Source organism: Cinclus cinclus, chromosome 18 (genome assembly GCF_963662255.1).
Source record: "Cinclus cinclus chromosome 18, bCinCin1.1, whole genome shotgun sequence".
In the NCBI taxonomy this organism is placed as follows: Eukaryota; Metazoa; Chordata; class Aves; order Passeriformes; family Cinclidae; genus Cinclus; species Cinclus cinclus.
In genome coordinates, this window is record NC_085063.1 from 8,738,428 (window position 1) to 8,799,375 (window position 60,948).

Below are 60,948 nucleotides of genomic sequence, written 5' to 3' on the forward strand. Positions count from 1 at the left end.
CATAGATTTTTCTTTTTTCCTAATTTTTGCCCTAATCTCCCAGTGTCCTATTCTAACATTGTCATGGAAGAAAAGAGAGAAAATGTCTAAATCAGAATAAAATTAACACTATCCACACATTTACAAGGTGTGTTTGCAACAGGAGCTTTTTAAAATGACCTTTAACTGCTCCCTGTTCTGTCCAAGCCTTGTTTTATAGTTCCAACTCTCTCTACTTTGTCCTTGGATTTAATCACCAGGACTTGACAGGTTATCCTGTGGGTGTTTCAAAAACACCTTTGCCATGATCAGAGTAAGGCAGCCACCCCAGGCACCTGACTGCTGGAATGATTTCCCCCTTCTGTTCAGGATGAACTCTGGCTTTGATATTCCCAGCAGTTCCAAGAGGGTCTGGCTACCTTTTGCAATGTTCTGGATCTTTTGGCATCAATCCAGCACGCATTTTATTCTTTTTATTGAGGAAAGGGTGTGGAATGATTTCAAGGTGTCATTGACCACTGGAATAAACTGTATGAGAAATGGGAAGGAAAGGATTTGGAGCGTCAAGGTGGAAGGCTGTGTCATTATTTCCCTACAGTAAATAGACTGAAAGCTCTGGACTATCAGGATTAAAAGAAATCAAATAATTTGGGAGACAAATAAAAGACTCAGAAAGACAACAAATGGCAACTCAACCCTCCCCTATCTGAAATGGGGAAAATAACCTTCACACCAACCACAGGAGTTTTGCAGCTGGACCTCGTGGCTCTTTTGCCCCACTCCTGAAGACTTCTGCTCCTCTGGCAGCATCTGGATCTCATTTGGGAAGAGATCCTGCCTGGGCAGCCTCTGTACAAACATGGCCATTATTCACTTTGCACTTCTGCACAGCACCAGTGTTCTCCTTGCTAGGGTCTCTGGTGTGGTTCAGCCACTTCCCCACAGAGGTTAAGGATCATCTTTCACAAGGTTTTTATTTTGTACATTGGATTTTTTTTTCTTGAAAATGAAAAATAGTTTATCCAAGATTTTAAAACCCAGGAATGAGTGAGAAGTGGAGATTGGCTGGTTCCTCCTGGCTGGGCTGGCAGGGACAGGCTGGTGAGGGGCTGTCACACAACTCTCTGTGCTGCTTGGACACAGTTCTGAAATCTCTCCTCCCTGTCCAAACTTCTGCTCTATAAGCACTCAGGGTTTATCCTAGGCAGACAAACACCAAGATGACAACCCAGTGTGAGACCAACACCTTTATTTATCACGTCTTTATCCCAACAGATGTTGCAGCTTCACTAAACCTCCACAAGGAATACATTTTCCCCTCTAAAGTTACAACCCATTTCCTCTGTCTGTTTTTAGAAGGCCAGCAATGCTGGAGGCAGCCTGCAGCTCTGGTCAGGTGAGGTCACTGGTGCAGAGGTAGCAGACTCCAGGAGCTGACTCATGTTTGCTGTTGGACTCGGGCACCTGCTGACTCACAGCCCACTCCTGCCTCCGGCTGGTTACCTCCCAGCTCCCCTCTCTCAGCAGGTGACACTGCTTCTAACAACAGCACTGAAATAAGGCAACATAATCTCCTTTGATAAACTATTGATATTGTTCTTCCCTGTAGAAAAGATGCATTTACAGGAAGCAACAACAACAACAGGGTATTCATGTATTTATGAGGAGTTCTAAACATTTTTTCTCCTCTAAAGTTATCCCACACTCTAATTTCACAATCTTTACAAAATAATTTCTTTTGTAGTTTAATCATGTGTGACTGGTATCACATGAAAGAGTTCACAGTCAAAAACATGAGCAAAAACAGCTGTTTAATTTTGTGTGAAGCACACGAAGATCCACAGGAATAACTCAGTGTTCTCCAGCCCATTCCCTGCAATTAAAGACAGTTTATGATCCAGGGAAGTACAGCTCAAGGAATTTAAAGGCTGGCAACCAAAACAGCAACACCAATGAGGGTCCCCTGACCCAACACGACAACATAGCAGCTACCACGAGTTTGGGAACAGAACAGATCACAGAACGTTTAACTTACAGTTTAAGGTCAAACTTAACAGTTTAAGGTTTGCTCTTTTAATATCAGAACTGTTCCACACACAAACAAGCTGTGCAGCTGGCCAGGAGTAAAGTATCTTAAAGCTACAATAAAAGAAGCCACATCCTGTTCTACCTCTATGCAGTGGAGAGCATAAGATACAGCAACAAACCACAGAGATGAAAACTAAGTACTTTCTTCCTGCCTTCTCTCTCATATAGCTGCATAAAACATACTTTCACAAAGCGTGGGGATACAAGTAAACCATGCCTGTGCATTTATTAAAACCACATTCTTATAAAATTGTGTAATCCATCAATCCAGAGCAGTTCACCGGAATCACACGGCCTGAGCACCTGGAATGCCGACAAAGCCGCTCCTGGACGTGCCTGGATACACTAGCAGGGGACTGATGGGTGGGAGCACCGTGCGGAAGAAAAGCTGGGAACAAAGGAGCGGCACATTCACCCCTAACAAAAGAGACCCGTCAGAATTCATTACCATTCCTAACGCGGGAGTTACCAGGCTTAACATAAAGCCACAGAACCCTCCCACCTCAAACGTCGAGGGTTTTTACAAAGAATCCTGCAGTGCTCTGCCCTCTCCTGCGTGCAGCACCGCCCAAGGGTGGCCCACCCCAGCACAACGCGCAGTAGAGCCCTGCAGACAAATTCTGGCCAAGGGCATCGCTTATCACACGCTCCTGAGCCGTCCAAAAGGGGAGAAACGCCAGACCGGGTCAGCCCTGGCGCGGAGGGTCCTGACAGGGCTGGGAAGCTTTGGAAATGCCGAGCGAAATCGAGCGAACAGCCGATACTCGGCCTCGGGGGAAGCGGCTGCGGAACCCTCCGGCTGAACCACCCAGGGCCTGTCTGGGGAGCGGAACCCGCTTCCCTCAGACCCGACAAGGCTCGAACCGCACCGGGCTTGCGCCACTCCTGCCCGGGGCCCTTCACGAGACTCCATCAGGCCTTAATAACCCCGCTCGCTCCCTAGCATCCCGGCCCGGGCTCGCCATGGCCGCTGCCGTCCCGGCCCGTTACCGGGGCAACGGCGCCGCTCTCGCGAGAGCACGCGCAGGAAGTGATGCTCGAACGTGTTGGCGCGGGCACGTGACAGCGGCGCGGGGATTCCGAACGGAGCCGCGAGAGGTGCGGGACCGCGGGAACCCTGGAGCACAGGGATCTGGGACTGCCGGGAACACGGGAACCCTGGAGCACAGGGACCTGGGACCGCGGGAACCCTGGAGCACAGGGACCTGGGACCGCGGGAACCCTGGAGCACAGGGACCTGGGACCGCGGGAACCCTGGAGCACAGGGACCTGGGACTGCCGGGAACGCGGGAACCCAGGAGCACAGGGACCTGGGACTGCCGGGACCGCGGGAACCCTGGAGCACAGGGACCTGGGACTGCCGGGAACGCGGGAACCCTGGAGCACAGGGATCTGGGACTGCCGGGAACCCGGGAACGCTCCAGGCAGAAGCGGGCACTGTGGCCCGGGAGTACGGGCCCGGGAATGGGCCCTGAGTGCCCGTGAGCCTCCTGCGGAGCCGCTGGTACCGCCCGGCCCCAAGCGGCGTGGCCTAATTGCTCCTTCTAGTTGCTGAAGGGGCCGACAAGGAAGATGGAGGGAGCCTACTGACAAGGGTTTGGAGCACAGGAATGGCTTCAGCCTGACAGAGGCGGGGTTAGAGGCGATACTGGGGAGAAATTCATCCCTGTGGGGGTGGTCAGGCCCTGGCACAGGTTGCCTAGAGCAGCTGTGACTGCCCCATCACTGGAAGTGTCTGAGGCCAGGTTGGATGAGGCTTGGAGCAACCTGGTCCATAGCAGGGGGTGAATGAGGTGAACTTCCAGATCTCTTCCAGCCCTGTCCTGGTGGGATATCACCACGACAGCAGGGTCATCACAGTCTGCCCTTCTTTGCAGGCACCTCTGAGAAAGGAACCATGCCCAGGATCACTCTGAATGGGATCACAGTGGATTTCCCTTTCCAGCCCTACCCATGCCAGGAAGCCTACATGGCCAAGGTGCTGGAATGCCTGCAAAAGGTGTGTGAATGTCCAACTGTGTGTCATTTTTAACTGTACAAAATGATTTCTCTAAGAGGTTGTCACAATTCAAATTTTCTTTGTGTTTTGTATGCTGCCTTTCCAAATCTTCTCTGACCTTTTAGTTATATTTTTATTTTACTCTGTGCTGTTTAAAATCATGGTTGGCAGGTGACAGTCAGTAGAAATAATAGATGGGGTGTTCCTGCCTAAATTGGGAAAAGGAAGAAAGGCTGAGAAAGTAGTGCTTGTATTCACGGAGTCTGTCCTTGGCTGGCTGGGTTGGATTACAGAATCATGAGTGGTTTGGATTGGAAGGGACATTAAAGCTCACCTTGTTCCACTCCTTCCCACAGGCAGGGACACCTTCCAGTATTCCAGGTTGCTCCATGTCCTGTCCAACCTGGCCTTGAACACTTCCAAGGATGGAGCAGCCATGGCTTTTCTGGGCACCCTGTGCCAGGGCCTCACCACCCTCACAGGGAGGAATTTCTTTCTAATCTCTAATACAAACCTACTGTCTGGCAGTAGGAATCCATTTTTCCTTGTCCTATTACTGTAGGTCTTTGTGAAAAGTCCCTTTCCATGTTTTTTTGTAGCCACCCTCAGAGACTGGAGAGCCCTAGTTAGGTCGCCTTGGAGTCTTCTGTTCTCCAGGCTGAACAATCCCTATTGTGTCAGTCTTTCCTCACAGGAGGGATTTGGTCTTGTCTTGTTAATATGTGCACTATTTGTATAATTTTCCATTTGCTGTGTGAGAGGATAATTTTACTGAATGAGTGTCAAAATAATAAAATGTTATTTTCACAGTAGTTATCTTTTTTTTTTCTGGTCTCATCTTCATGGTCCCTATTCTGAGGGACCAAAAAAGCTTATTGTGGAAACTTTGGCTTTCCACCTGGCTCTGCATTGCTCTGTATCACAATATCTGCTTGGTGCCTCCTCTTATTGAACTCAAAGTGTTGTGGTTTTATGATATAAATTCCTTTCATACACTTGAGCTCAACTTCTGCTTTTTTCCAGTTTTTAGTACTGCCACACAATTAAAAATGGTAACATCCCATAGGACGAGGTGTTCCAAGTGCTGACAAAGTTCTCTGCCTAAACTGATGTGGGATAAAACCTTAATCCTAAAGGAAACCAGCACTCTTATCTGGGAACCATTTTCTGGGCTCTTTTTTCAATAACTTCTCTTATTTCCACGTATTTTATGCTGCAATGTGACACACTCCAATTGCTCTAAGAGTGGAGAATTGAATTCCTGTGCTAAATAAACGTGATGGTAGGCTCTGGGTTTTTGAGTGAGCCTCGTTAAGTTAATTAGAGAGTCCTAGAGGTTGATGAGACCTTGTGTATGGGTGTTCCTTGGTGGGCCTACCAGCTGGTGTTTGCTTCTTGCCAGGGGACGTTCAGTACTGCACTAAGACCTGTCCTACTGAACCACTAAATCCCTCCTTTATTTCTCTCCAACAAAGAAGGTGAATGGTGTTTTGGAGAGCCCCACGGGCACAGGGAAGACCCTCTGCCTGCTGTGTTCCACCCTGGCCTGGCGGGAGCACTTCAAGGACACCATCTCAGCCCGGAAAATTGCGCAGCGCATGAATGGGGTGGAGCTCTTTCCTGACAGACCTGTGTCCTCCTGGGGCACTGCTGCCACAGATGGAGATGTCCCAAGTGAGTACCACCACCTCTGCACTCAGGGATGTTAGTCAACATGTGCTTTTATCTATCTTTTGTAATAAATACGCAGTTATAAAAGTTATGGAGTTATTGTTGAGCAGCTGAAGCACGGTTTCACCATTTTACACATCTTCAAGGTGTTTTACGTAGCTTGAATTCTTCTTGGAGCTCATTTAGTTCTTTAGTTTCTTAGAAACTCAGCTCACTTTAGGTATGTGAATAGTTAGATGACAGCATTTCCTGCTGTCTCTGCAAGGCAAACTGTTACCATAGTACCATCTGGGGAACAAGGCTAAGAATATCCCTAGTTCTCCTTTCTATGTTTGTAATGTCTTTCTGCTTTTTTTTGTCTTCTGTTTGGCAGCTTATTACACTGACATTCCAAAAATAATTTATGCCTCCAGGACTCACTCCCAGCTTACACAGGTCATTAATGAGCTAAAGAACACAGTCTACAGGTGAGTATGATTTAGGGTAGTGTCTTTATTCAAAGGACAGGTAGAGAAACCCCTCTGGTGTAGTTATTGTTTGAACTTCTGTGGATGAATGCATAAAAGATGATATCCAGAGAAATGTATTTCCTTTAATGTGCATGCTTAGAACCTGCTTTTCTTTGTTGGTGGGTTTGGTTGATTTTAATACTTCGCAGCTTCTCTGCTGCAGTCATAGAATTTTCTGAATTTAGTCTGGTTTTGGTTTTTTACTTGACACATTAACTTATAAAATTACCTTTTAAAATTTTCCCTCTTTATATTTTTCTGGGGGCATTTTTAATGTAGTGGGAAGCCATTATCAATGCCTCAGGCTGACTTAAATCCGTGAGGAACTTTATGGTTTTGTTATACCAGTGCCTGTCACACTTTTCAGCTGAGCTCTTTGGACAGGCACAGTCATTTGTTTATGTAGTTATTGAAAAGATACAACCTTGTAATAAGCATAAAAACCCAAACCACGGTGAATGTTTGTAGTTGAATCAGTTCTGTCTTAACCTTGCTTTGACCATCACATCCAGCTGGGCAAAGCTTGTAATGGATGACAGGCCCCAGCTGCCTGGGCTGAGCTGTCATAACAGAACCCAGATTTTGTAGTGGATGGTGTAAATTGCTGCTTGTGACTTTTTGCTTTGAGCTGCTACTGCTTATTAGCACCTACTGCTGCCAGCAGAGATGCAGTGCCTGAAAGTCCAATAACACACAGAGCAGTTGCAGACAAATTGAATTGTTCTGGCTCTACCCTTTGTTTTGGGCTCATCTGTTTCTCCCAGATCTTTCAGTTTTGATATATTGAATCTAAGCATGTACAACTCTGTTCTTTCTTGCCTTCTTTTTAATGTCAGTTTTGTGTATCCAGGCCAAAGATTTGTGTGCTGGGATCCAGGGAGCAGCTCTGCATCAATCCTGAAGTGAAGCGACAGGAGGGCAACCACATGCAGGTGAGATCAGAGCCTGGAGAGGATGTTCAGGGAGAACATGGAGGCTTTTGTGTCATTTCTGTGCCATTCTTCACTCTGACATTGTTTAACTACAAGAGGCTGCAGGGAAACACAGTTGCTGTAAATGTGTTTTTAGGAATGTTTAGTTTCTAGTTTTGTGAGTGCAAAATGTAGCTCTGAGTCTCTGGTGACATTTTCTGTCAAGAATTATGTCACTGTTTAGAACACGACAATTAATAATCTTTAGTTTACTTTCTGATCTGCTATTTATGTCTTTGACAAGAGAGAGCAATAATAATTTCAGAACATTGCTTCAATTATTGATTTAGCTGTTCCTTTTACAATATCAAAGATTACATTTTTGAAAGGCTATTAATGGTAAAATATAATACATGTTTCTCTAAGCATGTGAGCCTTCTGTGCCGCAAAAAAAGCGCCTGACTTGCAAGGTGAGCAGGACATGTGATTTTAAAGCTGAAGAACTGTGATTAGCATTTATTCATTAGCTGGTGTTAGAACTGATTTCACTCCTGAGGCTACTTTCACTGCCTGACAAGCTGTGCTGCTCTGGGCTGAAACAGGTTTTGTTTTACAGATCTACATGTGCCGAATGAAAGTGATGGCTCGTGCTTGTCATTTCTATAACAATGTGGAAGGTGAGTGTGGCTCACCTTAACTTCCCCTGAAAGCAAAGCCCTGTTTTTTGGAGTGGGAGGGATTTACTAGGCAGGTGGACAGGTTTGGAGGAGTTGGCAGAACCCATCTGTGTGTGTTTTTCTCTATTCCTGGCTTTCAAGAATGACGTATTAGTGGCTGAGTTTGATGTTCAAGTCATTGTGTGATGCCTTCACCTAAGCTGGTGGTTTTGATGCAATCTTTTACAGAAAAGAGTACAGAGAAAGAACTGATTGATTCAATCATGGATATTGAAGACTTGGTTAAAAATGGAAACAAGCACAGGTGAGTGATCTGCTCTGACCTTCGTCCCCCTGACTTGTGAAAATAATGAAATTTGTTTCTCTGTTCACTTTTATTATTCCATTTGTGTATCACAGTGCATGAATGTTGCATGCCCTCTTAATGTTTCTGCAAGCACTATAGTCTGTACTGGTTTTTTTTTTGTATGTTTTTTTTTAAACAGAGCTTGTCCTTACTATCTCTCTCGAAGCCTGAAGCAGCAAGCAGACATTATTTTTATGCCTTACAACTATTTACTAGACTCAAAGGTAACATGTAACTTGGCTTTTAAATACAATTATTCTTCTGTTTGTCTTATGTTGGCTTTTAGTGTATAAACAGTGAAGAGTGATGTCTGGCAAGTGAATGCATTATGTATGATTCAAAACTGACCAAAGCCCAGTTCAGGTTCAGGACCATAAAGGATGCCATTTGGGAATTTTCTCTGTAAATTCTTTCCTGTGATTAGAAAAAAATTCTTTGAGATTTTTCTATATTTGTTGAATTAACTTTGCAGAATGTGGTGCCATTTTTAGGTGATGTTCACCTCCTGGTCACAAATCTTCAGTCACACACTTTGCAGTATTTTTGCCTGAAATCTGAGGCTTTTTGGCTTTTTTTTTTTTTCTGCAGCTTCTGCATGATTTTTAGAATGTGGAGGCTTTCAGTAGAGACTGGACATATCCCTTGGAAATAATTTCTAGCTTTGTGTACAAACAATTGTAGTAAGCTGTCTGTATTTCATGGATAGAAAATGAAGCCTTTGAAAACTCTGTTCAGGAAACAAATGTGATGGCATTTTCTTTCATCTTAGAGTAATTAATGAATTATAGTAAAAGCCAGATTGCACTCCACTGTTGCAGGAAGACCAAGAGTTTAATAAATTTATAAAATCCCTTAAACCCCATAAGCAGGGAAGCATTGTGAAATGAAGTGATGTGGTACTGGAGGGGGTATTTCCACAATATCCACTTATTAAAACAACACAGGCATAAAATTGTAAGTACAAGTCAAATGCTCTGCTTTACACCCCACTTCTCCCAGATCTCTATTGCCAAAAAGGACTCAAAGTGACTCAACTTAATAGTTAAACTTTCTCAAATTAGTTAAACTAGATTAGTTTAACTAAACCCCAGTGGCATGCCTGGGGCTTTTAAAATTTATTACAAATTGTAACTTCTGTAAACATTTTCATTATACATTTTAGCACCTTCATTTCCAGAGAAAGTGATTTTGTGGCTACTGTAGTGGGCAACCACAGCCATTACTTGCTATTTTCTCAAAGGAAAAAAACAACTCAACTTCAAAATACATGAAAACCCAAAAGTATCACATCATCCACTTTCTCAGCCAATCAAATCCATATTTCTCAGGGGCATTTTTGTCCATTTCCTTGTTCTGATTTTGTCTTTAGAGCAGGAAATCACACAACTTGGACCTGAAGGGTACTGTGGTGATACTTGATGAAGCTCACAATGTGGTGAGTTGTTTTGGTCTGTTACCATTTTTCAGTCTGCATTCAAAGAGTAAAACAGACCCTATCCTATTACAATCAGCCTGTAAAATCTCTACTCAGGAGTATGTTGCTAATATTCGTTATCATGAACATTTCTTGTTTCTGTGACAGGTTTTTGTAGTTTAATCAACAGTCTTTTGACACTGCTGATTTTTTTTTTTACAAGGTGATGATTTCTTTCTAAAGGGTACATCTCCAGGTTTATGAGGTGCTTCTTTTCTTGGAGACTTCTAAGAAAACACTGTGTAAGAAATCATGAAAAAACCATTCTTGAAGCTCAGCTGCATCAGCTCTCCCAAGTGCTGTAGATGGTAAACAGGACTTTTAAGTCCTCATTCATAGAGGAAAACAAGAAAAAAATATGCTGCCTTATGAGTTCTTCCTTTTAGCTGGCTTGAATCTGCAGCTCTTATCCTAAATGATGAAATGCAAAAGAACATTTGAAATATGTCCCTTTATCTGCCACACGAAGCCACAGTCTCTCAGTGGGATTTCTGCTGAACAGCTGTGGTTTGTTGTCTGAGTGCCTGGTGTCCTTTCAGTAAACAGCCACCCGGGTATGATCTGCTCCACTAGAGAGACTTGCATGGCTGCATCCAGGATTTGCTCCTTTCATCAGAACATCTCTCTTTCCATTGAAAAAAATGTGTGGAAATCCTGTCGCAGTTGTTTGGGTTTGGATTTGTTTTCCCCTTTGTAGTGATTGATGCCTGCATGCAGAGATTAGCCAGAACAGCTTCTTGTTTTGCAATAGCTATTTGATGGTGCTGTCTCTTCCAGGTTAATATGTGGAAATTTAGTGATTACCCTGAAATAAAATTAATCTCTTTCCGATTAGATTGGGTTTTTTCTTTATAACTTATTTCTTCATAGCTATTACAGTCAAATATTTGTGTAGATTAAGCCTTATTACTTATTGTCATTCCTCAGGGAACATGATTCTTTTTGTGAGTGAAAGTTTCTGGAAGAGCAATATGTGATTTAATTTTCAAAGTCAGAGAAAGTTGTGTCATGATTACCAATCCTGAGTGTTTAAACAATTACTAGTTTTTAAATAGAAAGTATAGAAATAGTTTTTTTGAAGAACAAACTAGTTCCCTAACTAAAAAATTTTCTTGCTTGAAATCAGAATTACTGTCTGGACTCTCTAGAATATTCATAATATAGAAGAGGCAAAATCTGGTCTATATTTCAGAAAGAATGACACTAATAGTCAAAGTTTTCAGGTCTTTATAAAATATCCTCTGGCCTGAGCTGGAGATCAAAAATGAAATGAAACCTGATCATCTGCACTTCTTCATGTCTGAAACTGCCTGTACAAACAGCACACAGAGTGGTCAGAATAATTCTTCCATTCCTTATATTTTAGGAGAAGTTGTGTGAGGAGTCCTCTTCTTTTGATTTGACTCCCTATGATTTGGCTTCAGCAGTGGATGCAATAAATGTTGTCCTGGAGGAACAAGCCAAAGTGGTTCAACAGAATGAAATCAATGCTGAATTCAACATGGAGTTGGCCAGTTCAGGTGTGTTGACAGTGGCACATCATTGCTTCTTTGGGATTATAAAGTGCCACTACCAAGAACTGGAAAATAACTTTTAGGGAAAGTTTCTGGGAAATTTAGACTCTTGTTAGTAAATAAATTGTTATTAATTAGTAATTGTTGCCAGACACTGGAAGATTTGATCAAACTAATGTGACATGAAGGGTTATGAAAGAGAGCAGTGAGGGGAACACAAAAAATATCTTTCCATGCACACAATTCTAACCTTCATAACAAAACCATAATTTCTGGAAAGGCATAAAGAAACTGGAAATAAAATAGGTGTGAAACAACCTGAAATCTTTACTTTTTTCAACAGGACTGAACATGGAACTGGAAGATATAGCAAAGATCAAGAGTAAGTTTATTTTCATGTTGTTGAAAATTGTTGTTGAAACAGTTTCAAAAGGTCAGCAATTATAAATCAAGCTCATGTAGCATCACCATATACATTATTTATAACTGAGACATTCATAGAGGCTTAAGTTGTTTGGCTTTTCCCAAGAACTTTTTGGAATGTTTAGTTAGTTTTTTCCCAAGAAGAGAGATTTGGCAGATGAATGTGTCTTTTCCTTCTTTGTTAGAAGTTCCCATGTTTTCTAATCTTGTCACTGTGTTGGAATTGCATCAGTTGCATGATTCTGCTGTTAGAACCTGAAGTTAACAGCAAGAGCTTGAGACATCTCATGTATACAAACATTTCCAAGAACAACTTTCCTTGTCTGTAAAGAAGAGTTTAACAATTAGCTGTTGACTTCAGCTTCATCTAGGAGTTGAGGTCATGGAAGTTCTTAAAGTTGAATTTGAATATTTCAAGTTGTTATCCAGGAAACTGGTTTTGATAATTCGGGTTTGTTTATGGAGTTGAGAGAACAGCTGGACTGCTCTCTTTTGTAACAGCCTTTGTAATAAAGTACATTTGAAAAAGTGACTTAGGTGTGCCCCAGACATGACTTTCTGTGTACCCTAACTCTTTCCTCTGAATTTTCCTAAAGAAATTCTTCTTCAGCTTGAAAGTGCTATTGATGCAGTGGAGCTGCCAGCAAATGGTAGTGGAGTCACCAGAGAGGGAAGGTAAATTTCTTCTCATTAATGTGTTTAAGTGTTTAAAAGTACAGCAAATTGGAGCTGGGTCAGCTGTTGGGGTTATAGCTCTAATCTAGTTTCTGGGAATAGTATTTAGTCAAGGTTTTCCTTAAATCCCCTATTTGTATAATCATTATTTTTGGAGGAACTCCCCTTTTTATTGTTTCAATAGTGGAAAATCCTCTGCTTGGGTTTCCTGAGCTGGAAGAAGCTCCTCACTGTGCTTCTTTGAATTTGGTGTCATGATTTAAGGAGAGGTACCAATGCTGCAGTGATGTGTCTGAAGTACCTCTGGGCTCTGGAAGCCCAATTCTAAACTGGTGCCTGTTGTACATGGTAAAAAAAACCAAACAATGGAAATTGCATGCCAATCTGCTTCTAAATTAATATGTTGGAGAGGAATGATGGAAAAAGGATGAAGTGGTCTGTGTGCTTTCTGCCATGGCAGTATTGTGCACTGTCTTTGTAAGCAAGTACTTTTATTCTTGGAAATTTTTCATTCTCATGGAGACAGAAATGTTTTGCTACTTGATGGTGAAATTGTTGCTCTGAAAGACTAACATTATTTGTGCCTCTTTGATTCTTTACAGTGTTTACCCATTTCTGCTTTTTCTTTGTAAATTGCAGCTACATCTTTGATCTGTTTGCAGAAGCCCAAATTACATTGCAGACCAAATCCTCCCTCTTGGAGTCACTGGAGCAAATTTTACAATTTCTTACAGGCCGTATGTACATGAACTTTTTAGCTGTTTAACTCAGACTTCCCTCTTTAGTGTAAGTAACTGGAAATTCGTGTTGCTAGGGGAGGCAATCAAATGATAGTTTCTATAAGCTAAAATCTGACTTTAAGGACTTGTGTCTTTTTATTAAGACTTGCAGGGTCCTCTGCTGGGAAACATATTTTATGTCTGTTCATGTAATTGAACTAATTCTGAGAATCACCTTGTGTCAGAACATGAGTGTGTACCCATGTATGGGTCCATCCATCCACATTGAGGATTTTTGCACAGACCAAATCCAAAACCACTTGGATTGTGGTGTAAAGCTTGCTGACATTTTGCTGATGGTAATTCTGATGTCTTGAGTTCTTCCTTCCTTGGTCCTGGAGTTAAAAAACAGCAATGTAGAGAATCATATAATATAGGTTTGTTTCTTTTTTTTTTTTTCTTCATTTAACAAACTTGTGTTCTAATCAGCATCTTGTTCTTAAATCGCTTTTCTGTAAAGAAAATTGTTCAACTTCTACATGTGTTAAGCAAATGATTTAGCTCTTAACAGCAGACTTTTCAGAAAAAACATTGAAGGGAGTAGAATATAGACTGTCAGTTCTGCAAGGGCCTCCTTGGATGGCATATCCACCCTTCCTTTTATCTTTGCCCAGCACCTTTCTTCTTTTGGGCCATTTGCATTCTGGCCTGACAGGTGCATCTGTTGATTTCTGCTGCAAAATCCTCACCATGAGGGTATTTTGTGTGTTCTTTTAACTGCATCTCTAATTGCTGCTTTAATTAACTCCTTTCCCGTTTTTAATGCAGAGGAGCTTTAAGAAGTGTATGCAGTTTTCTGAGGTGACACCTTCCCAGTGTGTCAGACATGGAATGCCAGTTTTATTTCTCTTTGCATCTTGAATAGCGATGAAAACGTGAAATAAATAATTTTTTTCAGAGAATATTTTCAAGTTGTATTCATAGTGTTGAGCTGTTCAGACAAGGTGTGGCTATACACAAGAGGATGTATATTTGTGTTTTAAGAGTAATCTTGTGTTGCTTTCTCCAGGTACTGGGATATTTATCAATACATCTGGATTGCATAAGGTCTCAGATATTATCCAGGTAAATATTTAATGCTTCTTCTCAAAATATCTGAAGGATAGAAGAGTTGGTTTAAAAGATGTGGAAAGATATTGGGTCAATTTTATTCTTGTTGGGGTGTACACTTGTGCAATGGTGCAAGTTTGTAAGTTTTGAGGAGGAAGCTGCTGCCTGATAGGATGGATTAATCTGATTTTTAACCAGGTTGTTCTATTGTAGTTCTGATCTCCTTTTTTGGAGATGCTGGATTTAATTTCTGGCTGGGTTTAGCATCCACCAGGTGGAGCTGGGTCATTGAACTTGTTTGCAGCAGTGTTTGGGAATATGGGATCGTGTCACAAAATAATGAGAGGCTAAGGAAAAAAGCAAACAAAACATAATTTAACTGTATTTTTAAATTTAGTTATTAATTTATGAGATGGCTAAAACAAAAATCTTTTCAGTTCCATAGGAACTGAATGTGACACTTGTGGGTATCCACATAATGCTGTCAGTTGTCTCTCTGTTGGGCACTTCCAAAACTTTGATTATGAAAATCCCAAGCCCCATAAAATTCAGAGGTGCAGTGGGCCAGTGGTCTGTCTAATATATGTGTGCAAAAAGACATCAGAGATTAACACCCTATTTAAAACTGAAAATGAAAAATATATTCAAACCTTGCTGACCTGTGTGATAATTTACCTGGGTGTGTTTTGAATGGTCCTGGCAGGTTTGCAGCACTGAGCTCTGAATGCAGGGGTGTTTGTGAGGGTGCATTCACAGTGACATACACAGGATTTCATTTTTCTAGCAGTGGTTAAACAAAGACTTTAATGTGTGTTCTAGTTCAGTAGGAAGGATTTGTGTACACTGGCAGCAAATGGTCTGTACTGGGAGATGTTGCTGTTCTGAGGGAAGGTCAGGTGAGCCTAATTTAAATTAGTTTCTCAGGGTTTCAAAGCTGAGAGATGAGAATATACAGAAGTAAAAACCAGGTTCCCTGATCTCAGAGGACTGTTGTCCAGGACTGGGAATAATTGTCTGTGTGTGCTCTTTTGGGCTGTGGATAGATTAAAGGAGATTTGAATTTGGAGGAGAAAGCTCAGATCCCTTTTCTGCTGCTGAGGACATGCACGTGAACAAAGGATCTGCCAGGGGATAGTTTGCCTTCTTGTCATAGGTGGGACTAGGACAGAGTGTTTTTTTTAGTAAACAGTGTTTGCTTCTTTGAGAGCCTTGTCTTTGAGTCTTCGTTTATCACCAGCCTGTTTTAATTAATAGTATTTTTTTTTCCTTTGCAAAGATCATTTAACAAAAATCTCTTTTGTACACCATATCTTTGGCTATTTTTCAGAAGTAAATATTTCCAGGAATTGTGCTTTTCTTTTTTTAGTTGCTGGGGAACATCTTGTAACTAGCTGATACTCTTATGATCTTGGGTAATTCCTATCGATGTCTGGACAAATTTTGTTTAGAAAAATTAACAGAGTTGTAAATATTTGAGAACCACAGCTGTTTTCATTGAAGTTTCACTGGGATGCCTTATGTTTGAAAGAGCATAATCTTTAGCCATGTCATCTGTAGTCATGAGATGTTACATACAGGAAGGGGGGAAAAAGCATAACTGATAGAGGCTTTTAATTTAATATGTGGACAGTTATATAAGATTACAATTGATTGTTTTTCTAAGTAGAGTGTTATTGGCAGAGGGACCACAGATGAAATTTTAAACTGAAGGAACTCAAAACGTTCTTCTATGCTTGGTTGTGACTGATCTCATAAGAGTGTTTGTTTATCCACAGCCAGAATCATGAACAGTGTGCATAATAATATTGTCATTTGTCCAGTTTGAGTATATTTAGATACTGACTTGCAGTTTTTGGAATAATGAGAGCACTGCATGGGTAGTAGGAATTGCCCAGAAGAACCAGTATTAATTCAAGCTTCTCTTCTTATTTTATAACAAGAATAAGGAAATAAATTTAAGGTTATCACAGCAATGACTTTTGTGGAGACACTTCTCAGTGCAAAGACACATAAGGGATTTTACTGGAAGCAAAAATCAAAAGGCTGTATGTGTATGTATGTATCAAAAAGAATGTGGCCAGCAGGACAAGGGAGGTGATTGTCCCTCTGTGCTGGGCAATGGTGAGGCACCACCTCAAGTCCTGTGCCCAGTTCTGAGCCCCTCAGGACAAGAAGGACATGGAGGTGCTGGAGCATGTCCAGAGAAAAGGAATGGAGCTGGGAAAGGGGCTGGAGCACCTACAGAGGCTGAAGGGAGCTGGAAGGGCTCAGCCTGAAGAAAATGAGGCTCAGGGGGAATCTTCTCACCCTCACAACTCCCCAACAGGAGGGTGCAGCCAGGTTGGGGTCGGGCTCTGCTCCCGGGGAACAAGAGACAGGATAAGAGGACATGACCTCAAGCTGTGCCAGGGGAGGTTCAGGTTGGACATCAGGAAGAATGTCTTCATGCTTGTCAGGCATTGGCAGGGGCTGCCCAGGGAGGTGGTGGAATTCCCATCCCTGGGGATGTTCAAGGAACACCTGGACGTGGCACTCAGTGCTCTGGGCTGGGGACAGGGTGGGGATCAGTCACAGGTTGGACTCAACCATCTTGGAGGTAATTTCCAACCTAATAATTCTGTGATTCTGTTTCCCTCCATTTTCCAGACAGTGTTCAGCATTGATCCCCCAGAAGGAGTCACAACAGGGTTCCTGCCACGTCAGGCAATATCTAAATATTACAAGGTATGGGAGGCTTGGTGTGCTGCATTTTTCTTCACAGCATTTAATGTCTGTGCTTCGTGTATCTAAGACTTGGAAGGATGTGCATAATATAGCAAATGATGTTGATTACAGGGAGAAAAAAAAAAAAGACACCAAAAAAAAAAAAAAAAAAAAAAAAAAAAAAAAAAACAAAACCCAAAGGAACTGTATTTAATTTAGATTCTGAAGAGAAAGAGAGTTTTTAAAGGAACTTGTAAATTAAATTATGAAAATGTAGCAAATGGGAATTTCTGAAAATTTTTTTATTGGCTATTAAGCAAGAACTGATGTGTTCTTCCAATAATGTGTTTTTAGTTTAGCCCAGTGCTAAACTACTAAAGCTTCTCCCTGAAGTTGTTTTTATTTGTTTAAAGTTTGGAGATTATGGGTTGTGTTGTTCTGATGAATTTTAGGAACAGATCTTTTTCTACACATCACATTAAGACTTGGTACTATTTTTGTTGACAAATGACATAAATCTTTCCACCATGATAGTGTTGAACATTTAATCTGTGTGGTTTATGCCGCTGGAAATACCCAAATAATTGAGCTCTTAGTCTCTGCTCAGGTCCGCCCATGAAAAGCTGCTTCCATCATCTGACTCAAAAATAACTGGTTGGATGGTGATGCACTTTTTTGCTCCTTGGAAGCAAAATAGAAAAGAGATAGGAAACTATATAACCCTTGTAACAATATAAAAGTGGCACTAATTACATTAATTACTCTTAATGTGGGCCAGGTTGTTTTGAGGGATGAAGTGCAAGTTTGTTTTGGCAGCTGTTGCTAGAAATGTTTACTTTCCTTCAGGTACATATTCATGTGGATAATAGTAATCAGAAAAAGAAACAAAGGACAGATCTCTGGAATTCATCATCTTCAAAAAGACAAGGTACAGGACTTCTTGGGGAGGCTCATGCAAAAGTTGGATTGAAAACTCCTCAACTGCTCCTTTCTGATTCAAATAGAAGAAAAAATGTGTAGCTCCATTGTGGGTACAATGAGTTGGTTGTCTTGGTTTGAAAGGCAGGTGTCTGCTAAGGAAGGCAGGAGCCTCTCTTGAAATGGAAAATGTAAATGCTTTCCCTCAAATTATTATAATTTTGAATTTAAGGGGCTCTCTGGCAAAGATGCGGGAATAGGAATAACAGTCCTTTACTAGGAAAAATTAAAATAAAAATACAGTTAATACAAAAAAACCAAAACATTGGTGGCTGCAGTCCTCCTGGAGTGACAGATGTGGTTCTGTTGAAGCAGTGGTCCTGTTGAAGGTTGCAGTTTTCCTCTGAAAGTCCAATGGTGATGAAGATGGGTCCAGGTCTTCCTCTGGGAATCCAGTGGAAAAAGGCTGCTCTGATGTTCCAAATATCAGATTATATCCAGGTAGGAAATGCTTGGCTCCTCCCCCTGGGTGGGGCATCTCCCAATGGGATGATGTGATTTTATCAGTCAAGCAGTGGGACTCAATGGCCCATTAAGAGAAGATACCTCCCTGGACAAAGGATGGGTCAGTGGAAGAGCTGTCTCACTGGTTTTAACAGCTGGCCCATTACCAGAGGATATCCCCCATCCCGGAGTTATGAGGGATGGCTCATGGAAGAGCTAAGGAACACTGCTCCACCTGGTTCCAACAGATGGTGATAGAATATGTACTGCTGGTTACATCTTGAATTGCAACCTAAGACAGTTGGGGACAGGCTTTTCACTTTCATGGTTATTTCTGCAGGGAGGTGACACTTGCCATCTCAATATAAAAATTTCTTGTACCATTGGTGTTTTGTGCACTGCTGGAATTCTTTTAGGTCAATGATTCTGGTGAAAGAAGATCATCTCCGTTATGAAATCTTTGTTTGTATTGGTGTAGAGAAAATGTTCAGAGCAGCCAAGAATGGGCAGCTCTCTTCCAACCCTCAGGTTGATACTGATGTTCATGACATGTTCTGTTCTTACACCAGCTGGATTTCGCTGTGTGACTGTTGAGTTGAACACAGAATTGTTGTTGTATAAAGTTGTAAATGCCTTTGGCAAGAAGGGGATTCAGGTGCAGTTATGATGGCAAAAAATGTTTGTCAAAGGTGGTATAAGGGTAAATTCCATGAAAGTTCTCATTGTCTGTTGAAATGATTCACACTGTGGAGCTGTTCCAGTGTGTAAAAGCTCATTATGGAGCTCTGTAGGGAAGGTTCTTGTGATGTGCCAGAGGTCTAGTCCAGATCATGTGAATTCTTAGGCAGAAAATGCCATGCCGTGGGGCATTTTAACCTTTTCTGGGATGTCTCACTTTGCGAAACTTCCTGCTTTGAGCAACTTTCTAAATTCTTCAGGATGCGTTGCCAGTTCTTGATAGTTTCAGCTTCAACTATACTTTCCAGTTCAACTGGGGTTTCTCCCTCTCCTTGTCTCTCTCCTCCCACCTGTTTTGTTCTTTATGCTCTGCAGAGCTCTGCAGAATTTGGAATTAAGTCAATATATCTGTTCTTCAAAACCATATATTTAGGAGAAAAGTAACTTGGCTTCTGAATCAAAGGCTTACCCTAGTGCTTCTATAAAGCAGCACCAAGCTCAGTTTTGTTGGACTGCAGAATTCATTCTTTCTTATTTTTTTAATTTATTTTTTTAATAATTAGGTTGAAAACAAAACATTTTCAATTAGAGAAGACAGATGCAGATCACTTTTCCTAAGCCTTCTTAACACAGCACTCTTCAGGGATTTTTGAAAATACCTTGCCTCATAACTATCTACTTAATTACTCAGTTAAGTGCTCATGAGTATGTATCTGTTTCATGGAAGTTTTTCTTTTAAGAAGGAAATTAACATTTTTTGAACAATGAATTTCCAAGAATTTACTGGGTTTGCACATAATGTCCTCTTAAATGTTTCCATGAAGTTGAATAGTGATATTTGGTAATCTACAAATGTTGTTTTCCTGAGATATTGCTCAATTGGAGTTTTAAGATACAGGAATAATCCTGAGTAGATTTGGTTAAAGATGGGTGCAGGAAGAGGCTAATACAAACACTTGTAGATTAATTACACAACTTGGAGGATTTATACACAGAAATACAAAGCAGTGAGAGGATTCTGTGATTCAGTGATTCTGATATATTTGTTTTTCAAATAAAAAGAGTATTTGCAAGTACTTGTGTAACACCTGAATATGCTGAAACTTGTGCTTTATGTAAACCTAGCAGAAGCCAGACATGATAGATTGAGTCTCTGGTTTCCTGTAGTGATACAGCAAATGGTATAGAAATGATTCAAGCATTTAAGAATCACTGTTTGCCACAGATTTTGTGGAAATTATCCACTCAAACATCATTCTCTCCAAAGTACTTGGTGCTGAGAAGGGACATAGCTTGGGACAGCTGATGAGATTCCTGCCTGAGTCATCTTGCAACTGTTTATGTCAACAATATTGGACTGTTGCAGTTTAGCATTTTGTTAAGATGCTCTTATTCATGGTTTGCTCTAAGTCATCATGTTGTAAACTGTTAGCAAGCCATTTCTTCTTGCATTAGCTGTCCCTTGTAACAGGATGGAAAAAGCTGCTGCAGAGACCAGCTGTGTTTAGCGCCCAACACTTCCTGCTGGTGAATGGGTCATTGAAAATGGATTTATTGTTGCTAAGCTTAAAGACATAATTGCAGCACATCATACTAAAAATGTGCAGCAGTCCCAGCTTGTCCAGGAACTGGGAGATGGTGCCTGGCACTTGTCATGCTGGGTTACAGAAATGGCTTTCCAGCTGAGCACGGGAGGAGCACACATGAGGGGTTGGTGTTCTTTTTCAGGCCATCCCATATCAGCCCAGTTTGGTTTTGTGCAGGGATTTCTTGGGTTCTTGGCAGAGTGACAAAGTAGATACTGTAGATATTCACTGGCCTCTCCATACACAGATCCAAACTAATTCGCACCAATTGTTAGTGTGAGTTAGAAAGAGATAGAATTTGCTGAATTTTGGAATGTGAGTCTTCTAGAACTTGGGCATTGTCTGGATGTGTTTGTCCAAATTAGATGGAAGGGTAAAACTTTAGTTAAGAGTAAATGTTCACTCATCATTCTAAGCAGTAAGTGACTCACTGGGCAAATATTAATGGGGATTTCCTGAAAACGTCAGTTTTTTCTTTCAGAAATGAAGGCTTTGATTTAGGTGTGTAAATTTAAATGAAATACATATGATACTTGGGTAAGAGGTATTTAGTTTTGTGACTAAAACTAATCATATAAAGCAGAATCAGAAAGAGAAACAAGCTGGTGTTTTATTTGGCTGCTCTTGTTCTTGACGTGGGTATTGTTTTCATTCCTTTGTGCCTGTGTCTCTGAGAAGCTGATGCAGTTTTCAGCAAGCTTGAGCTGAGCAATGACAAAAATGACTGATGCAATTTATTTTTCTTAATATTCTTTCTGTTGACAACTTACATATTTTCAGAGTCACACACTAAAATTCATATCTGTATACATATATAAATATATGTCACCACATCCCACAAAAGATTTGAGTAGACATTGAAACATTTGGGAATTGACTATGGGGAAAGTGGGAAGTTTAGGTGAAAGATTTATAGCCTGTATGTATATATATTTATATAGGAAATTCTTCATGGAGAAGGGGTTCTTTTTCCAAGCAAGTGCAAGGTTGGACATACTTTCTTATTAGATCATGAGGGAGCAGTGATGTTTTAATAAAAAGTCATTAAATCTGGGAAGAACCAAAGCAGGACACACCATACAGCTAGAATTTTAACTTTGCCTGCTGTCTGGTTTACTCTCAGAAGTTCGGGTGCAATGTGCCAAATGCTGGTCATGGTCTAGTTTTTCCACTTTGACTGACTTCTTAGTGTTTTCTCTTTATTTAATGCAGGGAAGACTTTAAGCTATTGGTGTTTCAGCCCTGGGTACAGCATGCACGAGCTCGTTCGGCAGGGAGTCAGGACAATCATCCTCACCAGTGGGACACTTTCCCCCCTCTCATCATTTACCATGGAAATGCAGATGTGAGTACCTGGATGTGGGAACACTACCATTCCTGGAAGATGCACAATCTGCTATCGTGGATTTAGGTTTTATCTCAGGATTTTAAAAGTGTTCTGTTTGCCCAGAGGAGCTATGGCTGCCCCATTCTTGGAAGTGCTCAAGGCCAAGATGGATAGGGTTTGGGGCACCCTGGGATAGTGGAGGATGACCCTGCCCATGGCAGAAGGGTGGAATGAGATGAGCTTTAAGGTTCCTTCCAACCAAACCATTCTGTGGTTCTGGAATCATTCTGGTAGGGAATCATATGGGTATTACTGGCATCTTCCTCTTTTTTTCTCCAGCCCTTTTCCTGTTTGCCTGGAGAATCCTCATGTTATTGACAAACACCAGCTCTGGGTTGGGATCATTCCAAAGGGACCTGATGGAACTGTGCTTACTTCCACCTATGAAAGAAGGTAATGAACCTCCATGTGGAATCCTGCTTTGAAGTTTTGGGTTCCAGTGTTTTGGGTCCTGTTGACAGGAGTATGCTAGTTAAGTAAGGGATTTCTAGTGGTTTTATTGGATAAATGCTGAATAACAACACCCTTTAACCACTCCTACTGAAAATTTAGAACTGAAGGTCTGGAAGGGATCAGGCACTGGTAGTCCTTGATGGCCCTGATCAGCCTCAGCTGGGATTTGCACCCACAGTCATCCCCCAGGAGCTGCACTAAACCCCATCCAAAATTTTTTATGCTGAAGGCTTAATTGACATGAAACATGACCAGCCTTTGCAATATCTGTTTTTATATTTAAAGTTTGTCACCATGCCTAGCCTCTCTTTCACCTCTGGGTTGTCTGCTTAAGGAAAACATGTCCAACTGTTTGTCAAACTTTTCTTCATCATTTTTCTTGCTCATCTGTTCTTTGCCTCTGTCTGTTGTTGAGAGTTGGCAGTGCTTCTGCTGCCAGCAAGGGCCAAATGTTCCACAGAACTGGAAAGGGACTCAGCAACTGTAATGGATTTTTACAGAAAAGTTGTAATCTGGAAAACCCTCAGACTGGATTTCTCATTTTCAGGAGTTTTAATGTGGCATTTCAGTGTATTTCTGTTGAAGATACTATCTTTTAAAGAAGGATGGTTGGGGATTCCACCTCTCCAAGGCTTTAGAGCATGGGGATTTTTTGAAGGAAAGGAATTCACTGTGTTTTGACAACATCTGTGTGTTGATGCTGGTATTTGTAGGTCTTATAAAGGTATATATATTAGGTTTTTTTCCCTGCATATATAAATTTTCTGGGAAAACAGTACACAAAACTACAGGGCACTAAAAATAAAGGAACATAAAGGCATGGGAGAACAGGGGAATTTTCAGTCAGGTGTGGAAGAACATAAGTATGGCTCATGGAACAGCTGGTGGTCTTCAGCCAAAGAAAGTGATTTACTAAATAATAACCATAGTAACAGAACTCACCCTTTTTGCCCTGCAGCAATACCACACCTAATTCATCAGGCTTGGCAGACTCTTCTGGCAGAAATCTCACATGTGTGTTGTTATTCACATGGTTGCTCATTTCTCCCTGTTCATTTTGAAGTATTGAAGTTTAAATCATCTTCAGAGCTATTAATAAGAATATTACATAGTATCAGTAAAATGTAGTCAAGGTATTATTAATGCCTGCCCTTAGTGTTGGTGCTTGCCACAGGAGGGAGAGCAGCTGGGAGTGTGGAAATGCTGTTTTAGGTGAATATCAAAGGAAGTCAGTGTTGATGAAAAGCATATAAAAGGAAATGCAATGATTATATTTGATTTTTCTTCCTTGTAGGTTTTCAGGGGATTATTTATCTTCTCTGGGGAAAACAATTGGTAAGTGTAGTGTGTAGGTTTCAGAAATGGGTTCATGCCCAGGATTTTTGGAAATCTAGAAAAGGCAATGCTAAAGAAGATGCAGTAAGAGAAAGGTAAAGGATTGCAGTGCATATCTCACTGCTGTCTAGTTTTCTGTGTTTCTGCTTGATCAAGGCAGCTGCCTGCTGTAACAGCACACAAAATTGAGTCCCTGGCTTCATATTTCCAAGTCTGGACTTAATTTTTTTTGTCAGGAGTTTGTGTTTGGGTCAAAAATCTGGTTCCTAAACACAGTCAGAAAGTGGCTCAAACTAGGAAATCAATAGCAGCCAAAGATGAGCAGAACAACTGAGGATCACAGAAAATCAGTGCAATTTTTTGTGATATTTTAAACTGTGTCAAACCTTCCTGAAGTCAGCATTTATTGGTTTGGTAATGTTTTATAAGTATAATAGAATTACAAAGTCATAACACGTAAGGACAGAATAAAAGAAGAACCTTTGTGTAGCTTGGCTTACATGACTGAAAAGAGTCTGTTAAATCTAGAAATGCTTGAAGGAGAAACAAAAACTAGTTTGGCTTCTGTGTTAAAGCTTACACCTTGACAGGTTTATCAGATGATTTTAAGAAATGAAACAACTTCTAATACACAACCATTCACATCAAGAAAGTTGAAAAACTTCAAAATAGCTGTTGTTTTTCCTCTGCAGTCCATGTTCTCTATCCCAGGATGAAAATGCCCTCAGCTCCACGCTTGTCTGATTTCTCTGCAGGTAACCTGGTGCGAGTTGTGCCACATGGGCTGCTGGTGTTCTTCCCATCATATCCTGTCATGGATAAGAGCCTGGAATATTGGAGAGTATGTTCATTGCCCTGCCTTTTATTAGGTGGTTTGGTTACATGGATCAGACAGCTTGTGGTTATTCCATTCAACCATGTTAACTAAAAACCTTCTAGTGGAAGATGTCACTGCTCATGGCAGGGGGTTGGAACTAAATGATTATTAAGGTCCCTTCTGACCCACAACATTCTGGGATTCTATGAAAAATTCTTGGTTAATAAGTAAATTATAAAATTTGGATTGTAAAATCTTAGGTAAGGCATCTTTTATTTTGATCACAATATATTGAAGTGCAGTGCTGTAGAAACCAAACCCAAAAGAATGTTAATATATTATTCCATCTGATGTCACATTTTATTTAGTTCACCAGACCTTTCTTTATTAAACCTCTGAATTAGAATTGGTCTCTGTGTTTGGGGGTAAAAAAAATCCCAATATGAGCATTTCTCCTTTGTTTTTACTTTGTAACCGTTGCAAATATAACTTCTGGTACTTTTGTGCTCATGAGTTGAAAGTTCCTGGTGAGATTTGCCAGAACAGATCTGGTTTAAATACTCCTTGGAAAGGCAGGGGCAGAGGTTTAATGCTGTGGAGTGGGACTGGGAGGTGAGTGCTGGAGCTCTCCCATCTGCCTCATGTCTGAGGTGCACCAGCTGCCAGGAATCACTGTCAGTGCTCTTAGGGGGTTGCATGTTTCTGCTTCCATCTCTTGCTGTGTTTGGCAAGAGAGGAGCAGGCTGTGGTGGGGAAGTGTAGTGGCCATTTCTGAGCATTTCTGTTCTTGTGGTGTGAGCTCACTTGACATTTCTGACCTGTTTCTTCTCTAACAGGAGCATGATTTTGCCAAAAGAATAGAAGAAGTGAAACCGATGTTTGTGGAACCAAGGAACAAAGGAAGCTTTTCAGAGGTTGATTATTTGCATTACATACCTCTATTATTTTCAGAAACTGTTTCTATCTTTAATGATCTTCTCTAAGGTGTGTTTGGGTGTGAAACATCCCAGTTTTTGGCCTAGGGTGAAAGTAAAACTCTTAGTGCTTCTTTGAAGTGTAGTTTTCCTGTGCATCTTTCCTTTCCTCTCTAGTCTGGCCATGCAGGGTTCAGTCTTCATTTAAATCTGGTGATGTAACAGCAGCTAACATACACAAGTGTTGAGTAATCGAGCTGGTGGAAAGCTGTCACTTCAGTAGTCAGCATTTGTGAATGTTCTGCAGGATTTTTCCTCACAGCTTACCCTGCTTTGGATGTTAAAGAATTGTGCAATGTCATCCTGTTTATTTAGAAATTCGTAACATTCATTTTATCTGCTTCTTAGAATAATTAATATCTGAGATTTGCTTTCCTGTTTTGTCTGTTTTACTTAACAATTTGCAGAAATGTAGGATGATCCATCTTCTCATCAGAAGTATCTGAATTTTTTTATGCTTACTCAGATGTGTTCTGGATTTCAGAGTGATATAAGGATTTTGCTGAGAAATGGCTTCTCACATTTGCAATTAGTAAAAAAGTAAAGGCAATTATACTAACCCAAATTAATCACAGTTTAGATCTTAGTGTACAAGTCAAATTTAATTAGTACAGGATAAGAGCATTCTTCCCCTTAAACTTGTTTATATTTCAGGTTATTGATGCCTACTATGATAAAGTCACCTGTCCTAAGTCCAATGGAGCTGCATTTTTGGCAGTGTGTCGGGGCAAGGTAATGCAGCTGAGAAAATGTTTCATTGGAGATCAGATTATTTAATTGATAGAAAAAAACTCTTCATTTTAGATTTCAATAAATTTCTGTTATTTGACTGTAATTACATGTGGGAAAACAACAAGTGCTCTGAAGCTTTTCCAAAATTAGGTGACAGTTCTCTATGATTCACTCTTGTTTTTATTAAAGAGACAACACATTTTGATTTCTCTGAAGTGGACGAGCATCACACTTACATTTCGTGTTGGCTGCTCACTAAAGACCTAACCCATTAGATGAGAACAGCTGTTCTGGAGAGCTGTAATGACACAAGTTAACACTGCTGGAAACCAAACATAATGCTTAGCTTTAAAACACTTGCTTTATTAACTTCATGTTATCTGGACACATTTGATGGCCTTCCCTCTGCATCTTCCAGTGCTGGTAAATTGACTTATGTTTATCAGTGGAAATATTTGTGCAATTACTCTTAGAGCCTTTTTGCTGCTGTTTACTGTGTACCAGGAGAAGATCCGACTTCTTTTGAAACTTTGGTTCCAGTCTCCAAAGAGTCTGTTGGAGTGAAGAAAAGACATATCTCTCTTAAGTCTTGTTGCTGAGATTTGGAGAATTGATTCATCTGAAAAACAGAACAACTTCTATTTTTCTTTTTTTTTTTTTTCTTTTTTTTTTTTTGGTCTGTTCGACTTTATTTATTTCACAAAGTGGTTTGCCAGCACAGTGAGTGTATACAGGGGTCATGAGTGACAAATACTTGATGGGATGTCAACAGCACAGCTACTGGACATGGCACTATGGTCTGGTGAATTTAATGGCTTTCTGTTACTGTTTTGAAATGATTCTGATAATTTTTACTTTTTGTTAGAGAAGGTTTGCTATGTTGTTATGTCTTGTCAGCTCAGGGTGTGGAAGCTTTAAACAAAGGTGTTGACATGATCTCAATATACTGTTCTTATCCAGGAACAGGACAGCCATTAACAGGGTTGGCTGAGCTCTGCCAAGGTAATAAAAGAAAAAAAATCTAGTTGAAACTATTAATTGAAACTCTTGATAAACTACGCTTGACCAGTGAATTAATTGAATAGAGATAAAGGGCCAACAACTGCTGAGAATTGCTCTGAAATGTCACTTCAGACATTGTTGATGATGGAAAACTCTTTCCCTGCAGGCCAGTGAAGGCTTGGACTTTGCAGACATAAATGGACGAGGAGTCATCATTACTGGGCTTCCATTTCCCCCTCGTATGGAGCCCAGAGTCATTTTAAAGATGCAATTCCTGGATGAGATGAGGAGAAGTGGTGCAGGTGCACAGGTAGGACTGGGAAGCTTCTCACTCTTGCCTGTTGGCATGTTTGTGTCATTGGTTCTCCCTCTTGTCCAAGTGGGTTTTGGGTTTTGTTGTCCTCTGAGCCTCATGGGACCTTGAATGCCAGAATTCAAACAGTCTTGGGAATTTGTCACAAATACAGCCACCTTTTTTAATAGTGTTGAGGGTGCCAAATCCTTCAACAGTCTTAAATATAGGCCCTAAAAAAAAGGATGTAATTACATTCTATGTCAAAATCTTGGTATGTTTGTTATCCATCTCATTCTGAGGGATGTATTTCATCCAGAGACAGCATGGGCAATAGAAATGGCCTGTGCTGGGTGGTTTGGGAATTACTGTTTTGGAAGTGTGGTGGTGTGTGTTTGGGTTTGGTTTTCTATTGCTTCAGGCACAAAAATGAATGACATTACAATTTAGTCTGTTCTGCAGGTCTTAAAGAACTGTTGTACTGCCAAGGCTCTGAGTGAATCATATAGGAAATGGCCTCTCCAGCCTCTCTCTGGACATTGCTACTTGAGTTTTCTGTGCTCTGTAAATCAGCTGTGACTTTTGAGTCCACCTGTGTTTGGTTTTCCTCAGCTCATTGAGATTTGTCAGTACATCTGGTCGATAGTTTACAACATCTATTCCGTGACTGTAAAGAAATAGTGATTGTATGGCACAAAGAATACATTTTACCTGGTAAATGATGTTAATTCTTCCTCCTGCCTCTTGCAGTATCTGTCTGGGCATGAGTGGTACAGTCAGCAAGCATCCCGGGCTGTCAACCAGGCCATTGGCCGTGTCATCAGGCACCGCCAGGACTATGGGGCCATCTTCCTGTGTGACCACAGGTAAACCCTGGCTCACTGAATCCCAGAATATTTTGGGTTGGAAGGAGCCTCATCTCCACCTCGTCTCATCTTCCAACCCCCTGCCAAGGGCAGACACACCTTTGACCAGAGCAGGTTGCCCCAAGCCCCGTCCAACCTGGCTTTGAGCACTTTCAGGGATGGGGTATCAACATCAACAACTTTATATCCCAGTCTAGGTGTTGGTGTTTTGTATATAAATGTGCTGGAAAAGGCTACAGAATAATAAAATTAATTTACATAGCAGGTTATATAAATATTGCCCTGCTTAAAAAAATTAACTGGATTGTTATCTTCTGCTCCCCAGCTATGTAGTCTTGGAGCTGCAGAAGGAGGTTAATGGTTTTAATGGAAAATAAACCAAGTTTTTGAATTCTTGCTTGTAATATCACAGGAAATTATGTGACTACAACTTATGGTCTTGCATGTTCTCCATCATTCATTTGAGATGGCAGTCAGCAGCACTGCAGTGTTTTGAGAGAAGAAGAAGAATGGAAATGAGGGCAGATTATATTACTGAAACAATACTCTTTATAGTTATAGCCTATATATTAACATTATACTACATTAATATCCATTTCTGTAATGCTAATTAGTAGAATATGTGTGTTACAGGCAACAGGAGTTTAATTGATAGTACAGGGAATCAGCAAAGTCCTTTTCTCCTGAGTCAAGGCATCCCTCACCCCATTATATTTACTGCACTGTAATGTCTTTATTTGTGTTGCTGCTCCTCTCTTGTCCTTTTGGATAGTGACCTAGGGTTTGTTTAATTTATCCCAACCTGGCAAAGAATTCTCAGGTTTTCCCATCCTGCCCAGGTTCACAACTTGTGATGTCAGAGGCAAGCTGCCTTCATGGGTCCGTCCCTACGTGAACGTTTATGACAACTTTGGGCATGCAGTCAGAAGTGTCTCCCTCTTCTTCCGTGTTGCTCAAGAAATTGTAAGTGTCTTTAAAAAAAACCCACAAAATTAACAACTTTCCTGAATAGTGCTGGAAACTGGGAATGCTAACCTAGGTGAGATATGTGAGAGAATCACAGATGATCTCAAATTGGAAGGGACACATAAACCATCACTGAGTCATGCTCTCTGCTCCTCACAAGCCTGCCCACCATGGAGTCACTTGTCATTTCTAGACACTGGAAGATTTACTGGAAAGGAGGTATGCTTCAGAGTGATCTGGGACAGGATGTTCTTAGGCTGGGCAACTCATTAGGTTAAATCACAAAAATAACTTCCTCTTCCAGTTCCTCCAGAATAAACGTGTATTTATTGGCAGGAATGCTAAGCCTGGAACTGATATTGGCATCCAGAAGCTTTCTATCTCAGGAAGAGATTGTGTGTGGAAAAATCATACCCCAAAATTTAAATTGAAGCTGATTAGTAATAAATAGTAATAGAAACCATCAGTTGTTGTTACAGTTCATCACTGACTCATTTTTACTAAAACAGCTTCTCTATTAGCATGAGGAAGCTGATGTTGTCTGTAATAGTTCCTTAATTTAAAAAGTAATATTGTAAAAAGGCTTCCTAATTCACTGGAGAAAGTCATAGCAAGAAACGGGCTGGAAGCCAGAATGAGAAATTCTTTGGTTTCAACAAAATGGAGGCTAAGATTAAAATAAGCACTTAAATTTTCATGTACAGACTTGGACAACTTCCTGGAAAATGCTTTAGCCAAATACAAGTCGTTCACACTAATTAGTTACAGATGGATGATGTTGCAGGACTTGATATTTTCTGATTGTGAGAGTTTAATGGCAGATCAAAACCACAACCCTATGTGCTTTCTCAAAGGAAGCTGTTGCAGGGGTAGCATTAGGAGTGATTGTTCTTTAGCAGGTCATGATCCTTCTTCTGGTACCAGGTCACTTAGAGTTAAACCTCCTTACTCTACTTCAGCTGTGTCATTTGTGAGCTGTGTGATCTTTTTCTCAAAAGCCCATAAACCCAGAGTGTGTAACAGTCTTCCTACCAAAGGTTATTTGGGGAAAAGAAGATGTCTTAGGATTGTTGCTGAGATTTTTTGGTCACAGATGGAGTGGAAAAGTGGCCTTTGCCTATTGTAATACTTTGAAACTGCTTGCAGATGCCCTCACCCCTACCTCAGTGCCCTCCTGGACATACTGGTTCCCTAAGTGAAAGCAGTGCAGCACCATCTACTTCATCTGAGCAAATCCTCTCTCTGCAAAAAGCTAAAAACCTGGATGACCATGTTCCAAGTTTGAAGAGGAAAAGGAAAGGTAATGTTTGGGTCTTCACAGATGCACCTTTTTCTTTTAAGATGAACCATGAAAAGGAGAATCAGGAGGCTAGAAACCAAAATGGGAGAGAAAGTAAGGAGAGCTCAAAGACTGATGTAAAAGTCTGGTCAGAAGGGACATAGTTAAGCATTAGAAAATGGGAGAAAACAGTTGCAATTGCAGAGAAAAGAAGCAGATGGGACTGACAAAAGTGTCCCACAGAGGAGGAGGAGGAGGCTTTGGTGAAGTATTACTGATAGTTTGGAAAATAACTTGAAGTCTCTTTCTACCTAGCACTGGCTTCCACATGTCCTCCTTCCATCCTTTTGTATAGATGACTCTTACTTAGTAATCTGTCTAAGAAAACAAAAAGGACATGGGAACAAAACAATATTTAAAATTTTGTGGGTAACTAATGCTAAAGAATAAAGCATTTCTCACGTCAGGTATTCTTTCAGTACTCTAGACTGCTTGATGGTTTGGAACAGAACAGTGACGTTTGTTTAAAGCTGTGGTTCCTAATCAGTTATGAGTGTGAGAGTGGGTTCATATTACATTTAAGCCAGTTGTTACTGATAGGTATGGCTTTATAAAGCCTTACCTATTGGTAACAGCTAATGTGATTGCTGGTTGTTATTAAAAGGGATTACTTTGGCCACCACTTTTTTCCCCTCTCTCAGTTTCCAAGTGTGCACTTTTTACTCCTTCCTTTGATTTCAGTCCATCTTTTGTGCAGTTGCAGAGTGAGCAGCTGAGCTTTGCTAAACCAGTTTATTTACCTTCCATACACTTAACTGGCAGATGGATCTCAAAGGATGGGCTGGAATGTGTGACTGGAGATGAAGGGAAAAAGCTGCATTTCCTGTTTAATAGAGACTTTCAGTTGCATTGTGTCAGCTGTAACATCAAACTCTCCTGTGGTCATAGTGATCATAATATACTCCCATTCTTCTCAAAATAATGACTTTCTTTAGTAACTGACTGTTGGAGTAAATTCACAGAGTAGTGGAAATTTTGAAGGTAATGCCTTACAGAAATATCAAGCTGATACTTATTTAACCCTCCTTATAGGTCATAATTTTTATATTTGAAACCTAGATTCTGATTAGTGAGAATATGTAATTTGGGACCTTAGTGACTGTGTCTTAGGGACATTGATACTGTAAGAATTGTAGGCTTAAAAAAAAAACCTTTCTCTGTTTAAAAAGAATAAATCATGTTTTGTACCAAAAGCTCTTAAAAACTCTGGAACTCAGTTTTGGGAAAATCCATAAATCTAAAGTAATTATGACAGCTGCTGCAGTAAGAATTTTTCCCATTGATCCTAAGCCATTTCGGGGTTAAATGTCACCATCACTTAAGAAAAAGGTTTCAGAGTAATCTGCCAGGTTGTGGTAGCAAATGCTTGAGCAAATTTGGAAGTGATATATAAAGGCACTCTTCTTATATAATGCACGGTTGCTAGAGGTGGAAGATTTAATTCACCACTAACACATATTTACGGATTGCTTCGTAAGACAGGGAACTATCATTAATTCAAGAAAATGCAGGAGAGAATATGGGATGTTAATTTGTCTCCTGTGCTCTTCTGTGATGGCAGTAAATGGAGATGGAGCACCCAGCCTGTGTATGGAATATGAGCAAGAGTTTGTCTCACCCCGAAGGAAATGTGTTGGGCTCTTGGATGCCTTGGAACGCAGTGAGAAGAGCAGTGAAGATGCAGAGCAGGAGACTGATTTGCCAGGAGAGGAAAAGGTCATGGCAAAACCCTTCCTTATAAGTGAAAATTGCAGACTCTAAAGCAAAATGGTTTTGGCATGAGGAGAACCAGCTCAACCCTCTTTCAAGAAAAGCTGGCTGTAATCAGCACCAGCAGCTGCTGGTACTCATAACTTAATTAATCAAAGGGTTTCCCTGTCACTTTCAAGTAGATGATAAACAGGTATGTGCTTGTTCTGTGCTCCAAGGCTGCTGACCAGGAGGATTCCTGGAAGTTAACCACACCTTCTGAGGAGCAAGAAGCTCTCAGAGAAGAGGTTTGTAAATACACAAATTGTCCTAGGTGGAGTCTGTCTGTGTCAGCACTTGGTATGAGACCACATACTGAATTCCATAAAAAGTGTGGGAGAAGGTTTCTGGATTAGAAATTGCATTTTCAGATTAAAACCTTTGGTTTTCCCCAGAGAAAGAATGTTGGTGACTTGTGGAATATTTTATCTGAATCAAAAATCCACTACCACATTAAGATCAACAAAGCTGCTTCTGTGCTGTTAATTTTCTTTCCTCTTGGACTGGTATTTTTGATACACCAGTGTCTGGGCTGTGTTCTTGCTTTCCCCCAGTCCCTGTTGGCAGTAGTTGGAGGGGTGGCTCCCTTACCTGCCTGGATTATTTTACTGCTGGCTTGCAGACCCATTCATGGGTCTCCAGCAATGCCTGTTGCAGCATTCTTAAGCACTTCCCTTAGGGGAAGAATGTCTGAGGTAAGATGTGTAAATGTAGGAGTATCTGGGGAATATCTGAGTAGCCCCAAGGACATGAATGGAGACACGTACAAAGCAGAGGGAATGTACAAAGGGCAACAGATATTTAACTTGTGTGTAGTCAAGTGGGAAATGGGCTCTGTCACTCATTGGGTAGCCATGACATAGACACCAAAACCTATTCTTTGGAAAGCCTGGCACATTTCCAGGGACTTGGCAACTCAGCTACAGAATATTCCTAACACAGCTGCAGTGCTTTTGGCAGAGCTCAGCATTTCCTGGAGTCAGATGAACTGACAGACCCAATGGCTTGGCAGTCTCTCAGGTCCACCTCCCATTTGCATATTTGGCATTGCTCCTTGTGGAGAGCTTTGGGGTCATCCTGTGCTGCTCCCAAACTGTTGATCTGACCCCAGCAGTCTGGTGAGACAGGCAGTGGCTCTCAGGCAGCCAGCTTTCACTCTGAGTCCAGCACTGAGCACTGGATTTGGACTGAGGATGGGGTTGGTGTCATTTCCTGTCTTCACCATCCAGCACAGTGTCTGTGTTACCATTTTTCCTTTTATCAGAGTTACACTGCACTCTTGTTCCCTAAATAATGAAAGTTTAGCTGCTCTCATTCTGAAAGAATTTGCTTTGTCACCTCAAAAATCCACAATGCAAATGATAATGTGTCAATCTAGTTAAATAACAATTCACCGTTATTAGATTTACTTAGGAGTTACACCTCACGTCTTGGAAACCTTATGTCTGCTGAATCATGCTTTTCAAGGTGCTGCCTTTACATAGCACAGGATTAAGATGATGGTTTTGATAATTTCACTGACTTACTGCATGTATCATAAATATTTGACTTGTATTTGGTTTATATTCCAGTTCTTCATTTCCTTATGTACAGGGAGTTTCAGGCAGGAAAGTGAAGGTGTGTGAACCACCAGTTACACACAGTCTGTGTACACTCTTAGGCTGCCTTTCAGCAGGACTGTGAGTCCAGTTTGTTTTTTGGTTTTTTTTGGTTTTTTTTTGCACCCTCAAGACCAACTTTGTCTTTAATTTCTTCTGGTTTGGTCTCTGTGAGTTGGCCAGTAAATTTCTACCCTCTAGATACAGGTATATGCCCAGGCTCTGTGGCACCATTCAAGAAAGTGAAACAAGTCAACCTAAATCATTGTAACAAACTGGGTTACCAAGTTTTACTGCTGGAAATACCTAAATTAAATGGGCAATAACTCTGAAAACCATTTTTTCTACCTTACTTACTTTCTTTTTATCTTCACAGGCACATCGTCTGTCCACACTTTCCCTTCAGTATGAAAAGAGATTAACAGATGAGCAGAAAGGAGGAAGGAAGAAAATAAAGCTAGTCAGCAATACAGTATGTGTTTCCCTGTGCCATCCCTTTGATCTGTAGATTGCTTTAATTTGAATTGGAAATTTTCAGGCAGGCATATGACTGATGCCAGAACAAGTGGTTTTTTTTCTCCAAATTGTAAATATTCTTCAGTGCACATCTGAAAGCTATTTGTCATGCTCTTTCCCAAATCCAGACATCCCAGACCAAATGAAGCACAGGTCCATGTAGGAGTGGTAGGTGAAAAAAATTGTTTTCTACACTGGTTGCTTTGTGAACAATTTGACCGGGGTGGTTTCATTCTTTTTGATAAAAATGAAATAGTTCAGTTGCAGGGACCTACAATGATCAGCAAGTTCAGCTGCTCTGGTAGAGCCTCAAATGGTTGACTTGACCAGTTTGGGGTGAGGGATCACATCCTATCCCCCTGAGTTGGGTCATGGTTGTGTGTTAGCTCTGCAGCTGTGCATATTGTTTTGCCATGTCTCCAAACCCAGTTAACTCATTATGCAGCTAATTGCTTAAGTCACAATAAATTCAGGAGAATTCCCTGAGTGATGTGAGTGCCAGTAGTTGTCCAAGGTGCTGGCCTAACTGGATGTTCCCTGTCAGTCTGCCAAGCACCTGGCAAACAAAACTGATCCTGTAGCTGATAATATCTGAGAGAAGGAAGAGAACAGGTTCATGGAGAAGGTTGTTTGCAGTTTGTTGCTATCTGATGTCATGATGAGTCAGCTCAGCCTCCAGCTTTGGAGTAAATTCTCCTAAGAATGGAATTGTGCAATGATACTTGGCTGCCTTCTCTAGGAATTTTTTCCCTGAAGCTGTCTGTTTTGCCCGTGGGGAAGGTGAATAATATGTGGATTACAGGGGTGACTACCCTAACTACCACCTGTTAAGTGAAAGTCCTCATGGTTTAGTGGTGAGCACAGTGGTGCTGCTGGGTGGCCCATTGGACTGCATAATCTTAGAGGACTTTTCCAACCTCAACCATTCCACGATTCCTTTCATCATCCTGTGTGCTGTTGGAATTGTAAACGTAGTGCATCCACCTGAAAGGAACTCCTCAAGTGTTGCTTTTTACTGAGGAGCCTTTGCTGCCTTGCAGCAGGAGCGGAGAGCGGAGCTGGCAGAGCCCAAGAAGGTGCGAGCCACGTTTTACATCGCCACAGTGAAGGACACCCTGAGCCAGCAGAACTACGAGCTCTTCTCCAAGGCCCTGCAGCAGTACAAGAAGACAGATGATTTCCATGCCATGCTGTCCCAAATGAGCTCCCTCTTTGCAGAGGATGAAAAAAAGCACGTCTTGCTGCGAGGTACAGTCAGAGTGTTTGTATATCCCTGGTGTATTTGTAGAAGCAACTTTAGTTTTCTGCAGTGTCCAAGCCTGTTTAGAAGTGTTTTAGATGTGAAGTGCAGCTCAGTTAGGATGATTCATCACTTTATATCCACAGATAACACAGAAGTATCTCATTAATCTAAATATCATGTGTCAGCTCACTTCGTAACTTGAAGACAATCATATTCCATGGAAGTTTGTGTTATTTAAACCTTGTCTAAAAGTACAGAGACTTATTCCTGGTAATTTTGGAGATCAAGAGCGTAGTTGTGTGAGTTGGAGAGATGCCTTCATAAGGGTTCAGTGCTAAAGCAGTAAATAGAATATACAGAGAAATTTTGTGTTGAAATAACTGTGAGTTTAAAACAAAGGATCTGTGCAAAGGTGGATAGTTACTGCATTAGCTGGTATTTTATTGCCTTTTAACAACTGTACTGACAGGGACTGAATTCCCACCAAGACTCTTCTAGTTTAACAGTATTTTCTGTGTAATTTTTCATTTCCCTCTCAGCTTGTGAATAAATGGACAGATTTTTCTGTGACTTTTTTCATCAACTGAAATAAGAAATGCATAGTTATGCATCTTGTAAATTGTTTCAGGGAAATGCTAAGGTTAAAGAACGGGAAGCTCAGTCACTTGGTTTCCCACTTTGCTATGATCTACATAAATAAGAAAATACTTGGTCATCAAATCAAGGTCTAAGTCTAGTTTTGGAAACTGTCAGGTATCTGAAACCTAAAATTTATTTGATGTTGAGGTTCTGGCTGGCCAGCATTTTGTGGTAAGGAAGTAGCATGAGGTGTAAAGTTAACAATTCATCAGTTATTTAAAGTATCAGCCTGGCAGTTACTTGAATCTCATGGTTTGAGGCAGCTCAAGGGCTGTCTCACTGAGAGGTGAATTACTTTACATTTACAGTGAAAAAAAAGAGATTTTACCTACTGGTGATAATATTGCTCAATATTTGCATGATATATGACCTTTGTGTAATTTGTAAGTGTGGTTATTGTATAAATATTAGCCAAAAACATTTATATTTTAATTTATTTAGTTGCACCTTTTTATCTAACCTTGAAGCTCAGCTGTTGTAGATTTCGGTAGCATTTATTGCCAACGAATATAATACAATATATTATTTATCAAATCAATTATGGATTGATTTTTTTTTCCTTTATTTATTTCCCCCCCGTCCCTTTTCCCTCTCTCTGATGCAAGATTTTTACCAGTTTGTTCGACCACAGCACAAAAAGCAGTTTGATGAAGCATGCTGCAATCTGACTGGAGTGGGCTGTGGCTACAAACCTGAGCACAGCCTCCCACGGGAGGAGAGGGAGATCCTGGCCAAGAGAATGGGTGAGGAGCTAGGTTCAGTTGTGTCGTTTGAAGGACAAATGTGCACCCAGTCATAGAGCAGGATGTGTCTGATATGTAGAAATGCAAGGGAGTTCAATTTAATTAGTACTGAACTAAGTCTCTGCTCTCCATGATCCTCTTGCCTTCCCTTGAGCTGTGCAGATGCCTGAGCATTGTTTATTGCTGAATTGATAATGATGTCATTTTGTTTCAAAAGGAGTTTTTACTGATCTCCTTGAATCATTTAGTCTGGGAAATTAAACAACCTTGTGTCTTCTTTGCTGCCCACAAAGTGCCACCAGAATTGTGAATAGATGGTGATTTTGTCCTCACAGAACTTGAGAAATCTGTGAAATCCTGGAGCAGTAAAGTTCTGAAAAAGTGGGATGTTAGCTCATCATCAGAGAAATAAATCTATGTGGAATCCCAGACTGATTTGGGTTGAAGGAGACCTTAAAGCTCATCCTGTTCCACACCCCTACCATGGGCAAGGACACCTCCCACTGTCCCAGGTAGCTCCAAGCCCCATCCAACCTGGTCTTGGACACTTCAGGGATGGGGCAGCCACAGCTTCTCTGGGTTGCTCAGATGTTTTCAGCACAGGATGGCACACTTTGAAATGCACCATTCCATGTTCATTCTGCCCTAAATTCACTGTTAATGGACTGGTTTCATTTAACAGAAGAAAAGCAAAGCCAGCAGAAAAGTACATTCTCCAAGGCCTCGTGTGCTCAGCTGAACACTGGGCTCCACCTGAACCAAGGAGGATCCCACTTGGCAACAGGACTGAACAGTGCAGGTACCCTCCATGTTTAATAAAAACCCAGTCTATTCTGTTTTATTTCTTCACTGACTGGAAGTTCTCCTGGGGCAAACCAATGTTCTTCATTCTCACCTAGCACGCCACTCTCTGTGGGTGGGAGTGTTGGTAATTCAGAATTTTCGGCAAGGATTGTGCACAAAAAACCCCACGAAACTCAATAAATTAAATCGAGGTGGATCCAGGTGAAGCCAGATGTTTGTACTAGAGACTGAGCTGGGAAAAGTGGAGGTTGAGCACAGGTTTGCTGGGCTTCCTGTTTTTTCAGGGTCCATGAAAGGGAGCCAGTTAAGGAATGTGAGTTAAGATTACATCAGTATGAATTCAGCTATGAAGAAACTGTTTCATTTTGTTCTTGATATCATGTGTACACTCCCTTTGTGAACAGCCTGTTTTTTCTGCAGAAACAGAGAGTAGCAAACGTAATCTCTGTGTGCATCCCTCTAATCTCACTCTGTCCAGTATTTATCTTCAAACTCATTGGTTCATTTATTATTTAATTATGGGTTTTCCAGAAAACAGCTGGGAATTTTTTGTGTTTCTCACAAGGATATGAGGAGGATCATTGGACAGCTTAAAAGTCTTTCTTTAGAGGACAAAGAATAGTCAAATGCTAATCCTTTCTTTAAAAAAGCAAGCCAGTTTCCTGGAAAGCTTTAAATGCTTTTGATGTATGAAGTCATATTGTTTCTTTTGATTTTTTTCCCATTTTCTTTTGTATTTTGAGAAAATTTGAATAAAGCAGAAACTTTAGTAATTATCCTGTCCTGAAACCATTAGAATGGTTTCTCATAAATTTGTTTCCACTAAAAGTAATTGAGAAAATAATAGGAGTAAATAGATGTGTTATTTCTGTTCCTCACTCATTAAGAAGAGAATGCTTCTCTGGAAATATAAGAAAGCTCTAGGATATGTAATAAATACTGATTATAAAATTCACACCCAAGTTTTTTTTCCCCTTCCAGCAAGTTGAATGGAGCCTGTATTTTGAAACCTAATTATCCTTATCATCCAATAAATGACTTTTAAAGATCCAGAAACCAAGAGATATGGCAGGTTAATTTAAATCTTTTTCTCATCGTATCCTACATTCATATTTGCATGCCTTTGATATGCAAACCAGAACTTTTTTCTCTAAAACATACCAGAAATCAGAGAATTATATTGTAAATAAAGTTCACTTGGCATTTAGCAGGATGTTCTGAGCTGCTCCTAACTTTTGCAGACCTTCTATATTGCTCTTGTGTTCTCTTGAGTGTTGTTTCAGGTTCAGTAGTATTTTTGGACATTGTTTTCCTGTTGGGAAACACATACCTTCTCCCTTGTCTGTTCTTATTGTTAAGGGGTGAGAAATCTGTACTTTAAAATTGCCCATTTCAGGCCAGCAGAGTTGGTTAACCCATCTGTTTCATATGCTTTTACTCCTTCAGTGGACCACAAAACCTGATTTACTGCTGCCCTCCATGCCCCTTTTCCTCATTCCCTAGTGACCTTCTGACACATTTCTCCATATAAAATGATCAAGGAACTCCAGGAGATGCTAAAAGTGATCCCCAGAATAATTTTGCTCCGTTGCCATTATCAGGAGCAGGTCTGGCCATGCCACAGGGAGGTGTGTTGGCTTCACCACTTCGAAGTAGTTCAGGAATTCTCTTCAAATGAAGGAGTGGATATGATGGAGTGACCTGTTTGTCTCTGTTCCTCAAGCCCTGCTCACATGTTCTTTGTCTCTCAGGGCAGAATGCCAGTGCAGCTTCCAGGACAGAGGCTGAAGAGGCTCCAGGCTCCAGGAGAGAGCATCACCAAACCCTCAGGACTGCCTATCTCAGTGATGTGCAGAGGGCTTTGGACAAAAGCAGCTACAGTCAGTTCTATCAGGCTCTGCTGGCTTACAAGAAGACAGATAATTATGATGCCATGGTGTCAGTGATAGCAGCCCTGACCACGGAGAGGCCACAGGACTTTCATCTCCTACAAAGTAAGGGTTTGTTTTAAGATAGCTCTTATTTATTTGAAAGGGAAGTGATCTCATGTGAAATATCACCTTTTGGTTTAGCTACCCAGATCAGTGGAGCAGCAGGAATAATGTATTCAATGGATGCCATTCAGAGAGCAAAAAATGTCAAGGTTATAAAATGTTATCTCTGTTCAGATAGAAATTGTGAATTCAAAACACAAGACCTCAGTAATTCCAGTCCTAACCTTCATCCCAGCTAACCAGTCAGATGCTTCTCATGACTTTTTTTTTCTTCAGTTGCTACAGTTGTTTTTTAGAAAGGACAGTGCTGACTATAGAAGTGACCCAATTTTATTCCCATGACCAATGATTGCTATACTGGTGCTAAGTTCTTAGATCACTTTCAGGTTTCAGGATAAGCAGTCTGGCTTTTGATTTACCATTATTCTACAGAGCTTCAGCTGAAAAGATTTCTGGAACTGTCATAATTTATTCTTTCAGAAGTGGTTTGTTTTTATTTTCCTTTCATGGGTTTAGTGATGGAAGGGTTTAGGGAGCTACAGGTTTTTAAAATTTGAGATTGGACTTAATTGTTTAAAAGAAGAAGAGGCATTATATGGTGATCCTGACTGCCTCAATGGTGATGTCTTGTGTGATGTGACACCTCAGTTCCACCTTCTCCCTTGTCTCTGGGATGACTCTTCTGCTGGAAATGATGCATTCTGTGTTTGCTGGGAAATGCTGATGGAATTTTGTTTGTTATCTTTAGCAGATAACAATAGATATTCCACTGGCCTTGTATAGATACCATAGTCTGCAATTTGTGAGAGAATACCTCTTTTGTGGTGTGTTAACTATTTAGATTAGTCTTGGCAAAGTGGAGAGTGGGAGGAAGATGAGCTGTGTGACACTGTGAGTCATAACCTCCCCCTGAGCACTCTTTCACAGTCACTGTCGCTACTGAGCAAATGGTTTGACCTCAGAGGACTTTGAGGCAGAATTGTCTGTGCTTGGCAGTAAGTCATAACTGGGTATTTTTATGATTTCTATATGTGTGTTGTGAGTCCATGTCGACCAAACAGTAACAAGAAAATTCGTTCCAGAGAGTCTCTGGATATTGTGTGCATGACTGATGTTCTTTGATCACTCATCAGGTGAAGTGCTGGGGTGGGTGTTCATTCTGAGCTGTAGAGAGTAGAAAAATTTCAAGATAAATTGAGATTATTTTCAACACTAAATACTCATCTGTTTTCTGGCAAGGAAAACCCTGTAATTATAAAAATCACAAAAGCATCATGTGTTCCACCAAGCTGAAGATACTTTGAGGATTCTGACTGATATTGCTCAACTTCCAAAGAATTTCTCCCCTCCAAAGCAAGGAGTCTTCCATGCTCAGGCAGTGATTTTCCTATGCATTTGACGCTTATTTTCTTTTGGCCAGGGTTTTACATGTTTGTGCGTCCCCACCACAAAGAGCAGTTCAGAGAGCTTTGTAAGGGTTTGACTGGAATGGTCTGTGGTGATGGAGAGAAGCAGCTGAAACAGCTGGAGCAAAGTGAAGGGAAACCCCAGAACTTGGAGAGCTGCACAAAAGGAATCAGCCACGTACAAGGTAGGGAATGAACAGTTGTCAGAAGTTGAGGATCTTATTTATTATTATGATGGGTAGGGCTCAACAGCCTTAGAGTCATAGAATCACAGACTGGAAGGGACCTTAAAGCTCATCCAGTTCCACCCCTGCCATGGGCAGGGACACCTTCCATAGACACAGCTGCTCCAAGCCTTGTTCAACCTGGCCTTGGACACTTCCATGGATGGGGGAGCCACAGGTTCTCTGGGCAGCCTGTGCCAGGACCTCACCACCCTCACAGGGAAGAATTTCTCCCTAATCTCTAATCTAAACCTGCTCTCCTTTAGTTTAAAGCCATTTGCCCTTGTCCTATCACTCCCCACTTCCCCGGGGCTGGGGCCTCCCTGCCCGAGGCCTGTCAAGGAGAATCAAAGTCATTGGTTATCTCTACATTGGGTTTAAAAAACCACACTCAAACAGGAGTAAGATAAAAGGTAACACGAGATGGGGAAGTGCAAGGAAATAAAAAATAAATGAGTTACAGTTCTGCCGTGTTTAAACTGTGACGTGTGTTAAGGGTAAAGGTAGGATTTTTACATCTAAGTGGGATGGGAGCAGGAATGGACCAGGATTCCATTCTGTAGGAAGAACTTCCATGGAACTATTTCATTATGAAGGGTCTTTTTCAGTAATATTGAATGTGTTAGTACCTATCAGAATCATCTGTTGCCAAGCAGTATGGCATAAAACCCAGTTCTTCAAATTTGTTTTTCTTCTTATACAATGACAACTGGGTGAATTTACTGCTGTGTTTTGCAGAGTGTTAGTATTTGTTCTGTGTGATACAGTTTTTTTATACACTGTTTTTCTCCTTTTCTCCCCAGACACAGCCCCTTGTAAAAGTGGGGCACCAGAAAAAATTCAGAGTAAGATTTCCTCCTTCTGCTTTAGCCAGAAAAGTGAACTTGTGTTGCCAAATACTGAAGTGTCCAAAGAAACCATTAATGTGAGAGCACCCACAGACTCTGGAGTTGTGCCCATCTGTCCCCTAGAGATGGAACCGGAGTGTGGTAGGTACAGGGAGGTTTGGGATGTAATTTTCTGAGACTTGGGAATAAAGATAAATTACAGAAATGAGACTGATGGTGTATGAAACCACTTGTTCCTGCCTGTATTTGCTCAGGTGCAGTGTGATTGATGTGGTTTGCTGAGTAGAATCTGTACTTTCTGTACCTTGCATGTGCTCTTAAAGTGCTTTATTGTCTTTGTCACAATGCTGTAGTAGTTTCCTAAGAACTTTAGGGATTTTTTTTCTTGACAACTTCCTTGTAAAGGAAGGATGTAACCCGAGTTCCTACTGGGATCTGAAGCACCAAGAGACTGTGAGGTCACTTGATAGAAATAATGTGGCAGGGCACTGTTGAGATAGTTCATTATAATCATTGTTTTCTGGACTGCACTGGAAATGTGGATACATGAGAATTTTGCAGGTGATTACAGGAATTTAGTCATTTCCTCCCTCTCTTTCTCTCTTCCCCTCTCTTCACCCTCCCTTCTGTTCTAGGAAGATTCCACTGCTCTAACTGCAAATCCGAGGATGATGTGCCTTTTAAATGCCCATTATGTGACTTCACTTGCTGCAAAACGTGCTGGAAGCAGTTCTTAAAGGTTCTTTTGTTTATTGGTTTGATTTTCCCAAAACTGCTGGGGAATTTTGTGCTTTTCAGGAGAATGACATGAACAAACCTGGAATCAATTCTTCTGTTTCCAGAAAGAACTCCCAATGGAAGATTTACCACTTGATCTACTGTTTCCCGTGGTTTGCAGTATGGTTTAAGGCAGATCACTGCCCTAAGCTGGGGTTTTTACACCTATGCATCTTTCCAAGCTGCCTCCACGTGTTTTCTGGTCTAAAACTACAAAGGCAACAAGCTGTGGAATCAACTTGGAAAACTGTGGGGTTTTTTTAATATTTTAATCTTTCTTTTAATTTTTTTTTTTCTTTCTCAGTTTCATAATTTTCCCCATCAAAATCCTACTGTAAAGCTCTATCATGACGAGGCAAACAAGGAACAGGACGCCCAGGGAAATGGTTGAGTCACCATTGGATGGATAGATGTGTAGATGTGGCACTTAAGGACATAGTTGAGGGGTGGACTTGGCAGTGCTGGGTCAGCCATTGGACTCTGTGACCTTTAGGGTCTTTCCCAACCAAATGATTCTGTAAATCTATGATTCTGAATTCCTGCTCAAAAATCTCCTGTGTCATCCTGTTTGTTGATTTTCCCAGCTGAGTAAATTGGTGGTTGAAAGTCTTTAGGTAAGAGGATGTAGCTGGTCTCGGGGTGCCTGGGTTGTCAAAACCCAACATTTGATTCAGCAGCCAGGTGTTAAAAGACTTTCAAAATCAGAATAATTCAAGAGTTGAGGGGTTTCTAAACATTCATGAGTGATGAGAAGGCTGCTGATGAATGGAGCACAGGAATGTCCAAAAACAGTAGAGAAGGAAAAGAAACTTCTTCAGCTTTCAATCTATAAGCAAGTACAAAATAATCTGTTATTCCAAATTCCAGAGAAAGGTCTTTGTCTCAGGAAGAAGACATTGAGTTATCAGTTAAGCATAAAAAAAAATTGGACTGACATCCAAATGAAATGTAACAGGCAAGACAGAGTTGGTCTAAGAGGAAGGTAGAATAAGCATAGGATCAGGGTGGTTTGGATTGGAAGGGACCTTAAAGCTCATCTCACTCCAAACCCCTGCCATGGGCAGGGACACCTTCCACTATCCCAGGGTGCTCCAAGTCCATTGAAACATCCAGGGACCCAGGGACAGCCACAGCTTCTCTGGGAACCCTCTACCAGGGCCTCCCAATCCTTACAGGGAAGAATTTCTTCCCAATATCCCATCTAACCCTGCTCTCCTTTAAGGCTGTTCCCCCTCACCCTGTTACTCCATGCCCTTGTCCAAAGCCCCTCTCCATCTCTCAGAGTCCCTTTAGCTCTGGAAGGGCCTCTAAGGTCTTCCCCCAGTCTTGTCTTCTCCAGGCTGAACACCCCCAGCTCTTTCAGCCTGGCTCCAGAGCAGAGCTGCTCCAGCCCTATGATTAACCCAACAGCCTCCTCTGGATTCATTCCATAATGTCCAGACTCATGTCTCAGGCACATCTCCTAGAGGAAATTCAGAATAGCTGTTCAACTAAATTTCCTTCTCAGTCTGTTCTTCTCTCAGTCATATTTCTTTAAAAATGTTAAAATCCAAAAGTATTGGATTATAAAGAACATACATAAGACAGTCAAAGAAAGGCATCTTATGTTTGCTGCAGGTGGGACAGTCTCAAATTTACTGCAAAATACCTAATTTTTCCTTTTGTGCTGAAGTGTAAAGGGGATGAATATCTGACAGGCCTCCACTGCAGAAAGGGCTCCAACCAAGTCATGAGAAGAATTTTACAAGCATGTGTTCATAATCTTGGCCATTTGAGACTTGAGTTCATTAAGAACTGAATGAGGTCCTTGGGTCCCTTTTGGTTAGGCAAGCATTTCAGCATCCCACAGCATGGTTACATTATCTCAGCTAATAAATATTGGCCTTATAAAGGGGGAAAAATTTATTCCTTTTACCAGCAAGATGGAGCTTGCTGTTTCAAGCTAAAACTGTTTCATCAGTATAACAACCCACAATATTATAACTGTTGTATATTGAGCAACTGTATTGCCCTGTTCTGGTTTTTGTCTTGAAATTGGTCAATTTACGGTCTGGATTTCTTCTTAATCCTGAAGTTAATGTGTGTTTTCATAGCTCACAGATAATGAACTCAGTTGGCCTAATTCCTGTTTATCTCCTCCTCTCCTCCTTTATCTGATTGTGCATTTCTCATACGAGAGATTAAAACAATCTGGCCTGCCAGATTTGATTGTGTTTCAGATTCAGGTACTTGAGAGTGTCCAGAGGAGGGGAAGAGCTGGATGTGCCTCCAGGGAGGGGTGGCTGAGGACTCTGGGCTTGTCTGGCTCAGAGAAAGGAGGTTGAGCTAGTCAGCCTAGTGGAATTAGTGGATCTCTGCAGTTTCCTGAGGAGGTGCTGAGCTCTTCTCCCTGGGATTTGATGTCAGAGTTCCTGGGATCTGTCCAAAGCTTGTATCAGTGAGGTTCAGACTGGATATTAGGAGGCATTTCTATACCAAGAGAGTGGACAAACACTGGAAGAGGCTTCCTAGAGAAGCCCTAACGCTCTTTAATATTACAATGCCATAACTTGTGTTCAGCCCTGAAGAGGTCAGGATCACTGTAGGTCCCTTCCAACTGGAAGTGTTCTTTCTCTTCTGTTTTGGTATCCCATGCAAAACCATGTTTGAGGAAGTGAGTCATGGGTCATTTGCTAGTAATGATTTCCATATTTACTACTTACCTGAATAATCTTACTTATGACAGACATAATCACTGTGTAGTGATTAATGTTCTCAGTGCACAGGAGTGTTAAGCATCTTATTATGTGATTCAGGTGTTGTTTGGTTAATAAAAAGTCAAATATAGAGTTATAGAATCATTAAATTTGGAAGAGACCTTAAAGACCATCAAGTCCAACCATCAACCCAGCACCACCCCTGTGTTCTCCTTACAACCACATCCTGAGGTGCCATAGCCACATGTTTTTTAAACACTCCCAGGGATGGTGACTCCACCACTTCCCTGGCCAGCCTGTTCCAGTTCTTCGCTACCCTTTCCATGAAGAAATTCTTCCTATTGTCCAAACCCTCCCCTATCCCCTTGTAGTTTAGGATATGACTTGGGCTGATGCAGAGATGCTTCTCCAGTGATGAGGCAGAGCTGTGTTGGTCATACAGCTGAGAGGGAAGCACAGGATTGCAAACAGGAAGATTTTCCTGTGTTTCTCTGAAACCAATCCCAGAGGAGCCATGTCCTACCACATCCATCCCCATTCCCACTCATGCCTGAGGAGGCTGGACAGTCAACCCTATCCATGTGTTTGGGATAGGGGCACCTTTACCATCAGGAAATGAGCAACCACATCCAAGCTCTGAACTCTCATCAGATGGGATTGGGCTTTGTCACCTCTTAATGGAGTTGCATTTAAAACTCCTGTTTTTCTTTCCTAATAACTTACTCACTGATTTTTCAGCTCAAAAGCCCTTTGGGGTGCATATTGTCCCACCAAGGAAGTGACTCAGAGAATCATTCACAGCACGGGATTTGTAAATTGTGATCTTGTCCAATATGTTGCTTTAGCAAAAGAGTGGTGGGGAGAGGTGGTGAATAATTTTGGAAGCTTTTAGGTGCTTTTGGAGGAGCAGAGTAGCTGGAATTCCCTGCAGCTAGAGGGGGATTAGCACTGGAGCTGGTGATTCAGTGTGTTAGGAAAAGCCACGCAGAGACTGGACCAGGATATGCTGCTTTGGGGTGTGGTTTTCTCTCCAGAAGTTCTGTTGCTGCTTCCCAGTGTTTAAATGCATCATTTATTCATGCAGGTCTTCCAGGAAGACTGAGTTATTCTCATTTAGACTATCTGTAATATGAGCAAATAATCAATGATTTCACAATTAAATGTTACAGTTAAAATTGCCATTGGCAAAGCACTGGCTGTTGGGACATAAAGTGACTTTTCATCTCCCCTTCCGTTTATGGTATTTCAGTTTATGTCTCCAGAACCAAAATCCTACTGCCTGAGCCTACTTTGCAGTCTGCATCTTTTCTTGCAATGGCTCCCCACTGCCAGGGGTTAGATGGGATACTGGGAAGGAATTCTTCCCTGTGAGTGTGGTGAGGCCTTGGCACAGGGTGCCCAGAGAAGCTGTGGCTGCCCCTGGGTCCCTGGAAGTGTCCAAGGACAGGTTGGATGGGTCTTGGAGCAACCTGGGATAGTGGAAGGTGTTCCTGCTCATTGCAGGGGTTTGGAATGAGATGAGCTTTATTGTCCCTTCCAACCAAACTACTCTGTGATTCTAATGATGAACTTCCACATTGCAGGGAAGGCTGTGCAGTGCCACTGATGTAGATCTTTTTAGGCCTCCTGAGTTGGGAATCTTTTCCTAAATATTATTTTTTGTTTAAAAAACTATTTACTATCTCCCCTTTGAAATAAACAGACCAGTTCAGTTTTACCAGTAATTTACAAGCTATGAGAAGAACAATTGGGATTCATCTGGAAGTCAAATGATTTTAAACATTATGATTAGGGAAGAATCAAACTGAAGCCTGAATGGAGAAACGATGCCTCACGTGCCTTCGTGTCTCGTGCTGCTAATGAGAAAGGTGTGGGATGCTATGAAGAAATAAATGTATTTGGTTCCCCAACAAAACTCTTGGTAATGACTGTGTGTGTCATCCATGTCTGGCTATGCCCAGAAGACATTTCCTTGTCATCTCTGCAAGAGGAAACAGGAATTCAGGGAACTCGTCAGCCATTTGGCAGAATTTTACTCACAAGTGCAGCTGTACTTCACAAGAGTTCTTTCTCTTTCCTTGTTCCTGTATTTCAGTCTTCCAGCTGGGACGAGTGCTGTAAAGTCAGGTGCCACTTTGCATGGTGCCACAGTCTCCCTCCTTTTTATTACTACCAAAGCAATAGTTGACTGCATGGTAACAGTGAGGTTACAGCAGATACGATCTCGGGGACTGACAGCTGGCTGTTGTGGCTTGTAGTTCATGTTGGACAAAATGTGGTAGAGGTATTTAATATCAGAGATTCACAGACTGGTTTGGGTTAGAAGGGACAGTAAAGCTCATTTTGTCCCACCCCCTGCCACGGGCAGGGACACCTTCCACTGGACCAGGCTGCCCCAAGCTCCATCTACTCTGGTCTTCAACACTTCCAGGGCTGGGGCAGACTCAGATTCTCTGGGAAACCTGTGCCAGGGCCTCTCAGCACCCTCTGAGTAAAGAATTTATTCCTAAAGTTCAATCTAATGCTTCCCTATTTCCATGTAACACCATTGCCCCTTATCCTGTCACTATTTGCCTATGTGAGAACCTCCATTTATGGCACTTTCTCCACAATAAATACATTCTCTCTGTGTTTTGTTTGTTGATTTCTACAGGTGAAGAAGTGCCCCAAGTGCTGCGGTGATGTGAAGAGGAAGAGATTAACCCAAGTTTTCTTCTGGTCCTGATCCCACCCACAAAAGGGCAGGAAGCCCTTTGTGCCAGCAGAAGGCAGTGGCTGTGCTGTGGCTCTTGCTGGGCAGCAGCAGGATGGAGGTTCCTTTAAATCCCTGTGATCCTTGTCTCTGGAGTACCAGCTCAGCACCAGCATGGATTGTTTTCCAACAAAGGTGATCAAGTCTGAAAGGTCTGACTGCAGGAGACAAAGCAGAACATTGTCCTCTGTTAGAACTAAGAAAGCTGATTTTTTACTTATTTTATCCTCTCAATTCTGTGGCCACTTTTAGGCTGAAATTTTCTATCCTGGAGGCAGCTGTCATTTATTGGCCTTTCAGGTAATACCAGATTGTGGAAAAAGCCACAGGAAAACTCCCACAATGGAACTGAGCTGGCTGAGGAGGCCAGATTCCCCATCCCTACCCCACTGGTGTTCCTAGAAGAGGTGATTTGCAGTCACTGTTTGGGTTTTGGCAGCAGCCACTGTCTCCAACAGCAGAAGATACTGAAAGGATTCTTTTTTTAAAGACAAATTCCACTGGTGGAGGGTGAGCAGAAGCTCCCTCTCATCTGCTGTGCACCCCAAAGCTGGATTCCATCATCCACCATGGTGGGATTTTTTGGAACATGCTTTTAAGGGGGCTTTATTCTTCACTCAGTGGTGGTATTTCCATGTGCCTTTGTTACCTGATTTGCTCTCCAAGAAAAAGAAGGAGCTAAATTATTTAAAACTGTTATATTAATCAAGTTAGATGGGTTAAAAAAAAATTCTTTAGTACTTCCACTCTCTGTGAGTAGTGTGTATAAGTGGTTAAAATTGTATCCATTTTAAATCTTCTGTAGCTGCTGTAAATTAGACTGTAAAATAAAACCATTTTATATAAATTTGATTTGGTTAGGTTAAAAAAAAGGAATTTGAAAAAATAAGCAGGTATGAAAACATTAGATATTGAGTCCTAATGGCCCTGGTAGGAGCAAGTGGAAAGATTGTACCTTGTAGGTGATTTTCATATCAGTGGAATTTGGAAAATGTTATGTTAATAAAATATTAATGAAATTGAAAAGTGAGCTGCATTTTAATAATGTTTCCTATTGCCACTGGTTGTAGAATTCAAACCCAGCATTGCTTCAAATCTCAGAGTTGCTGGCAGTGAAATGGGAACTTTTGTACTTCATTAGCTGTTTAAATAACAAAGGCTTAGGCAGGAATTAAGGTAGTTCTGGGCTATTATATATTGTCATGTTAAAGTCTGTGGATGAATATTACCTTCTAGCCATGTATATATTCAATGCAGCAAAACAAGAATAAATAATGCAGATCGAGTCCTGGATGTTCCAGATATAAGTGGGGGAAATGACAGAAAAATGTTAATGTAAATACAGGTGTGTTGTAAAAATTAACAGAAAAATATTTGGAGTGAGGCTGGGAGCAGTGAGCAGTAAAATGTCATTTATTGGTGGGTAGGTCAGTGCAGGGCTGCTGGGAAGGCCTCTCCCAAGAGACCTGCAGCTGAGTGCTTGTGCCACTGGAGGGAAACCACAGCACAGCTATGAGCAGTCTCAGGGGCGGTGACACCACGGCTCTGCTCGGGTTTGCTGATGGAAATTATCTGCTGTGGGCTGCAACGATGCTGCCAGATCCAGCAAGGCAGAAGGAAAGAACTTGAGAAGTATTGCAGGGTTGGATCGCCCCACGCGCTTGGAAAGGGGTTGGTTGGGATAAATGTCACGATGCTGTTTATTACCTACAGCTAAAGTAGTTTTAAAGCCGTGCTTTTTCCTGGAGTTGTTCTACTCTGAAGACCGTTCCAGCCTGGGGATGCACTGTTCTGACACAGGGCAGAGAAACAATGCTAAGAATATTTCAGTGCCTTTAAGGGATTCACGGAATGGTTGGGGTTGGAAGGCACCTCTGGAGATCACCCAGTCCAACCCCCCTGGCATGGCAGGGTCAGCTGGAGCAGGGGACATGGGAATGCATCAGGTGGGTTTGGAGTGTCCAGAGAGGGAGACTCCACACCTCTCTGGGCAGCTTTTCCAATGCTCTGCCACCCTCCATGGAAAGCTCTTCCCCAAGCTGAGGTGAAACTTCTTAAGTTTTAGTTTATGGCTGTGCTCCTGATCCTGTTGCTGAGCACCATAAAGAGTCTGTCACCCCCTGGAGATATTTATGTGCATTGATGAGATCCCCTCTCAGCCTTCTCCAGACCAGCCAGGCTCAGCTCCCTCAGTGTCTCCTCACCAGAGATGCTCCAGGCCCTTCATCATCTCTGTGGCCTCTGCTGGATCCTCTCCAGTAGCTCCTTGTCTTTTTTATACTGCGGGGAAAACTTGCTGAGGGTACTTTTATCCCTTCATCCAGGACATTGTACCCCTTTGTCCAGGGAACTCCTTCTCCTCATCTCTTACTCGTAAGTCAGCAAAGGGATGATCTTGCTGAAGAGGTTTACAGTCACTGCCCTTCACTAGCTGAACCCACCCAGAAAAGCTCTGAAACACCCCAGTGTCCCACCAGTAGATCTGCCAGTGCAGATGGGATTGGTTTGGGGTGGGCTTGGGTTTGGTGCTGATTTCTGGTGCAGTGGGAATGGCACTGCAGTGGATCTGGAACCGATCCTGCTCTCAGTGGCTGGGGCAGGACATGGATGCTAATGTGTACTGGAGATGGGAGGACTGGATGAGTTTTGAGTCCCTCTCAACCCAAACCATTCTGTGATTCCATGAGACCTAGAACAGGATCCACAGCAGTCAGGACTGTTCTGTCATCTGGAAACTTGTTGAATTTACAAGAAAGACATACAGGGTCAGTTAATTACAGATGAACAGAAAGTGAAAAAGCTGCTTCAGAAAATTCTGAATTGCTTTAGGTGCTTAGAGGAACTCATGCAAATTACTTAATGCTTGTGGGGGACAAAAACCTATCCTGGACACTCCTTGCTAATTTTTATATGCAAATGACACATGGCTTACTGATCATAAAGGAAGTAGATACTGATTTTTTGATTGCCTCTGCCTTACAGTGCTATGACTAGACCTGGAACATTGTCTGAAATTTTAGTGGTGTGTCATTGAACAAACCTTTCCTGCTGTTTTTTTCCACCACAAAAATGCTGAAAGGACTCACAAAAGAGACCAAAAACAGCAAAACAGAATATTTCATCTGGAAAGAGATGAGCCCTGTCTTTGGCTGGCAAAGTGATTACTGATGAGAAGCACGGGATTTCTTTGCTTTACAGATTTTTCTACGAATTTAACAAGAAACCTTACTTTGCAAGAGTAGTTTTGGAAGGTGGTGCTGTTGGACACCTTGGAGTGTGAAACTGCCATGCCAATATGATGCTGAACAACATTTCTATGCTATCTGCATTGTCAGAGTTAGTACTGAGTTGTTACTTTCTGGTAATCAGGCAGTGACCCATAAACCAGTTCTGGGAGGTTTGTTGGACCAACAAAAGAACAGAGAGAAAAAGATTAATCAAAGGTCATTGCTCCACCAGACTCTGTTTGAGTCTGGGGAAGTTGTCTGGGGAAGCCCTTTCTGTTCCATTAATGTGGTGTTTCACTCTCTAGGAGTGTCCATCTGACACATTTTTGTTGTTACCAGATTCACAACAAAAATAAGTGTTGATGAGGCATTGCAGGGCAGCGAGGAGCTGTGGACTTGGGGTCTCCTGGCACATTGTGTCCATCCCAGCAGGGGCATGGCTGGGACACAGGGACTGCCAGCAGGTGCCATTCGGGATGTGACCTCCTGCTATCCTTTCATACACCCTGTGGGTTCCATGTGAAATCCAGGGATGGAAAACTGAAATTGTGTTTCTGCCTGTGGACAAGGAAACACTCTGGCTCCTGGGTGGTCAAGCCTCAGGCTGAGGGATCCCACTGAAATTCTCCAGCTGGGTGAGCCCAGAGCAGGGCTTTCTACTGGGTCCAGTCTAGTAGTGAGTTTCACCCAAAAAACATCAAGGGGCTATTCCTCACTGCTGCCAAGGCAGGGCTGGAAGATGAGCTGATTAATTACTGAGCTGATACACACTGATGAAGCAAAATCCCGGCAGTCCTCGCTCAGGGATTATGTCAAAATGAATTACAAATCAGGATCCCTTTGGACAACTACAGGGGATTGAGATGAACAAGCAGTAAAATGAAAAACCACTTTGGAGTTGCCTGTGAAAATCAGCCCATCACCTGTTCTGTGTAAAGTGCAAATAAACACTGCCCAGACCCTGCAGTTGGACCATAGTACTGACCCCCCTTGGCTCCTGCTGGAGTCAGAGGATTTCCTTTAACCAAAGTGGGTAGAAACTGATCTTACTGGAAGGAGCTTTGGGTTCCTCCTGGCCATTGGGGTTTCCTTCTCCTTCTGGGTAGTGGAGAATTGGGTTTGATTTTCTTGGTGAATGATGTGTTTAGCTCTTGTAGGTCTGATCTTTGAGAGTTCAGAATAAAGTCCATGAGATTTTCCATCTGCAGCCCCAGTGGCTGGGAGCTGGAGGTGAGAGGTCGAAGGCAGATGCAGAATTGTTAATTCTCTATAGTGATCTGCAGGAGGAGCTGGCTGACAATTCCCAAGGAGAAAAACCTCCACATACTCTCAGGTCCTCACTGTAGTTCCCTCATCCTTGCAGAGACTTGCATTTGCTTTTTAAGCATTTGCTCTGGTTTTGACTGTTCACCAATGTCTGTTCAGAGGGAATCTGGTGAGACAGATCAGGACAAAGTGAGGGAGTCCCGTGTCTTGAAGCAGGCACTAGAACACGCACTCTGCTCCAAAGGCTGTACCTACAAGGCTGAGTTCAGTTTTCATTTGAACCCTTGGGGTCCGAGACTTACGGCACTGTCACCTGCAAGGGATTTAAATGCTGACCTCCTTAGCTGCTGGATGACGTTTTGCCACAAAAGGTACCTGTGTTTAGTGCTACAGTTGGAGTTGGTGTTATCCTCGGTGCTCCTGAAAGGAAAGGGTTGAAGCTGGGAGCCGGCTTTAGCAATGCAGTGCCCAGGCACTGACGATCGGGGCTGTTTCGGCAGGGTCAGTGCTCTCGGAGGGCGCGGCAGTGGGATGGGGGCTGGTCCCGGAGCCCCTGGGCAGAGCCGGAGGGATGCTCCCCGCAGCTCCGGCTTCACTGCCCGCTACCACAGCCAGGATGGGCCCCTCGGGGCTGCCATTGACGGGGCAAACTGTGCCCTCACAGCGAGAGGCAGCTGCTCTTACTGGGAAGTTATTCGGCGTTTACAGCCGGGGAACAGAACGTTCTCAGGGGAATTTCCCTGCCTTTCCCCTTGCCAGAAAATTCCTCGCCAACCCCCTGTAAAACTTTGAGAGCTTTGAAAAACCGTGCGAATCTCACTCGCCTCCTTCCTCCACACAGGTAGACGAACTTCATTGCTCTGAAAACTTCACTTTTAGAGGCAAATGCAGAAACGAGAGTGAAAGCGGGGCTCGGCTGAGGGAGGGCGCCGGGACCCGAAGGCGGAGCCGGTGCTACCGCAGCGGAGGATCGGGAAGGGCTCGGGGGCCGGGATGGGGTCGAGGGGGCCGGGATGAAGCAGCGATGTCACTTCCCCTTGCCCAGGGGGGGATCTTCCCCACGGGCCGGTCTATAAAGGCGCTGCCCGCCGCGGGGAGCGGCGCGGTGCGGAGGTGCGAGGCGGAGGTGCGGTGAGCGGAGCCAGTCCCAGAGGATGGATAGGGGTGGGAGGGAAGGGGAGGAAAGGGAGACCTTGGCTGCTTCCCCACCAGTTCCTGTCCCTTTTCGGCTGCGGTGGGCTGGGGTTGGTTTCCCTCCCACGGCGATTCCACGTGTCTCGGGAGCGCTCAGAGCCTCCCACCCGCAGCCGCTATAAGGCTCCGCTCCGTCCCTGTGCTGGGGAGAGCCGGCATCTCCCTCGGAGGAAGGGCTGACTCAGGAAAGCAGGCGAGGAAACCCAGTCTTTCCCAGCAGCCCTTCCCTATCAGCCTTTACCTATCAGCCCTTCTCTCCATCGCCCTCTGTTTTAACTCTGGCCGGTTGGGTCGAACCTGCTGCTGCAGAGAGGAGCTCGGCCCAGCCAGCATCAGCCTCTGAAGAACCCTCTCTGCCTCCCCAGGTTTCTGATCCAGGCGCTCGGAAGCTCTCGGTGCGATGCCATCCTGCCACGTGCCGAGTGTGAGGCATCCATCCAAGGTAATGGATTTCTGCTTGTCAGGCTGGGCACGTGGGCTTTGAAAAGGAAAGGGAGAATAACCCAGCTCTGGGATTCAGTCCTATCCTGTGCATCTGGGTTTCCAAAAAGTGTTAAAGGTCCTAGGGAGCATGCTTTGTATCTGCTAGTTTGGAAAACTTCCCTTCTGCTTCTTGGTTTGCAAAGGTGTCTATTACTGCAGATGATGGGGAACTGACTGGGGTGAAAGAGTGCGGATCTGCTGGAGATGCTTCAGGTTCTGAATAAGGGCAGCTGGGTTCTGAAGGCATCACAAATGGGTTTGGGAAAGATGCTCTGTCACCTAGGATGGCAAAGGAGGGCAGCAGCTGGTCCTTGGGCTGGGAGCAGCACAGAGAGGGAGAACAATTTCTTGTATCTACAACAATAACAAGTTCTGTAACAGCAGCAGCCGCGTTTGCTGCTCCCGCCTCTGCCTGAGGATGAGCTCAGGACTCTTTGCGCTGTCTTTGCCGTAGTGGATGTTTCCCCCTCTCCTCCTTTTGCTGGCTGAGCTCGCCTGCAATGCCCAGCCCACGTACCAGTGGAAGGATGCTGTGACGAACGAGAGGATCACATGCCAGCAGTGCCCTCCGGGGACCTTCGTGGCACAGCACTGCTCCAGGGACAGACGCACGGCGTGTGAGCCCTGCCCGGATTTGCACTACACTCAGTACTGGAACTACCTGGAGAAGTGCCGGTACTGCAATGTCATCTGCGGGGAGAAGCAGGTGGAGGTGCAGCAGTGCAATGCCACGCACAACCGTGCCTGCCAGTGCCAGCAGGGCTACTACTCCAACATGGAGTTCTGCATCAGGCACTCCGAGTGCCCGCCGGGCTCTGGTGTTGTGAAGCCGGGTAAGTACCACATGGGCACTGGGCACCCTCACAAGGCTCTTGTCACGCCCCAAAAAGCTCTGCTGGAGATAAAAATCACTGATAAATACAGCAACCAAATGCAGCAGTCAATGCTTGCCCATTGCCTGACTTCCTTTTAGCTCTGGTACTGGCACAGTGCCATTCTTGCTGGCGTGCTACTGCTCCTTTTCCAAGGAGGAATTCGGTTGGGTTTTTCCCCAGCTATCACTTTGAAAGCTTTTGAAATCCCCAGCAGCACGCTTTGATGGGATGTGTCAATCCCAGTTACCTGCCTCACCTGCCACAACAGGCAGAGCCAGGTTGTGACTTGGCCATCCCTGGAGCAGCCACTGGCCCTGTTCCACAGCAGGTGGGAAAGTCCAAGCTGCTCCTGATCCTTCATTAGCTCCCTTCTCCTTGCATAGGCAGCCCAGGAGCTGGGAATGCTCATAATCTGGGTTGAAAAAGGTGGTTGATGATGTAAGGGCAGAGGTGGTGAATGTGTGCAGCTCTGGGGACAGTTTTTGTGGTTTTTCACTGAGTAATTTGAGAAGATGTGTTGAAAACATACAGTGGACACGCGTCCAGGTTCCAAAACCACAAGACCAGCTTTGTTTTGACTCCTGAGTCTGAGACTCCACCTCCTTGGGTGATCTAAGTCCCAAGACATTTTAGGGGATTTATTTTTATTATTTGTTGCTTCCCCAGAACAGATTTCTCTGGCCCTTTAGTTGCTCTGAATATGTGGAAACTCATCAATCACTGAGGTCCAGGCTCTGCCTGGAAACCACAGCAGGGGACAGCAAACCAGTGTGGGCAGCACCAGAAATCCCAGCAACATCCTGCTTCACACTTTGAAGTGGGGAGGCTTTTGAAATATGAAGGCTTTTGAAGCACGGAGTCTTTTGAAGTCCTTCCGTGTATGGCATGTAAGAGCTCCAGGCTCATCGGCCAGAGAGAAAATATTTGTTGTCTTCAGCTGATGTTTATGATTGAGATTTGGGGTTTAATTTTCTATAGCACATGACAAAATGCAGTAACACAGCAAAGGGCAAAGAAGATCTCCAAGCATTACAGGGAAGCACTTTGAAATTAAACATTAAATTTGTCTGGAGGGTTGGCTTTGGGATGGAGGAGCCATGCAGCAAGCTGGGTATTTGATGAGAAGCTGGTGGTGGTTTTTGTTTGTTTGTTTGTTATTATTATTATTATTATTATTATTATTATTATTATTATTAATTGTTTGCAAAGGCTTCTTGTGTGGGGAGGATTGCAACCCAGCCCAGCTACCTGAACATCACAGCAAGGACTGAGTGTCCAGTGTGGTGGGCAGAGCCCTGGACCTGCCAGTGCTGGTGTTTGGATGGGGAAGGTGTGGACTGGGGGCCATAGGCAGAGTTTGCTGCTGTTTGGATTGGATGAGGGCTTTGATATGTGTGCAGTCCCCCTGGGCAGATCAACTTCTTTGGGATTTCCCATTTGCAAATAGTGGCTCCAGTGCTGGGGGTTACAGCTGGGCCTTAGAATCATGGAATAGTCAGGGCTGGGAGGGCCCTGAAAGATCAGACTTCTGGGAATGCCTAAAGGTGGCAACAATCTAGAAACTGCTTGTAATTTGATTCCGGAAAATGAGGTGAAAGGGGTGGGAAATCTGCCCCCAGAGCCTTTCCCTCTGCTCCCAAGGAACAGGAATGTTGCTTGGTTCTATCCTGCCTGCCTTCATCCCTGTGACACAATGGAAGCGCTGGCCTGGAGCCAGGGAGAGCAGTGACAGTGCAGCCAAGGACAGCTGAGCCTTCACCTCCACTGAGACTTTTACTTTCGCTTGGTCGGGAGCCTCTGGCTCTGGGACTAAGGGTTCTGGGAAATAAAGGGCTGGTGTAGCAGCTCAGCCACCTGCCTGGCTGCTGGCTCCTGAGAGGTGGCCTTTTAATAGTAGATGAGATGTCCTTTTGTTGTCCTCTCATGTCTGAGGGCTCTGACAATTTATAAGCACAGGCTTGGGAGAAGGTTGGGGGAAGCACTGCTGTTTGCCCTGCGTGAGGACATGTGATTTCTAGGGGAGCTGCTGGCAGTGATCATTCCCAAAACATGACTCTCATGCTCAAATGGTGTCTGGCATCATCCCCAGCTGTTGCTTCTGCTCCTGTGCCAGCTTATCACCTGATGGTCTTGTTGTCTCCCCATGTACAGGTTCCCCCTTTGAGGACACCCAGTGTCATGACTGCCCCCACGGCTTCTTCTCCTCCAACTACAGCACCAACCCATGCCAGCCACACCAGCACTGTGAGCAGCAGGGGAAGGTGACCAACGTGCAGGGCAACAAGTACCACGACACTCTCTGCACATCCTGCAGGTTGGGGAGAGGCAACAGCACACAGGGGTCAGGTGAGCCACAGCACAGCATGCCAGGACTGATGCTGCCAGGGTGAGGGCAAACTTCCTTCTGACTTTATCTTACTTAGATGCAAAAAGTGGTGAAATGGCTTGTAAAAGCAAGAAGTAATCCATAATGAGTAACAGTTATGGATAAGATAGTCTGTCTCCCTTCATCTCCTTCCACTGTCAGTCCCATAGAGCAAGGACAGGGTGCTGGGCTTAAGCAACAGTCACTGTGAGGTGAGAACAAAAAGCTGACAGTGAAATCCTGGTGGATCTTACCAGGGACAACTGGGAGTGCTGGGATGGATATTTTTTTGGCAGCTGAGGCACCCAGCTTGGTTCCTGCACTCTGTTTTCCCGGTTCCACCTGTTTTCTGGAAGCTTTTATGGCAGCCACAGCCTGGTCCCATGCAGGTTAAGTGGAGCAGAGCCCAAGGTTCATCAGAGCTGAGTGTGGGGTGGATTTTGACCTGTCAGGTGTAAAAGTGGAGATGTGGTGTCAACCACGTCACCATGGTGGTGCAGATGTAGTGCTGAGCTGTGGCAGAGGTGGAAGCTTGAGCAAGAACAGCCAATGGGCACAGATCAGAAAATCCCCAAATCCCGGGTTGGAAGGGACCTCAAGGACCATCTGGTTCAATTTTTCTTGGCAAAAGACAGGAGAGAGGTACAGGGCAGAAAAAAGGCTCTGTTCCAAGGGTGCTTTGTAACATGCTCCCTCCCTAGGTGAGAGGGTGAGAAAGGGACTGAAAAACCATCTGAAGGGCCCCCAAACTCATCCCAAGGGCCTGATGTCACTTGAGGTGAGGCTGGAAGCTATTTGGAACCACCTGCTCCACCCTGAGGATCCAGACATGGGAAACAAATTTCATGTGACTGCTCTGGATGGCAGTGTTCCTTCACCCTTAAGCTTCTAAAAATAAAATCAGTCATAAAGCTATAGAACAGCCCAGTCTGGGAGGGACTTTGAAAATTTATCTGGTCCAACCTTTCATGGGAAAATGAGCTTGGATGAGATTATCCAGTGCCATGTCCTGAAAATCTGAAAAGCAATGGGGACCTCACCACATCTAGAGGAGGTTGTTCTGGTGTGAAAAAATGTCATTCTTTCATCGGGATGAAGCTTGTTAGAAAAGCTTTAATAAAACTCACCCACAGGGTGGTCAGGCACTGGAACAGGCTCTCCAGGGAAGTGGTCATGGCCAAAGCTGTCAGGCATGTTGTAGGAGTTTTGGGTGGTCTGTGCAGAGTCAGGACTTGGACTCAATGAAGGGACTTGTGGGTTCCTTCCAGCTCAGGACATCCCATGACTCTAAAAGATTTTCCTCTGTGGTGAGGGAATGTGGAGGCTTCCCCCTCACCAGCTCTCACCTTTCTATCCTCTCCAGGCACCACCAGCACAGAAATTTCTCCTTACAAAGCCTGACTCACACCATGAGTTCCCTACCAGAAGTGTGATCCTGACACCCAGACTGGAAAGCTCTGTCACCAGTGGGATGAAGTCCCGGGGTGGGGGATGGCCAGGTCAGAGCAGTGTCAGTAGCACGTGCATCAAGCACCAGCCCCCGCAGCCAGACCAGCCCTTTGCAGATATTTTTAGAGAGAGGACGCCTCAGAAAAGGGAGCTAAAGGGCTTTTTAAACTCCAGTTTATTATGATCCCTCTCAGGAGGCACACAGGGACCTGCTCATTGTAAACCCAAGCCTGCTGAAGAGGCAGACCCTGAGCAGTGGAGCTCAACCCACCCCACTATAACCAGTGAAACCATTCCCAGTTTTCAATGACATGAAACTGGGCTAATCTCTCCCTGATTGAGTAATTATTTGGCCTTGGCCTCTTGAAAATTCTTTCTGTTTTCATTCCTTATGCTGGATCCACTCCAGCAGCTTCCACCAGCTGGGAGACCAGATCTGTCCCATCCCAGCACCCTTGGGGCTGTCCTTAGGGCTGGTCCTGTTACAAGATTTACAAAACTGTGTGGGAAAACAGGAACTTTCAGGGAAAAGAATGTGTAAATACTTACTGCAATTACTTCAGATTTGTCTGGGCTTTTTGTCTCTTCCCTGATGGGGAGTAGCATGGAATAGATACATTGACTTTCCTCAGAATTTTTATACCTTATTTTCCAACTGCCCCATGTAGGGTGTGTCGCTGATAGCAAGTTCAGCCTTTCACTAGACCAGGTTGTTCCAAGGTCCATCCAACCAGGCACTTTCAGGCCTGGGGCATTCACCGCCTCCCTGGGCAGATGTCCCACAGAGAGCCTTGCCAGGCCTGTGCCCTGCTCTCCTGTGTCCCTTTAACCTCTGGGCTGTTTTCCCCCAGCAGCAGCAGAAGATGAAGACTGTGAACAAGCCATGATAGACTTTGTGGTGTATCAGAACATCCCCATCAAGAAGCTGAAGCGCCTGCAGCAGATCCTGGAGCACTCACCAAAGAAGCAGGCACCATGGACCAGGGCAGCCATCCAGGAGAAATTCCGGGCTTTCCTCACTCACAAGAGGGAGGAGGACTCTGAAGTCACCAAGGAGCTGCTGGATGCGCTGCGCACGGTCAAGCTCCATTCCATCGAGGAGAAGGTCCGCAAGCGCTTCCAGCTGCCCTGAGAGCATGAACTGGACTTTTTGAGTGCTCTTTGTTTTGGTTTTTATCTTCTGAGGCTTCATTAATTTATTCATCTTTCCAAACATAACTTGAAAAACAGCATGAGAGATGAGTGATGGAGTGGCACCGTGCCATGGCAGTGACTACGTGTCACTGCTGATGGATGGGATGGGATGGGATGGGATGGGATGGGATGGGATGGGATGGGATGGGATGGGATGGGATGGGATGTGTGAGCAGCAGCATTCCTTGCTAGTGGCTAGGGCAACTCCTAGGAGATCACCAGGTATTGGCCACTGATATTCCAGCCCTCAGCAAGGGTC

The 60,948-nt window shown here is 42.9% G+C and overlaps 2 protein-coding genes across 2 annotated transcripts; both read left to right on the top strand.

Annotated features, from left to right (window-relative positions):
* The first annotated feature begins 3,964 nt into the window (after positions 1–3,964).
* Positions 3,965–49,572, top strand: RTEL1 (regulator of telomere elongation helicase 1). Its single transcript, XM_062504815.1, has 36 exons — positions 3,965–4,066; positions 5,542–5,740; positions 6,111–6,204; positions 7,097–7,178; positions 7,774–7,834; positions 8,063–8,138; positions 8,320–8,404; positions 9,550–9,615; positions 11,021–11,174; positions 11,512–11,550; positions 12,188–12,266; positions 12,906–13,003; positions 14,055–14,110; positions 16,742–16,819; positions 17,645–17,726; positions 21,697–21,829; positions 22,151–22,264; positions 23,619–23,659; positions 24,415–24,500; positions 25,313–25,390; positions 26,105–26,182; positions 27,351–27,494; positions 28,227–28,342; positions 29,182–29,305; positions 30,455–30,608; positions 32,209–32,363; positions 34,371–34,466; positions 35,551–35,758; positions 36,998–37,135; positions 37,818–37,934; positions 39,691–39,933; positions 41,354–41,524; positions 42,367–42,552; positions 43,047–43,150; positions 46,750–46,752; positions 48,538–49,572. The coding sequence occupies exons 1-36, from the start codon at positions 3,965–3,967 to the stop codon at positions 48,607–48,609; spliced, it is 3,912 nt and encodes a 1,303-aa protein (XP_062360799.1). The 3' UTR covers positions 48,610–49,572.
* Positions 49,573–54,720: 5,148 nt separating this feature from the next.
* TNFRSF6B (TNF receptor superfamily member 6b) lies at positions 54,721–60,627 on the top strand. The gene is made up of 4 exons (XM_062505260.1): positions 54,721–54,765; positions 55,261–55,639; positions 57,833–58,027; positions 60,350–60,627. The coding sequence occupies exons 1-4, from the start codon at positions 54,724–54,726 to the stop codon at positions 60,625–60,627; spliced, it is 894 nt and encodes a 297-aa protein (XP_062361244.1). The 5' UTR covers positions 54,721–54,723.
* Positions 60,628–60,948: the final 321 nt, after the last annotated feature.

Coding starts and splice junctions, on each gene's coding strand:
- RTEL1 (XM_062504815.1), top strand. CDS start 3,965: ATGCCCAGGATCACTCTGAATGGGATCACAGTGGATTTCCCTTTCCAG. Junction 25,391..26,104: donor ACAAAGGAAGCTTTTCAGAG/GTTGATTATTTG, acceptor TTTATATTTCAG/GTTATTGATGCCTACTATGA. Junction 37,935..39,690: donor AACAGGACTGAACAGTGCAG/GTACCCTCCATG, acceptor TTTGTCTCTCAG/GGCAGAATGCCAGTGCAGCT.
- TNFRSF6B (XM_062505260.1), top strand. CDS start 54,724: ATGCCATCCTGCCACGTGCCGAGTGTGAGGCATCCATCCAAG. Junction 54,766..55,260: donor GTGTGAGGCATCCATCCAAG/GTAATGGATTTC, acceptor TCTTTGCCGTAG/TGGATGTTTCCCCCTCTCCT. Junction 55,640..57,832: donor CTCTGGTGTTGTGAAGCCGG/GTAAGTACCACA, acceptor CCCCATGTACAG/GTTCCCCCTTTGAGGACACC.